The sequence below is a fragment of the Capra hircus genome, chromosome 25 (assembly GCF_001704415.2).
Source record: "Capra hircus breed San Clemente chromosome 25, ASM170441v1, whole genome shotgun sequence".
In the NCBI taxonomy this organism is placed as follows: Eukaryota; Metazoa; Chordata; class Mammalia; order Artiodactyla; family Bovidae; genus Capra; species Capra hircus.
In genome coordinates, this window is record NC_030832.1 from 25674288 (window position 1) to 25744742 (window position 70455).

The 70455-nt window shown below is 53.0% G+C and overlaps 1 protein-coding gene and 1 non-coding gene across 3 annotated transcripts; both read left to right on the forward strand.

Moving 5' to 3' along the window:
• SBK1 (SH3 domain binding kinase 1) lies at positions 6008–59384 on the forward strand. Of its 2 annotated transcripts, none has more exons than XM_018040964.1 (4): positions 6008–6820; positions 52450–52682; positions 54439–54641; positions 55778–59384. In XM_018040964.1, the coding sequence occupies exons 2-4, from the start codon at positions 52457–52459 to the stop codon at positions 56615–56617; spliced, it is 1269 nt and encodes a 422-aa protein (XP_017896453.1). In that variant the 5' UTR covers positions 6008–6820; positions 52450–52456; the 3' UTR covers positions 56618–59384. The 2 variants fall into 2 exon arrangements, with proteins under 2 accessions (XP_017896453.1, XP_017896452.1); XM_018040963.1 differs by lacking the exon at positions 6008–6820 and adding an exon at positions 32835–33615.
• Positions 65148–65218, forward strand: TRNAC-GCA. The gene has a single exon. It is a non-coding gene; the product is annotated as a tRNA-Cys (tRNA).

Genomic DNA, 70455 nt, shown 5'->3' on the forward strand with positions numbered 1-70455 from the left:
CCCTTTTGACAAAACGATAAGTCTCTTCTTAATAGATCCAAACATACATCATATAATCTACATCTTGACACCTTTGTCCTCTTGGACCAATATAGACTGATTACCCCTTCTATTTTTTCATTTAAAAAGATCAAAAGGTGGACTGGTAAACAGAGTTTATGGCAGAAAGCAGAAAGGAAAGTTCAGAGCCTCAGCTATGAATTAGTCCTTCTTGACTTCAAACTGGATTCCCTTCTCCCTTTTCGTAATTACCAACCCCTGCCCTGGTTTTTAAAAATGCGTATGACTGTGCAGTTCAGGGCTAAATTTCCCAGTCATTCTTGCAGCTAAAGGACCTATTGCTTGCTGACAGAATACAAGTGAAGGTGAGGAAAGCCCCTTCTGCATCACTCCATCTTTCCTCTTTCTTTTTTTTTTTTTTAATCTTTCCTCTTTCTTGAGGACTAAAAATTCAGCATGATGCCCATGAGCCAGCTTCAACCCAGAGGACCACCTATCTCTAGACTATTACCTAAAGAGAAACAAAATTCATTTGTAATAAACAAAACCTGGAACAAACTTGGGTTTGAGATATAACTTTCTCCATGTGATATAATTCTCAAGATCCTTCTGAGAAAACATTGGCATTTGTGGCAAAATGCTTAAGCAATATTCTGATAAACCTTAATTCGAGTAAGACTTCTTCTAGGAAGTGAGCTTCCTATCTACTCAGCTGTCAGTCACTCAGGGAGCTAATGTTCTAATATCAGACACTCTTCTTCCTTGCTTCTACAAATCAAACAACAAATATCTCAGCAGTCTCTTTCCTCTGAAAGGGAAAGTTCTCCTTGAATCAGCTTGGCCATAAGCCTCTTTCTCCATGGCAAACCTGAAGTAAAACTCTGGCATGTGCTCATAATTAATTTGTCAGAAGATTTTTTGAGCCACTGTAGTTGGAGGCCTCTTTTTGACTGGCTCATACATTTCTTCCCACAATCCCACAAGGTGGGTGTTTGGAAAGAAACCCAGCAGCTTTTGCCTGCTCACCATCCTTGGGGGTGAAAAACAATGAGAACTGAATCAAAACAAGGGAGAAGGGGGTCTGTATAGACTGAGAATAACAATGTGCGTGAACTGAAAAAGGAAAGGGAAAATTAAAGTGATAGTCTCTCAGTAGTGTCCGACTCTCGGCAACCCCATGGACTGTAGCCCACCAGGATCCTCTGTCCATGGAATTCTGCAGGCAAGAATACTGCAGTGGGTTGATATTCTCTTCTCCAGGGGATCTTCCCCACCCAGGGATCAGACACAGGTCTCCTGAAGTGCAGGCAGACTTTACCATCTGAACCTCCAAGGAAGTCCCCACCATGAACTGAAGGGAAGAACGAAACTCTGCCTTCTGAATACCTGGGTCCAAACGGAAAATAAGAGGCATGGGGCCTGGGTAGGCAGGACAGGTTGTAGGCCTGGCAGTCACTATTCACACTGGTTCCTGGTTTTCAAAGGCCAGGGTACTAGGCTGGGAACCCAGCAAATGGTCTGAGTGCTTCCAGACAGCAAGACGTGGGTCCAGAGTCCATCAGAAAAGGCCCAGGTTCTCAGAGAAGAAGGCAGGGCCTCTCCAAGGTGAACACATCGCAAGCCTCTTTCCTTTCACTTCTTTTTTTAGATGTTTATTTATTTGGCTGTGTCAGGTTTTAGTTGCAGCACATGGGATCTTTCATTGCAGCGTACAGACTGTAGTTGCGGAGCACTGACTTCAGTAGTTGCGGCTTACCGGCTTAGTTGCCCCGAAGCACATGAGATCTTCCCTGACTAGAGGCTGAACTGGGTCCCCTGCATCGGCAGGCAGATTCTTAACCACTTGAGCACCAGGGAAGTGCCAGGACTTCTCCTTTTTGGGAGGCTCACTGTGTCCTGGAAACATTCAGAAATGCCAAAAACAGCATAATGAAGATCGTGGTATATCGTAAATGTTTATGTGTGTGTGTGTTCACTCAATTGTGTCCGACTCTTTGCGACCCCCATGGACTGTAGCCTGCCTGGCTCCTCTGTCCATGGGATTTTCCAGGCATGAATACTGGAGTGGGTTGCCATTTCCTCCTCCAGGGGATCTTCCTGACCCAGGGATCCGACTGTCATCTCTTATGAATCCTGCATTAGCAGGCGGATTCTTTACCACTAGCGCCATCTGAGAAACCCATCATAAATGTTTACACTTGCCTAATTAACACACGCGCAAATAGAGTGCAAGACAGATATTCCACTCACAAGACAACGACAGGATTCATAAAGGACACTGACTCAGGGATAACCCATGAGGTCAGGGGAGAGTGTAATCTGAGATGGGACAAGCTCTTAATGTTCCATAAATGTTCTTGGTTATCAACCCCATCAGAAAATTGTCATGCCTGAATATATAACTGCATCTAGAAACCATAGCAGAAGCTTACATTTAAGTCTCTTCAGAAGCCTGGGCCAGACTCCTCTGACGCCTGAGACAGTTCTGTGAGCGGAGCCTGAGCCCAGGAGGATGGCTGGGGCTGACCCTAAGTACCAAGGGTTGCAGGCCTGACTCCAGTCCCCCAGAGCTGGTGGGACTGCCCCTGCTGATGCATTTTTGGCCCATAAGTCTGGTGCCGGGGCAGTCTCTCTTGGAGGGGGTTAAATGGCTGAGATGTAGTGCTCAGACTCTTCCCAGGATGCCCAGGGCAGTTTGGAGATGCCTGATGACTAATCTTCTCTCTCCAGGCTGAAGTCAGAGGGTGGGACCCAGAGTCTCAGGCTCCTGAGAACTGGGTCTGAGCCTCCACCCCCCCCACCCTCAGCCCAAGAGCCAGACCCAGCCACCCAAACAGGAGACAGACAGAGCTTCACAGCCACTGAGAATTAAAACCTATTGATTTTCCCCATTAGCTAGAGAAGGCCATCAGAGTGCATTAAAACCAGGCAAAGCACCAGCATCATGAATAATTAACATCCACAAATGACAACCCCAGGGGGCCCAGGGGAGGGAGAAGGGGTGCCCAGAGGCCTGGGGCACCTGACCCCTTATGACTCCCACCCCCCGGGAGTCCTGGCCTGGCCTGACCTCCCCTCCTCTCCTCCTCCATGAATCTCTACTAGTCCTCCTGTCCCCTCTCATTTCCTGTCTCAAAGAAACAAGTCTCCAAGGCAAGCGACCTAGGAAGACAGGAGTGCCGAGAGGAGAGTCAGGTCTGCCCAGCTCTGCTGTGTGTCACTGTGTGACCTCGGGGGAGTCTGCCCCTTTCTGGGCTCATTCCTCTGGCTAAGTCCATAGATCTGTGGTTCCATAGCGAGGGACAGTGATTGGCCCAAAGCACACAGCAGGTCTGCAAACAGAGCCCATACTAGGACCTGGGGCCTCCAGTCATCCTCACTCCCAGTCCAGCCTATAGGGTACCTTTATGCAAACCCAAAAAAAAGAGGTCACTCCCCTTGGATTGACCAGTTGGAAAATGGCACCTGTCTGGGGGAACCAATTAGATGAAAGTGTGCCCTCTGAACAGGCTAGTTCAAAAGAGATCCCTCTAAGTGGACTGATTTTTTTAACCTTTATTTTTTTAATATTTATTTATTTGGCTCCACTGGTGTCTTAGTTGCAGAACCTGGGAATCTTTGTTCTTCTTTGCGGAATGCAGGATCTTTAGCTGTGGCATGCGAACGCTTAGTTGCAGCACGTGGGATCTAGTTTCCTGACTAGAGATCGAACCCCGGCCCCCTGCATTGGGAGCTCAGAGTCCTAGCCATTGAACTACAGGGAGATCCTTGGACTAACTTTTAAAAAGACCCTCTTCAGGCTGACCAATAAGAAACAGGAACTCTTTTGAGTGGACCAATGAGAAAAAGGTGCCCTCCCCCAATGAGGTCACAGTTTTAAAGGTGGAAGGCTTGGCAGAGCAAGAGGTAGGGCTGGATATCAGCCCCCACTCACCGTCTGCCAAGGTGCCCTGTGCAGAGTGTGGAGCTTAACAACTGTATGTGGGGGCTCCACCTTTTTGGGCCAGGGAGACCCAGATCTGTCCTCCCAGCCAGCATAATTCAATTCACTGAACTGATGTTTCCTTCTAAGCTGCTCCATCTCCCACGCACCTCCTCAGCCCCTCGGCTGGCCCAGGTCCCTGCTTCCATCCTCCTCCCACCCAGCCTTCCTCCTCAGAGCCCCAGGAGAAGCAATTCGGGAATGAATACCTCCTACCTCTCTGACCGTGCCTGCATCTTCTTCCTGCCTTGCAAGGCACCATGCATCCCCCCTTCTTTTTTGTTTCTTAAAGATTTATTTATTTATTTTTGGCTAGGCGGGGTCTTTGTTGCTGCACATGGACTTTCTCTAGTTGCAATGATGGGGGTTACTCTCTAGTTGCGGCGAGCAGACTTCTCATTGTGGTGGCTTCTCTTGTTGCGGAGTGTGGGCTTCAGCACTTACGGCACACAGGCTCAGGAGTCGTGGCGCATGAGCTTAGTCGCTCCATCGCAGGCAGGATCGTCCCAGACCAGGGATCGAATCCATGTCCCTGGCACTGGCAGGTGGATTCTCAACCACTGGACCACCAGGAAAGCCCTATGCATCCTTTCATGAGTCTTTGCAGGAACTCTGCCCTCTCTGCTGATGATACCCCACCTCTTGAGCCCCTGGGGAAACTCTCAAACTCAGCTTAAAGACCTTCGCTGCTCCTCACTCTCTTCCTTAAACATACCAGCTAGTTCTTGCCTCTGAGCCTTTGCAGCTGCTGACCCTTCTTCCATCCAGATATTCCACTGGCTCCTCTTCCTGCCGGTCACAGCTCCAGTGTCACCCCGTGGGAGGTCTGCCCTGAACACCCTATCCAACCACCTCCCGGTTAGTCTCCCTCATCTCTCCCTGATTTCTTTTTTCATAAGCCTTTTCACAAGCTGAATTTTTCCTTTGTTTGTTGGTGATTCCAGGGCCACAGTGAATGGCTATGCATGTTGTAAGTTGCAGAGGAGGTGAGTGAGGCTAAAGGCCACCTTGCGACTCACATTACAAGCTGGGTGCTGGGGAGAGGGGTTGGGGGCTGTGGAAGAGGCTGCAGGAGCGCCTTCCCTAATTCACACACTGCCAGGCCACCAGGTATACAAATTTCAGCCCCAGTGGCTTCCAGCTGTGACAGGCAAGCCCACCAGGACAGGTGTCTGCTGTCTCCGTTGCTGTATGTCCAGTGCCCAGCACAGTGCCCGGCACATAGCCGGTGCTCAAGCATTTTCTTTCATTTTAAAAAATATTTATTTATTTGGCTGCAACGGGTTGCAGCCTGTGAACTCCTAGTTGTGACATGTGGTTTCAGTTCCCTGACCTGGAACTGAACCTGGGCCTCAGCATTGGGAACGTGGAGTCTTAGCCACTGGACCCCAGGGAGGTCCTGCAATAAACATTTTTCAAGCAAACAAACCTTACTCAGATTCCTCCACTCCCATCCACTCCTTACACTCTTCAGTAGAATGCACCACGCATGTGGTCCATCTCTGGGGCTGTGTATGGTTCATCTAGCGGGAGATCCCACAGGAAGCCAGGGACAAAACTGGCCCCAGACTTGGTGACGGTAATTGTTTGTTAAGAGAATGCCAAGGGGCCCCAGGAGGGGGATGTGTAAATGAAGGAGTCCTGGCAATGCTCCCCAGAACTCAGTGCCCTGACCTTGCCAGGGACTCTGCCCTGAGCCCCCAGTCTAATCCAGCTTCCTGGAGGCGCATTTGGTGGGGTCAGGCGGCCAGGGCATTCTGTTCGAAATCCAGATGCCGAGTGCTGCATAGTCACTCACGGGCAGGAGGTGGCATCGGAGGGTCCCGCAGGGGGGATGAGGGGGCCAGGCTAGGCTTTTGCGCGGGCAGATCTCAGGCGCCGCCTTCCCTCTGCTCCCTGTGGCCATCCGCCCACTGGCCTCCCAGCTCCGGCAGAGAAGGAGTTAACCTCCCGGCTTCTCAGCGTGAATGTGGAGCTATTAATACCCACAGCCAAGCCGGTGTGCCAGAGCAGCCGCCGCTGGAGGAGCCGGAGGAGCCCTGAGCCCAGGGAGCTCCAGTCCGAGCTGGCACTGGAGCCAGGAGTCCAGGGACCAGAACTTTTCTCGTGGACAGCGTGGGCACCGTGCCAACCTCATCTGGTCCTCGCCCACCTTTCAGCTTCAGGTCCCGACCCTCCCTCTTGGAGGCCACCCATGCCACCCACCCCCCCGGGGAGAACAAACTTTCTTGGAGAAATCACCTCTATCGCCTGTGCTGGCCAACCGGGAAGGAGCAGACAGCCGGACAGCCAGATGAACAGATGGACAGGGCATCTGTGAGCCTGTCCTCCGGGTCACGCCTCTGACCAGCTGCAGTGGAGCAGGCAGCCGAGGAGCCTCAGGCACCACCAGGGGTGGCGAGGGGCCCTGCTGGACCTTTGTCCACCGGCCAGCTGCCTCTGAGTCCAGGCGACCGGGAGCTGCTTCCGAGGGCCCAGCCGCGGGGCTGGAAGGTCCGTGAGTCAGGACAGCCGATCCCATCAGACAGAGCCACGGGCTCTCCCGCTCACCGAGGCGACGGGTAACCTGAGCGAAAAGGCACAGGTGGCAGGTGGGCAAGCGCAGGCGCAGGGTCCCGAGGCCAACAGGCTGCTGACCCTGGAGCACGCTGGCTCGGGGAGCCCTGCCCAGCCGAGGGATGATGCTGTCGAGGCCGCCACCGGCCGCCCCTGCCCCGTCCTGGAGCTGCCTCCGGCCTGGCCCCTGCGCTGTGGGAAGGAGGATGTGCCAGCCTTCTGCTTCGTCTGTTTCCACAGGGAGGAGGAGGAGGAGCTGCTGGAAGAGGTCCCACTGCAGAGGTCAGTGCCCGAGGTGGGCAGTGGGTGGGCAAGGTGAGGGCACAGGGCTTGGGAAGGGGCCCCTTGGGGGCCGGGGGTCCTGCTTCTGAGTTCCTCTGTCCACTGCTTACCAGCCCATCCCTCCTCCCTGTGTCAGACTCCCAGATCTCTCACCAGGGTACCCCACAGCCTCCTCCCTGTCTCTCCCATCCTGCCCCCACAGTGACCCTCCTGTCTGTTCCCCCTGTGGTCATGCCCCTTCTGCTCAGAGTCTTCCGTGACTCCCGGCTCCCACACAGTGAAGTCAACACTCAGCTGGACATTCAAGGCCTGTGAGATCAGATCAGCCCCACCCACCTCATCTTTGCTCTTCTCCCCTGTATTCACCCTCCATGAAACCCTGCCCAGACTTGCCTTCCCCTAGCTCCCCTCCTTCCAAGCCCAGCTGCCATACCTCCTCCTCCAAGAAGCCCTCCAGGAAGCCCCTGCCCCATCCCAAGCTGAGAGTCACCTTTCCTACCTGCACTGCACTGACACTTTTTAGTGTTAGGTTTTTGTTGAATTAATAAGTGGAAATGTATTCATGTGCGTACGCACGCATGTGTGTGTGTGTCTGTATAAAAGAAAGGGAGGGGAGGGGATGGAAGGCTTGTGTGTCTAGGTGATTGGGTATTTGGGGGTGAGTGTGTATGTGTGTGTGTGTATGTTTGTGGCACTAGGTGTGAGTTCTATGTACTCATGGTAGGGGGCAGGGTGTGCACTGGGCCTGGAGGGGTGAGGGATTCATGCCCTACAGATCAGTGTCTCTTTGGCCACCTCTTCCCACCCCCAAGTTCAGGGAAACCCAGGCTCCAGCCAAGTGCATTTCCCAAGCTGTGACCACAGGCTCCGGGAATAGATGCAACATCTGTAGGGGAGACAGGGGTCACCTCTGCTCCAGCCCAGCCCGCCCACACCTCCGTCACCACCTGAGTCAGCACTGCCCTGGGTGGGGAGAAGGGCAGGCTCAGTGCCAGCCCAGGTGTGCCCTCCTGGCCCCTAGCAGGAGGGCGGGGGCTCCTGCAGCCTGGGACAGGCTCCTCCCTAAATCTCACTGGTGGACCTGGGTGGGTCATTTGTCTTCCATGGGCCTCTGTCTTCTCATTTGTGGAACAGTGGGCTACTCTGTGCATGGTGCATGACGGTCAGTTCATCCTTCAGCAGTGACTGGGTACTCAGAGTGCCAGGACCCCAGCGCTCTTGGGGTCCAGCCTGCTAGGAGAGACCTCGATCACACGGATCAGTTTGGCGGTGATGGGCACTGGTTGGGCATGAGTGCACTGTGCTCAGGGAGTGAGCGGGAGAGACTGACCACCCCTGCCCACGGGAACCCTGGAAGCCCCTGCAGGTCTGTCTTAAAGGACAGGTCCTCTTCCAGGTACAGAGTGAAGTTTTTTTAAAACGTTTGATTTTGTATTGGAGTATAGCCAGTTAACAAAATTGTAATAGTTTCTGATGGACAGCAAAGGGACTCAGACATATATACACATGCATGCATTCTCCCCCAACACCCTTCCCATCCAGGCTGCCACATAATACTGAGCAGAGTTCCCTGTGCTACCCAGTAGGTCCTTGTTGGTCATCCCTTTTAAATATAGCAGTGTGTACGTGACCTCCCCGAACTCCCTAACTATCCCTTCCCCCCATCCTTCCCCCAACCCTGGCAACCATAAGATGGTTCTCCACATCTGTGAGTCTAGGAGTGAAGTTAAGGAAAGGCCATTCCAGACAGCGGAGATGGAGAGAGAGCAAAGACCCAGTGGCGTGAGAAAGAAACTGTGTGGGCGTGGCGGGCATGGGTCTGGCAGGGTCTGCAGGGGTCAGGTCACCAGGGGTCTTGACTGCTGAGCCCAGGACTTGATCTATAGGTGATAGAGCAAGCTGCGGGGAGGGTGTTGAAGCAAAATGGAACTTAGGTGATTCAGTGAGACCACAGGTGTGGAAATGTTTCCCAAACGAAACAATGGACTCCTGAGAGCATCACTGTTTTCATAATAGGAACTCAAAATGCTCGTTGAATGATTGAATGGATGGATGGATGGATGAGATGTCGGGAGATGGAACATCAGAACCACTGAGCTGATTGTTAAAAAAATACACACTCCCAGGCCCTGCCCTGGAGACTTCGTGGCCTCACGTCTCAGAGGGGATGAATATATATTTCTAATCAGCCCCCCACCAGGTGGGGCTTCCCTGGTGGCTCAGTGGTGAAGAATCCACCTGATTGAGACCCAGTTTCAATCCCTGGGTCAGAAAGATCCCCTGGAGAAAGAAAAGGCAACCCACTCCAATTTTCTTGTTTAGGAAATCCCTTGGACAAGGAGCCTGGTGGGGCTATAGTCCATGGGGTCGCAGAGAGTCAGACAGGATGGAGTGACTAAACAATAACCAACCCCCACCAGGTGGGCAGCTTGAATAAACCAGCATTTGGGAAACCCCAGAATGAGACAGGGATGGGCTCTAGAGTCAGGCAGTCATGAGATCCTGCCCTCTTCCCTCATCCCCCCATCTTCCTCCTCCAACTCTGGGGACTCCTCCTGTAGGGCATGCCCCTCAGCCTCTTGTCCTGGCAGTATGGTGACCTGCGTTGGCAGAATCTGGTCTCCTTTCCAGCTGGTGGGTACTGGCCCTTTAAGATCTGGAGAGGGGACACCACCAGGCTGGGCAAAGACAGTGACCACAGGTGCCAGGTGGTGAAGCTAAAAATACTGAGTGATGTGGACGCCCAGGCTGCAGGAGCCAGGCAGTGCTAGTGGGTAGTGTTGGCGGGGGGAAGTTCTGGAGTGTTTTTTTCCCTAGTGGAGGAGGGGTAGTGAGCAGTGAGGTTTGGTGGGGTCACCTTGGGGGTTTAGAGGAGCCTGCTCCCCACCCCCACCACTCTCAGCCTTTCTCCAGCCCCTGGAAGGCGCCAGGTTTCACTCCCAATTTGCTGCCGTGTTTAGCTGCCCCAGGGCGTGCTAATTCTGCAGCATCCTGCTTCTCTGGGATGCCGGGGAAGTCCTTTCTTCTCTTTGAGCCTCTGTAAAATTAAAGAGCTGCTGGGGCGCTTTTAGGGATAGAGATGCAAGAAGGAATGTAGGGAGACCAGTTCCCTCATTTGTGGATTCAACAAAGATTCCCCAAGGCTTCCCAGGACTAGAGGCTGAGGCCAAAGAGATGAACACGAATCAGGCATTTCCCTGGAAGAGCCAGGGAACACGCGCTGAAACAATGGCTTGCAGTGCAACGTGCTGCCATTGAGGTGTGAACTCCGTTTCTGTTTAGGGCTGAAGTGAGAAACCACCCCCACCAAGAACTCATCTGCATTTAATGAGAACTTGTCAACAAAAGAATCACCCACCAGCCATCTCTATTTGATGTCTGATGCGTGATTAGGTGAGGCTCCACGGAAACCACATGTGCTTCAAAGGGCAGACCCTCCCTGGCTGCTCATGCCAGGTCCAGAAAGGGCTGGGCGGGGCCAGGGGAGACTCTGCTCCACTCAGTCTTTTGGGGACCCAGGCTCCGCCCACCTGTGATGCCGTCATCACCCAGGGCTTTAGAATCCACTGGATTCTCTGCTTTCACAGGCAGTCAAAGAAGGGTGGAGATCACATGGAAGGGTTTTCCAAACCAAAGCTGCAAGTGGCCTACTTCACTCCTGCCCACGCTGTGTGGCCAGGGCAGTTAATTTCAAGAGAAACCTCAGGAACATAGTCCTGTTGTGAAGATGATATGTTTGGTATCCATGAAAGCACTTGGCACAGAAGAGGTGCCCAGCATGTTTGTGCGGAAATTCTGCAGACTTCACTGAGCACCCTCAGTGGACTAGTCCTAGAAACTGGACAGAGAAAACACATCTCACTGCTCTCATTGGAATTTTTTTTTTTTTTTTTTTTTTGGCCCTGCAGTGCAGCATGCAGGATCTTAGTTCCCTGATCAGGGATCGACCTCATGCCCCTTGCATTGGGAGCATGGCGTCTTAACGACTGGACCACCAGGGAATTCCCTCTCATTGAGCTTTTATCAAAGTGGGAGTCAAACAAAACACAAGTAAACAAACAAATGCAATCACCCACGTTCAAAACCCACTGTTAGGACTTCCCTAGTAGTTCAGTGATGAAGAATCTCCCTTGCAATGCAGGGTACATGGATTCAGTCCCTGTTCAGGGAATTAAGATCCCACACGCCGCCTAGCAAGAAAGCTTGGGTTCCACAACTACTGAGTCCACGCACCGCAACAAAACACCCCATGTGACACGACGAACAGCCCGCGTTCTTTAACGAAGACCCAATGCAGTCAAATAAGTAAACAAATATTATGTATTTTAGAAAAAGATACTGTTAAGGAAATTGCCAGAGGCATCGTAGGGAGACACCACTTGGCATAAGGGGGAGGGGAGGCAGGGACAATTCATCTGAGACCTCAAGAAAGCGAAGGAGCCGGGCAGAGTTGAGGGAGAAGTATTCCCGGCATAGAGAATAGGGAGGGCAAAGGCCCAGAGGCAGCTCAGAGTTTGGGGAATGTGAGAAAATATCAGGTCAGTATGGCCAGGGCAGGTAAGTGATGGGGAGAGAGACATGGGCAATGAAGGGAGACGGGGATGGGCTGGATCATACAGGCCTTATGGGCCTTCATGAGGAGGATGGATTTTATCCTGGTATAAAATGTGACTGGAAAAGGGGGAAGTGGCATAAGTTGATTGACATCTTAAGCGATCACTTGGGCTCCTCTGGGGAGAATCCGTGGCAGCCAGGACAGAGCAGACACCAGAAATCAGTGTGGAAGTCATGGTGGTGACGGAGGGGGGCCGTGGTGTCGGCCTGGACCAAGGTGTCCCTAGGACGTGGGAGAAATAGACACTTTCTAGATATATTTAGGAGACAGAACTTGCTGATGGGTTAAACGAAGGGAATCAAGGATGAATCTGAGGTTTCTAGGTTGGATAAATGTGTGGATGAGGGGAAGGCTCAAGGGCGGGAAGAGAGAGAGTGGGAAATTCAGGAATTCAGCCATGGAGGTTTTCAACCTAGAAGCACATGAGACGCCCAAGTGAAGATGTCAAAGGAGGAGTTGGTACTAAGAGACTGGAGCTCAAAGCGGGAGTCTGTGGGCCACCTAGGAGATATCAGAGATTTTGGCATGAAGGTGGCTTTGAAAGCCATGAGGTCACACTGGAGGGACAGAGGAGAGGCCCCAGGATGGAGCCCGGAGGAACACTACCAATGTGAGGTCATGTGGAGGAGATGCTAACAGGGCGGGAGAGAAATAAAGTAGGAGGAAAACCAGGAGCGTGGGTAGCCATGGAAACCAAGAGACGAGTGTCTCAAGGCAGAGAGAGAGGTGGACAACTGGCTTCAAAGATGCTGAACAGCCAAGGAAAAGGAGAATCGATCTAGCAGCACAGAAGCCGAAAGTGACCTGGATAATTACAATTCCTGGCGGGGTGGAGACGGGAGCAGGGGTGAGTGGAGACTTCCGGTTAAAAATGGTGGATTGAATACACACATTTAGGTTCTCTGCGACCTGAAACCCCATGAAACAGAAACGAGTGGGTTTTACTTTTTTCTTTTCCCTTATGGTTTATTACAAGATATTGAATATAGTTCCCTGTGCTATACATCAGGACCTTGTTGCTTATCTATTTAATATATAGTAGTGTGTATCAATTAATCCCAAACTGCTAATTTATCCCTCCCCCTTCCTTTCCTCTTTGGTAACCACAAATTTGTTTTCTATGTGAGTCTGCTTCTGTTTTGCAAATAAATTCGTCTGTACCATGTTTCAGATTCACATATGTGACATCATCTGATACTTGTCTTTGTCTGACTTACTTCGTTTAGGACGATCATCTCGAGATTAGCCATTTTCCTGCAAATGGCATATTTCATTTTTACGGCTGAGTAATATCCCACTGCGCATAACATACCACCTCTTAGTTACCCATTTGTCTGTCAGTGGACATCGAGATTGTTTCCACATCTCGGCTATTGTAAATAGTGCTTCTACGAACACTGGGGGTACGTGCATCTTTTCAAACTAGGGTTTTCCCTGGATACATGGCCCAGCAGTGGGAATGTAGGGTTGTGGGGCAACTCTATTTTAGCTTTTTAAGGAAATTCCATACTGTGTCTACAGTGGCTGCATCGATTACATTCCCACCAACAGTGTAAGCCCTTTTCTCCACGTGTGAGTGGGTTTTAAGGTACGAACTACTGCAACTTTAGTTGTTTAAAACCAAATTGATTATCTTACTGACTATATGTCAGAAGTCCAACATGGGTCTCCCTGGGCTAAAGTCAAGATGTTGACAGGGCTGCTCTTGGGAACTCTTTCTGGAAGAACTTTCTGGAAGTTCCAGGGAAAATCCACCCCCTTATCTTTTCCAAGGTACCGCCTTCCAGAGGGCCCCCCTCCTTCCAGCAAGGCAGCGTCTCTCTGGCCCTGCTTCTCTCAACATCTCTCTTGGACCCCAGCTGGGAAAGGTTCTCAGCTTTTAATGCTGCACGCTATTATCTTGGGCTCACCTGAACAAGCCAGGATTATCTTCCCATCCCAAGGTCCTTAACCTTAATCACACCTGCAAAGCCTCTTTCTGTCACCTAAGGTAACATACTCCCAGGTTCTGGGGATGACGACATAGACATTAATGGAATTAGGTGGGGCATTATTCTGCCTCCCACAGCGTGAATCAGCAAGAACTTATACAGTGAAAAAGGAGACAAGAGCAACACGATGCTGGAATCTAGAAAACAGATGAACATGGTGAGGGATATAGCGGTCCGGTGACGCGGCGCCTCAAGGGAACCCTAAATTGGGCATGAGAGAAAAAAAAGGGGGGCACCACAATTTCCACCACAAAACCTCAAAAGGCCCTAGTGTTAACGGACTGAGTACCTCTGGAAGGGGGAGTAAAGCTAGGGCCAAAACCAGGAGGATTGGTCTAAGAAGGGCTTTAATTCTCAGATTTCTTTCTCTGCTCAGCTCCGCGGGGCAGCTGCCCCTCCCCCACCCTGACAAAGACTGAAGGCTTATTCCCCAGAGAGGATAAAACACAGGGTCTGTGAACTGGAGGACAGGGCACCATGAGGATAAGGAGGAGTTCTATGCTCTACTGGAGGGATTATTTGAATATTTGCATCTTGCATGTGGGGTGTCCTGCCCCTGCCCCCATCACCTGGAGCGTCCTTCCCCCGTCGGCTCCCAGCACGTGAAATCCGGTCCAGACTCTCCAGGCAGGACACGGCAGAGTTCACTCCCTTCAGCCTTGGAATATGTTGACAATGGGTATTTTGTTCTTGCTGGTCTCTTATTTCCGGTTTTAGTTCTCTTCTCTCCCTGCACGCACGCAAAGTTGCTTCAGTCTTGTCCAACTCTGTGAGACCCCGTGGACCGTAGCCCGCCAGGCTCCTCTGTCCGTGGAATTCTCCAGTCGTGAATACTGGAGTGGGTTGCCATGAGCTCCTCCAAGGGATCCTCCCAACCCAAGGATCATACCTGTGTCTCTTACGTCTCCTGCATTGGCAGGCCGGTTCTTTACCACTAATGCCACCTGGAGAGCGCCCCCCAAAAAACTACTACAATACTCAGAGATTTAGGAATATATATTGTAACTGTGAAATGAAAAGTAGATGCTAGTTTGAAAGAAAACAAACCCCCAAAGATGAACAAAACAAAAGAGTTCTTAAAATTTAAGAATATTATAGCAATGGGAGTTTGGGGTTAGCAGATGCCAACCAGTATGCATAGAATGGATGGACTACAGGTCCTGCTCCACAGAACAGGGAACTATCTGCAATATCCTGTGGTGAGTCGGAATGAAAAGGAATATGAAAGAGAATATATATTATACATGTATATATGTACATATATATGTATGTATAACTGAATAAGTTTGCTGTACAGCAGAAATTAACACAACATTGTAAATCAACTGTACTTCGATTTTCAAAAAAAAGTATCCTAGCAGATTTCAGTTCAGATCAGTTCAGTCACTCAGTCGTGTCCAGCTCTTTGCGACCCCATGGACTGCAGCACGCCAGGCTTCTCTGTCCATCACCAACTCCCAGGGCCTACTCAAACTCACGTCCATCACATCAGTAATGCCATCCAATCATCTCATCCTCTGTCATCCCCATCTCCTCCCACCTTCAGTCTTTCCCAGCATCAGGGTCTTTTCCAACGAGTCGGTTCTTTGCATCAGGTAGCCAAAGTATTGGAGTTTCAGTTTCAGCATCAGTCCTTCCAATGAATATTCAGGACTGATTTCCTCTAGGATTGATGTTCCTTTAAGACTGACTGATTTCCGTCAATCCTAAAGGAAATCAGAGCAGAAATGGAAAACATTTAAAACAGTTAGGACAGGGATTCCCTGGTGGCTCAGTGGTGAATCCGTCTGCCAATGCAGGAGACACGGGTTCGATCCCTGGTCCAGGAAGATCCCACATGCCGAGGAGAAACTAAGCCCATGCGCCACAACTACTGAGCCTGCGCTCTAGAGCCCGGGAACTGCAACTGCTGAGCGCACACGCAGCAACCACCGAAGGCCAAGCAGCTTAGAGCCTCTGCTCTGCAACGAGAGAAGCCACCTCAATGAGAAGCTCACGTGCCGAAATGAAGACCCAGTGCAGCTGAAAGAAAGAAAGAAGGAGAAAAGGAAGAAAGGGAAGGAACAGCCCCATTAAAGAAGGGGGCAAAAGATCTGAACGGTCACTAGGTCAAAGATGATATACAGACAGCAAATAAGCTTATAAAGATGCTCAACATCAGATGTCATCAGGAAATGGCAAATTCAAACCACAGTGAGATACATTTACACACTGACCCAAAATATTGACAGCTACGAATGCTGGGGAGGATGTGGAGCAACAGGAACTCTCGTTCATTGCTGTGAGAACTCAAAAATGATACAGTCACTTTGGAAGACGGTCTGGCAGTTTCTTACAAAGCTAAACATAGTCTTACCATATGATCCAACAATAGCGTTCCTTGGTACTCACCCAAATGAGTTGAAAACGTATGTCTGAACAAAACCCTGCACATGGATGTTTATAAAAGCTCTTTTTCATAATTGCTTGAAAACTTGGGAGCATCTAAAATGTCCTTCAACAGGCGAACAGATGAACAAACTATGATATATCCACACAATGAAATATTATTTGCTGATAAAAATGAGCCATGAAGCCCCAAAAAGACATACAAGAATCTTAAATGCATATGGCCTTGGTGGCTCAGTGGTAAAGAACCTGCCTGCTGATGCAGGAGACGGGGGTTCAATTCCCGGGTCAGGAAGGTCCCCTGGAGAAGGAAGCCTACTCAAGATTCTTGCCTGGGAAATCCCATGGACAGAGAAGCTATAGTCCATGGGGTTGCAAAGAGTCAGACATGACTCAGCGGCTAAACAACAACCACCCCACAAGGTGAAAGAAGCCAGTCTGAAAAGGCTATGAGCTGTATGCCTCCAACTCTATGACATTCTGAAAAAGTCAACACTAGAGACAGGAAAAAGATCAGTGGTTGCCAGGGGCTGGTGGGGAGCGGGGAGTGAGTAGGTGGAGCTCGGAGGATTTTTAGGGCCATGGAACTATTCTGTACAATACTGGAAAGATGGGTCCGTGACCCCATCCATCTGTCAAAACCCATAGACTGTACGACAGAGGGAGCCCTCATGTAAACTATGGATTTTAGTTAATATTAGTTTATCAGCACTGGTTCATCAATTGTAACAAGCTCACCACACTAATGCAAAATGCTGATAATCAGGGAAAATGCAGAGGGGGCAGGTATACATGAAAAGTCTCTGTACTTCGTGTTCAGTTGTTCTATAAATCTAAAACTAAAACAGAAAATCTATCATAAAAGGGAAAAGGGGGGAAAGAAATCATGGTATCCCACAGAAAGTTGTGTTTCCATACTATGTAAATACTACCAATCTTTTTTTTTCCCCCCTTTTGGCTGTGCGGCAAAGTTCCCCAACCAGGGATCGAACCCACGCCCCCTGTAGTGGAAGCACGGAGCCCTAACCACTGGGCAACTAGGAAAGTCCCCAACACTATCAATCGTTTTTTTTTTTTTTTTTAATTTTTGGCTGTACCGGGTCTTCATTGCCGCACGAGGGCTTTCTCTAGTCATGGCAAGTGTGGGCTACTCTCTAGATGCCATAGTGAGATGTAGCCTTCTCACTATGGTGGCTTCTCTGATTGCGGTGCACAGGCTTTAGGGCACGGTCTAAAGGAGGTCTAAACTAGAGGAGGGTGCAGTCGTTGTGGCACATGGCCTTTATAGCCCCGCGGTATGCGGGATCTTTCCGGACCAAGAATCGAACCCATGTCCTCTGCACTTGCAGGTGGATTCTTAACCACTGGACTACCAAGGAAGTCCCGCCAACACTACCAATCTTATCAATACTGTGATGTAACTGTTCCCGGAGGGCGGGAGACAGGAAGTGGAGGGAATGGACATCAGAGAACTCCATCTTCATCTTCCAGCATGAGAAGTGGAGATGAAAAGCATAACCTAAAACATGCTACGCAGGAAACATAGGAATGAAAATTACTAATACTCAGCTAAAAGGATGGAAATGATTGTCCCAAAGCAGTGGGAAATGGGAGTGGGAGCTGCTCGTGTTTCTTGATAGAAATGGATGGAGACGTGTGGTAGAGGGGAGTCCTGAAGAGTCCAGGGCCCAAAGGAGGGGTTGGCCTCGGGAGAAGGGCCTCCCCACCCCCACTAAAGCTGCTGGAAGAAGTGAGAGTGAGGGGCTGGGTGGGTTTGTGCTTTGATAAAAGGAGCCAATGAAACTGCATCCGGTCCACCTGTATTCTCAGCGAAATGGGAACCGTGGTTTGAGAAGTGAGGAGAAGGTTGGAGGACATTGCCGCTCAGAGGAGGGTGCAGAGGCCAACAGCATCAGCACCCCTGGGGGGCTGGTTAGACATGCAGCTCAGGCCTCACCAAGATTCCTAGGAGAGGTGCAAGCAAATTAAAATTTGAGAAGGCCTGGTCAGAGAGAGTGGGGAAGGGCTACTGGCAGGCATACTGGGGTTGTGGGGTGGCAGCGAGTGCCTCATGAAGACCATGAAGGGAAACTCTCTACTTAGTGGGGAACCCTCGGACCAGTGCTGGCTTGTATGGTGCAGGCAGAAAGCAGGTGATGGTTGGCGTTTTGCCAGGCAGGTTCTCCAACAGGAGAGCTGGACACAGCGGGGTGGAGATGAAGGTGCCAGGGAGCAGCCATGGTGATGGTGGTGTGCAGAACCCAAGCAGGGCACGGTGGATCATCATGGCAGAAGGGGGCTGATGGGCAGTGAGAAAGGGATGGGGGCCCTGGACTGGTGGCCTCGATGGGGTGAAAAAACTGTTGCTTGTGGGTACCAGATGAAGAGGATGGAGAGGGAAACACAGAGGGAGGTGATCAAAACAGAATCTCAGAGCGGGTGGGGTGTGGGGTAATTATATGGTCTGGGATGTGAGCCTCAGAGGTGGACGGGAGCAGAGAGGGTTAAAGGTGTCAGGAAAGGCCAGAGAACCAAAAGGCTGAGATCTCCACCCTCCACCTGAGGTTTGAACTCCGAAGGTCCAGTGATGGTGAGAGAAGAGGCTGATTCCTTTGCTCTGGGCGTGGCCGTGCATCAGGACTTCTGAAAGCTCCCGGGCAGACTAGAATGTGCAGCAGAGTTTGAGAACCACGGGTATAGACAAGAATACCCAGGTTCTGACAGAGAGAAAGAGACGCCGGGGAGTAACCGGAAGGCTCCCTGGGGCTGGCATCGCTGATGGAGCCTGACCAGGTGAAAGGGGAAGCCGGGTAGGGGCCGCCTGTGGCAGGTGAGAAGGTGGAGATGTTGCGGTCTTCCCGCTGGAAAACTGAATGTGTGTGCGCGCTCGTGCGTGCGTGCAGGCGTGTGAGACAGACAAGAGACTCAGAGACAGCGAGTCGGGCGGCCGGCGAGCCCCTCGTCTGTCCTGCACTGCGGCGAGTTGGCCACTAGAGGGAGCGCTGCGCCCGCACATGCAGGGACAGCACCGCTCGTTCCGTCCGTCTGTCCGTGCTGCTTCGGTCTTTTTCTGACAGAGTTTATGTCCAAGCTCAGATTCTGCAGGTAGATACCCCTGGGTTTAACTCCAGGTCCCGCTACTTTTAGGCTGCGTGACCTTAGCCAGTTACCCGACCGTTCTGTGACCCAGTTTCGTCCTGCGTCCAGCTGTAACTCTGACCTGAGACGGTTCAGAGGATGAATGAGGTCAGGCGTGTGAAGCGCTGCGCCACACTGGGAGATGGCTAACCCGATCTGACAGTGCCGGAGGTTCTGCCACCGCCTCTGTCTCTCTCTGCTTCTCCTGCAGCCCCTCAGCCCAGCCCTGCCCAGCCTAGATCCAGGGGAAGAAACAGAGGTCGGTTTCTGGAATGTTCCAGAGCAGAGGCAGAGTTAAGGGTGGCCTGTAAGGCAGGAACAAGCCTGGGTGCCTCCCTTTCCTGTTAGTCTTGCTGGTTCTCTTTGTTTGGGAGCAGACTTCACCCTGTGGCTCATTCCTGGCCATGGTCTTCTCCTTCTGATCCCAGGCCTTCTCCTGCTCCTCCAGGCAGCCAGGGGACCAGCAGTTGCCCTTGCCTGGCAGCCATATCATCCTTGAGAAATGTCACCGTCTGGTGCCTCCACCAAGGGCTCAGAAGGGGTGCTCCATCCTAACTGCCCCAGTCCTTCCAGGATCCTGCCCAGACCAGCCAAGAGCTGGCCTACGAGGCCACACCTCGGGAAGAAGTGTCTTCGTTTTATCTGTATTCCCAGGCTGGCCGAGGCCGCTGGTATGGAGGTCGCGATGTGTAGAAGACCCACAGAAGCAGCCCCCCTGTGTTATCCTTGGTCCCTCAGAGGGGGTCTAGCCTTCCTGACTATTTTTAATCAATGATTTGCTAACATTTTACAAATAAGATCCAGGTTTCTAACTTCTGGAAAATTAGAAGCTCTGAAAACCTGAGTTCACATTCCCATGTGACAGCAATGGGCCACAGGGGAGGGGAGGCCACCACTCAGATGGGCTAGGGCTCTCCCGCTCACCACTGTCCCCCACCCAGGTCATGCACCCCATTCACAGTCCCTCCCTGGGGACTCAGTGTCTCAGTCTGACTCCATGAAAGGAGAACTGTGCCCAAGAGGCTTCATGTACCTTGTCCATGTTGCAGCCACTGGCCCCAGGCAGGCAGAAACGCAGAGGGAGAGGGGTAGGGTCCCAGCATTGAGAGCAGACCTTCAGGGGCAAGGAATCCAGGGTCCAGAGAGCTGCTTGGTGTCCTCAGCTGTTGGTGGAATTTCACGGTCCAGAGGCTGAAGGCAAATAACACACACACACACACACACCCCACCCCATTGTCCAATCTGTCAGCAGATCCTGTCACTTCTCATCACTTCTGTTCCTACTACCTGGTCCCTAGCTATCTTGTTTCACTTCGCTGGGTACTGGAGCCTCCTCACTTCCCTTCTTGCGCCACCAGAGGGAGCCTGTTAAAACCTATAATCCACCTTCTCCCTCCTCTGCTCAAAACCCTCCAAGGACTGCCACTGCTCTCAGAGTCAAAGGCAAAGGTTTACTGTGGCCCTGGATGAACTGTCCCCATCACCTCTCAACTCCTCCCAGGCTCCATCAGCCTCGTTGTTCCTGGGCATCCCCAAGCATACACTCTGGCCTCAGGGCCTTTGCACTGGCTCTTCCCTCTGCCTGCCTGCCCTCATTTCAGCATGGCTCCCTTCCTCCCTCACCTCTTTCAAGTTTCTGCTCAAAAGGAACCTTCTCTGTGAAGCCCTCCCTGCTTTATGTCTTCCCTCCATGAATCCCATGAAGTATGGTCCTTTCTTCACATACCCTGTTTGTTGTCTTCTCCCCTCACTACAATGGATGCGGGCAGTGATTTTTCTGTTTTGTTCACTGCAAATGTTGCCTGGTACATAGGAGGCACTTGATAATATTTAGTAACTGAATGGATGAATGAACAAATATGTGAAACGAGGGCAGTAACAGTCCCAGTAAGCAGAGTGGCTGTGAGAACTCAGTTAATATGTATCACGCAGGGCCCCAAACTTGGGCTCTAATGCTCTGTGGTTGGTATCTTAGAATTTTTTCTTTTCTTTTTCTGTCTGTGCCATGCAGCTTGTGGGATCTTAGCTCCCCAACCAGGGATTGAACCCATGCCCTCAGGTTAGTACAGAGTCCTAACGGCTGGACTGCCAGGGTATTCCCAGCAGCTTGCCTTTCTTCATCATATCATCATTGAAGTGTAAGTGAAGTCTGAGTAACGGTGGCACAAGCGAAACTTCCCTGGCGGTCCAGTGGTTAAGACTCTGTGCTTCCACTGCAGGGGGCACAGGCTCAGTCCCTGGTCGGAGAACTACGGTCCTGCATGCCACAGTCAAGGTTGATGTGCTTGGTCTAGCAGCGGCCTGGATACCAGGAAGGTTCCACGTCGGGTGTGCATCAAGGGGCCCCAGGCATCCGTGATGCCCAAGGCAGCATCATGTTCAATGGCAAATATAGAACACTGTGGCAGGCAGAGAGAGAGGTTTGGATAGGAAGGGAAAGCCTCTCTCCTGCTTTCTAGATAAGAAGCCTCACATTCTGTAGCTGGCCCTTGTGTCAAGGACACACACCTCACAAACAGTATGTACTCCAGCCATGGGCACTGTTGCTGTTGTTACTCAACGGCCCACGATCAGAGGGAAATAGTGCCCAGCAAGAGAAAGCCCCCAGGCTCCTGGGCCAGTCGCTGCTGTAAGCAATGGGTGGAAGACAAGCCACGCCCCTTCCTCTCGGCCTCAGCTGCCGCATCTGTGAGCTGGGAGAGCACCAGGCAGGTTTCCCTCTGAAACCTGGGGGACGTGTGGGTGGCAGTCATGGTTGCCGGTCAGGGATTGTAGTGGCTGCTCTGCTAGGAGCCTGGTCAGGGCTCATTTTCAGCCTCCATCTCCGAAATGTTCAAAGGGGGGATAGAGCTTTAACCCCTTAGGGATGGGTAACAGGGCACCAGGTTGTCGATGGGGACTTCAACCCAAGCATCAGTAGCATGCATGGCCCGTAACTTCAGGAGGTGGCCGCAGACCCTGATGGTCAGTGCGGGCCCTGGTAGTGGCCTTAGCCCAGTGGAGGCTGCAGATCTGGTGAAAAGGGGAGGTGCCCAGCACTTTGCCTCCGACCCTGTGTCCTGCCTAAGCCCCCATCTCTCCGGAGCCGCTAGGATCGGAGCCATTCTGCCAGATCCACTTAATTAGCCAAGCTCATTAATTCCCACAGGCTTCTCCTCCCCACCTAATTAACTGACTTAATTAGGGCTTGCAGGCCTGGCTCCACCCAGCCTCCCCTCCCTGCTGCAACCCTGCCCACCTCCTCCAGGGCCCTGGCACAGCCCATCCTCTCATCCACTCAGGACCGGGAACCGGTGGGGGCGGGGCTGGGCCCCCCAGCTCTCAGGCCTCCACCCAGTGTCCCTCCTTCTGGTAGGACCAGCCCAGTGCCTCTCCCCGGGCTGCAGCCCAGGACCAAAGGATTGGAAATCGAGAGTGAGAGGTGGGTGGGAAGAGGGATGCAGGTGAGATCAGTGGAATCAGGTGAGCGGAGGCCAGGATGGTGGGGGCTGGAGGGGCTGGGCAGCCAGGTGGTTAGGGGCCTGGACTCCAGAGCCGGCCTGGATTCGAGCCCCAGCTAATGGGTCAGCCTCGGCAACCTCTTCCCTCCCTGCATCTCGGATACAAAATGATCACTCACCCACACAGTAAGTATATTATGAGGTTTAAATGAGTTCATGCTTCAAATCTGGCCAAATGTGTGTTTGTTAAATAAGTAGGAGGGGCTGGAGGAGGGTAGGAGACAGACAGAAGGGGCCATCCTCAGGGGTCAGGGAGACCTCCCACCCCCAGGCAGGCTCTGGGGTGCAGGCAGTGGACTGGGCCTGGGAATTGCAAGCAGGGGCTGCCAACTGGGAGGGACCCTTGGCCTGTTGTTGCTGTTGTTGTTGAGTCGCCAAGTCGTGTCTGACTCTGTGACCCCATGGACCGCAGCGCTCCAGGCCTCTCTGTCCCTCACCATCTCCCGGAGTTTTCCCAAGTTCATGTCCATTGAATCGGTGATGCCATCCAACCGTCTCATCCTCTGTTGCCCCTTTCTCCTCCTGCCCTCAATCTAGTGAAACCCTTGGCCTGGGAGAGGTTAAGAGGACAAGTAGCAAGAAGGGCACAGGACAGGGTGTCCCGTTCCTACTCCAGGGGACGGGAGAGGCTGGCCTTGTTAGCACAGGACTGCCACGGTCATGCCCCAGTTTCTCCATCTGGGGAAGGTCTAGCCTTCTGCAAGCACCTGGCACACCCTCGATACTTGATAAATGTCTAGAGACTCATCCCTGAGCAGTGAGGTGACACAAAAAGATGCTCAATGGCCTTCACCTCCCTGGGGACCAAAGCAAAGAAAGCAGGCTGAGCAGGCAGCAGGCAGGATGCAGATTAGACTTGAGGTGGGACTTCCGGGGTTGAGGAGTACAAGATCCAGAAGGTGTGAAGGAGAAAAAGTGTGTCTGAGCTGCTGAGAGGGCTCAGGGGAGAGATGGACAGGCATCAAGGATCAGAAGGGAGTAAGATGAGGCCCTGAACACTGGCGTGGCCCTTTACCTACTTAGCTCAGAATCTGACATTTATTGGTGTAATTAGTATAGAGATTCCCACCCCCACCCCCCACTAGACTGGAAGCTCCGGAAAGCAAGGATTGTCTGTTTAGCCCACCTTTTTATCCTGGTACACTTTTACAGTTGTTATTTAGTCACTCGGTCCGACTCTTTTGCGACCCCATAGACTGTAGTCCGCCAAGTTCCTCTGTCCATGGTATTTCCCAGGCAAGAATACTGGAGTGGGTTGCTATTCCCTTCTCCAGGAGACCTTCCAAACCCAGGAACTGAAGCCGGGTCTCCTACATTGCAGGTGGATTCTTTACCCCTGAACCATCGGGGAAGTCCCCTTCATGCAGTAGGTGCCCACGAATAAGTGTGAATGTATGAATGCATGCGTGCATGCAGGAACCCAGAGGTTCCTGATGCTTAGAGGGAAGTGGACCACATGGCAGCCCAGGTTCCCACCCTGCATGCTCCTCACATGACCCCAAGAACCATACCCTAAGGAGACAGGAGCTGGAACTCCCAGGCTTCCAAACCCTTGTTCCTGGACACCCTGAGCTCCCTCTGAGAATCTCCTCAGACATCCTGGGGTGCTGAGCAAATAGCGATTATGGCAGACAGAGAGGAGAACCTTTCACTTACACCTGCATCCTTAAACACTTTAGAAACCCCCATTTACACATAGTTTACACTTGGGGGTGTTAGTGACAGAGACCCAATTCCAACTGACTTCAGCAAGAAAGGGACTTTATCAGGTTACAAGACTGCAAAGTCCAGGGACTTCAGGCATGGCTGGATCCAGGGGCTCAAATGATGGCATGTGGCTTCTGATACTCTCCATCTCTTGACTGCTCTCTGCTATGTCGGCTTCTTCCTCTGGGAGGTTCTCCCTGGTGGAAGCCACTCCAGGCTGACATCCCACCCTCTTTCAGTGCAATAGGAAGTTCTGGCACATCAGCCTGGTGTGGATCACAGACCCATCTCAGAAACAATCACTGTGGCCAGGGGGCTGGCATATGCTAACTGATGGGAGCTGGGGTCACAAGCCTAGCCCTAGAGCGGAAGAGGTAAGCCCCACCTTCCGAACCCCTAGTGAGTAGGGAAAGGTATGTCAAGGAATGTGAGTCCCCAAAGGAAAATTGGGGTTCTGTTGGTAAAAATGAGGGACAGGTGATACTGGGTACCAGAATTCCACTCCAGTTGGAATAGGTGAGCATCAAGCCAGCCCCAGGGCCCTGTTCTAAGTGCTCGTTATTTGTGGCAGACATTGTCCTTTCTCTGCCTGTGTCTCCTTGGAATTCATGCATGCTCATGCTTAGTCGTGGCTGACTCTTTGTGACCCCATGGACTGTAGCCCGCCGGACTCCTCTGTCCATGGGATTCTCCAGGCAAGAATACTGGCATGGGTTGCCATTTCCTTCTCCAGGGGATCATCCCAACTCAGGGATCGAACCCAGGTCTCCTGCTTGGCAGGCAGATTCTTTATCACTGTGCCACCTGGGGAGCCTCAGATCTCCTTGGGCCCCTTCCCCACTTCTACTCACGCGCATCCTTGCCTCTCTTCCTGAGTACCTCCTCTGTTCCAGTCTGCACCCCCCAACCGGCAGCTCTCACCAATGACTGACATGAGATGGGATATCATACGTGTTCAGTGTGTATCCGTGTGTGTTCTACACTATCTCTGAGAGCTCTCCAGTGGGTTCACCTCTAGTTGCCCGCAGTGGTAACTTGAGGTGCCTCCCTGCCTCCCTGTCTCTTTTCTCTACCCCTCTACCTGGGATCACCTAACATCAACAACAAAAAAAACTGATCTCAAATTCCTGGTTCAGGGTCTGTTTCTAGGAAACCCAAACTAGGACATCATCAAAGCCAGCCCCCCAGGGATGCATACCAGACCGCACTGGCTTCCTTCAGAATGTCCACGTTCCTGAGGCAGGAGCAGAGACTGAATGGGCTCTGAGTAGCCTCTGCTCCAACGATGCTCCCTGGTCCCCCTGCAGTAAGTGTGACAGGGGAGGGGCAAAGACCTCTCAGATCCTCAGGTCACAACCTCCAGGGAAGCAGCCATATCCAGCCCTAAGGGGCCTGAGTTTCCTGATCTCCCATGAGCAGTAGGGACTGGTACTGGGGGCCCGGAGCCAAATGTATTGGGTTGCCCAAGATGTTCATTCGAGAGGTTCTGTAACCCGAAGGAACTTTTTGGCCAACTCGATACTACCCATCCCTACAATCCTCAGAGGTCGAGTTGTTGTTATTCAGTCTCCAGGCTGTTTCTGACTCTTTGCTACCCCCAGGGACTGCAGCACACCAGGCTTCCCTTTCCCTCACCATCTCCTAGAGTGTGCCTGAGTTCACGTCTATTGAGCTGGTGATGCCATCCAACCGTCTCATCCTCTGTCACTCTCTTCTGCCTTCAGACAACAAGAGATGAGATCATTTCAGATAGCTCTTAGACCTGGCTTTAGAAAACAGAATCCCCCAGTGAAAAAGTTCTTTTTTTTCCTCTCTCTTTCTCTCTCTCTCTTTTTTAAACATTTATTTGGCTGCGCCAGGTCTTAGCTGCAGAATGTGGGATCTTTAGTTGCAGTATGGGGGATCTAGTTTCCTGACCAGGGATTGAACCCAGGCCCCCAGCACTGGGAGCTCAGAGTCCCAGCCACTGGACCCCCAGGGAAGTCTCTTTCCTCTCTTTTTTCCAGATCCCATTTAAAAGCATTCCCAGTTAGTAATTTTTATTTTGAAAAAAAAAAAAGAAAACAGAGAAAAGGGTAACCCTGTGCCTATCCATAACTAAAATCAATGGTAACATTTTATTATATTTGTGTCCGATGTTTTGAACAAAAAAAGACCAAAATATAACAGATAAAAGTGAACTCCCATGATCTGCCCCAGCCCCAGTCCCATTTCCTGGATTCCATCCCTAAGGGGCAACCACAGATGTCTTCTCAAATCAGCTGGCATGCTTTCAGCTGCAAGGGACAGAATTCCCTTCAAAGCAGCTCCAAGTACAACTCAATAGCTCTGCGATGTCATAAAAAGCGGGTTCTTTCCTCTCTGTACTTCCCGTCATCCTTGGCATCCTGCTGGCCGCCATCACAGAGTTGTATTTCCACAGGAGAGGTGTGGAGCCCATCAGGACTGTTGCTGAACACAGTGTTTCTCACTTCAGAATATATTCTCCAAAAAGGTGATGAGAGATTCAAAGATCCATGGCCTCCAGCTGCCATATGTCCTGGGCTGCCCCGCCGCCTTCTCTCTGATCCATCGTGGGTTCTGGTGGATTCATGGTTTTCTTTATCAGCTACAAATTGACTTGTGTCTCCCAGTGGCCCTGAATGTTCCCACTCCTGGCTGTGAGCAGCTTTGGTGCGCGCATGCTCAGTTGCTAAGTCGTGCCTGACTCTGTGAGACCCCATGGACTGTAGCCCGCCAGGGTCCTCTCACCATGGGACTTCCCAGGCAGGAATACTGGAACACCGGTTGCCACTTACTTCTCCAGGGGATCCTCCCGACCCAGGGACTGAATCTGTGTCTCCTGCACTGGCAGCCGATGCTTTACCACTGAGTCACCAGGGAAGCCCCAGAAGCTTTTGGACCTTTGCCTAAAATGCCGTTGTCTTCAGCATCCTAAGCCTGATCAGCTCTGAGCTACTCAGCCTCCAATGCCACCAGGGTCCCTGATCATGCGGCACGAGCCAGTTGCCACCAGCAAGGTCCTGGACTCGATGGTGGCCATCCAGGAAAGGAGATTGTCTCTGCACAAGCCAATCACAATGCAGATCAACAAGCCAGGAATGTCCTCTCCCTATCATGACGGGGGCCAGACGTGATAAGGAGCACCGCAGGACACAGACCACAAGGGCCATCGTTGTTCCACTGATGGAGACGGTCGATATGGCCAAGACACTGTCCCAACAGAGCCCTTTCAGTACGGCTGGTAGAGTGACCCAAACTCATACAGTTTGAAACACGATATCGTGTCCCACACTGCAGGCAGACTGTTTATGATCTGAGCCACAAAGACCCTCCTCCTACTACAGGACAAGGATTCTATTTCGATTTCTCTGCTTCCCGCAGTGGTAACAGGAACTTCTGACACATCAATGAATATAAAATGCAGCCAACTGGGGGGAAGGTGCATAAATCATCAGAAATCCTGAAGTTCCTGGTCTCACTTGCTTCCCTGCAAGGAGATCAGCAAGTGACCACCCGGGAGAATGAGGACATGTCAGCACTGGAGAGGGATATGGGCAAGGAAATCTAAATGGAGATCTCTGTTTTCCAGCATTTCTTCTGTGTCGCTATGGAGGTCACAGTCAAAGTTTACTTTGTGTTCAAATCACCCCCATCAGACTTCCTGGTGGTCCAGTGGTGAAGAATCCATCCCGCAATGCAGGGGACACCAGTTTGATCCCTGGTCCCTGAAGATCTCACATGCTGCAGAGCCACTAAACCTGCGCGCCCTAGAACCTGTGCTCCATAAGAGAAGCTATTACAATGAGATGCCCCCACTCACCTCAACTAAAGAAAGCCTGAGCGCAACAACGAAGACCCAGAGCAGCCAAAAATAAAATTAAATAAATAAATGAAAACCACAGCCATCAGGACCTTCTCTTGCAAAGGCAGCATTTGCTGTGGATACAAAACTGTGAGTGGGCCAAGGTGGATTGTCTCTGAATTCAAACAGATGCTCTAGTTCTTCTCTTCAGATACACTGTATTGGTTCAGCCTTCCAAGAAGCAAGCCATGATGGGGTCAGATGTGCAAGGGATTTACAGTACAGGGCAGGGAATGCTTGAGAAGGAACATGCAGAAGGAGCCAGAGGAAGCTGGGAGAACCATCGGACTGCAAGACAGCCGATATTTGGCAAAGGGAGAGAAGGAAGGAATAGGGGATAGGAAGAGTCTTTAACTGCAGTGCAAGGTTAAGAAAGCTCCCACAAAGCCAATGCAGAGTCCTTGATCTCAAGGGGCCCATCAGAGAAGCCCTGTGTCTCCCAGAACTAGACGTTTGAGAGTCCCTGCCGCACTCAGTCATTAGCTGGGATGGGCTGGAGGGGATCAAAGGCACCTCCTGTGTGAGCTCTGCAGACTCCGCGACTGCTGCCCCCAGGGTCAGCAGCCCTGCCGTCAGAGCTCCGGGCGGTGCGTTTTCAGGACTGCCCCATCCCGCCCCTTGTGCCGCATAGCTCTTCCATGGGGGCCGTGAGCCTCTCTTTCCAAGCAGAAACTTTCAAGAGGGAGCATAGTGGAACGAACTACAGCTCCCCTGCCCTCTGCTGCCCTTGACCTGAGGACGTAAGTGGTACTCATCTCCCCCACCCCCCCACCACCCATTCTCAATTATCCGAACGCTCAACTGTCACCTGGGAAGATCTTGGTGGGTTACCTGGTGGTGTGACCTTTAGTCCTGAAGGGTCTCAACTCTGGGTTGCATGTAAAATCGCTTCAGTCATGTCCGATTCTATGGACTGTAGCCCGCCAGGCTTCCTCTGTCCGTGGGATTCTCCAGGCAAGAATGTTGGAGTGGGTCACCATGCCCTCCTCTAGGGGATCTTCCTGACCTAGGGATTGAACATGGGTCTCTTACATCTCCTGCACTGGCAGATGGATTCTTCACCACCAGCACCACCTGGGAAGCCCAGGCAGGTTAGGGGCTTCTCTGTGGTCCAGTGGTTAAGAATCCACACTGCAATGCAGCGGACACAGGTTTGATCCCTGGTCCGGGAAGATCCCACATGCTGCAGGGCAACTAAGCCCGTGTACCACAACTAGAGAAAGCCCACGTGCAGCAACCCAGCACAACCAAAAACAAAAGTTACAAAAAGTTTAAAAAGCCAAACTCTTGGTTAGCATAACCAATAGATCACTCTGATGGCTTACTGGGTTCCACGTGTATATCTTCCTGCTCCCACTTTGTAAAAGCAGCCCTGCTTTTACCTAATTGGTACTAGAATTACCAATTTTAATAATTGGCCAGGGTACTTCTAGTAACTTCTATTAAACAATCAGGGTCGGTGTCTACCACCAGAACAGTGACTTCTCTTCTTACCTGCTGGTCCCACAACACAGAGTTTCCAGAGTGTCCTGGCAGCAACCATAGCTGCTTAAATTTTAGTGAGACCCATGCTATGTCCCCTAGTAAGAGTTTGCCCCCTTTAGGGACCAGAACTTCCAACCCTGCAGAGCTGGGGGGTAGGGAGGCCTATTACCCACAGTGCACTTTGGCAAACTTACTAATCACACGCACTCAGTTGTGTCCAATTCTTTGCAACCCCAAGGACTGTAGCCTGCCAGACTCCTCTGCCCATAGAATTTTCCAGGCAAGAATACTGGAGCAGGTTGCCATTTCCTACTCCACGGGGTCTTTCTGATCCAGGGATTGAACCCATGTCTCTTATGTGTCCTGCATTGGCAGATGGGTTCTTTACCACTAGCACCACCTGGAAAACCCACTAATCACAGTGGTAGGAATCAAATCCCCAGTTGAAGAATCAGGGATGGCTTTTGCTGAAAGTGGCCTTGAACAGCACTACCCTTGATAACCATGGCTGGGAACATTTCAATTCTACCTCTGCCCTTCTCTAGGCCTCAGTTTCCTCATCTGCAAAAAGAGGAAGTACTCTCTAAAAGCTAATGTTCTAGGACTCAGGTGTTAGACTCAGGAAGTTATTCCCTTCCCCCTTCCTCCCTCTCTAGTCTCCCTCTACGAGCTGCCCAGTAAATCAAACCCCTCCATTCATTTGATTTCGGCAATAAGGCCGCAGGTGGAAAGGATTAGAACACAGTTAAGATGAAATCTGAAACACTGGCAGGACAGGGAGGAGAGAGGAAAAGCAGACAGACATAGAGGAGACATCTTCAATCCCCACGCCCCACAACCACACAGCGTGTGGGGTCATCTTAGTTCCCTGCCTGGGGATCGAATCAGTGCCCCTGCAGTGGGAGCGTGAAGTCCTAACCACTGGACCACCAGGGAAATCCCCACAGAGGAGGTAGCTTGGAAGAAAGCTGTTTGGAGTACAAGGAAGAGAACATGTTCTAGACAGAGGAGACAGAAAAACAGAGAGGGGTTCTAGGACGTTCTAGGAACACCAGCTGAGGTCAAGGCCGAATGGAGAAGAGGCAAAAGTAGGAGACTCAAAAGGCTGAGGGCTTTGAATGCCAGGATAAGGTTAGATTTTTTCGGAGGTGGTGGTTGTACAATTGCTAAGTCGTGTCTGACTCTTTGCAACCCCAAAGACTACAGCACACCAGGCTTCCCTATCCTTCACTATCTCCCAGGGTTTGCTCAAACTCATGTCCATTGAGTCTGTGACGCTCTCTAATCATCTCGTCCTTTGCTGCCCCCTTCTCCTTTTGCCCTTAATCTTTTCCAGCATTAGGGTCTTTTCCAATGAATTGTCTCTTTGCCTAGGTATTGGAGCTTCAGCTTCAGCATCAGTTCTTCCAAAGATTATTCGAGGTTGATTTCCTTTAGGGTTGACTGGTTTGACCTCCTCAAAGTCCAAAGGACTCTCAAGCGTCTTCTCCAGCATCACAAATTCGAAAGTATTTTCAGAGGTAACAGGAAGTTACTGGTAATTTTATGTAGGGGACTAACCCAATCTACTATATACTTTACGGAGCTGATGGTCACATAGACTTGGATTCTTTTTTAAAAGTTTTGATAGAGGCTGGAGGGAGACAAGATAGGAAGTAAAGCAATATTCTTTCCAGCAGAGGTTTGATGGCCCTGGGCCAGATTTGGTCCCAAAGAATATTTGGTGGCTCAGTGGTAAAGAACCCACCTGCCAATTCAGGAGCCCAGAGTTCGATCCCTGGGTCAGGAAGATTCCTTGGAGATGGAAATGGCAATCCACTCCAGTATTCTTGCCTGGGAAATCCCATGGACAGAGTAGCCCTGTGGGCTATAGTCCACAGGGTCACAAAGAGTCAGACACGACTTAGCAACTAAAATACCAGTGTTTCATTTGACCCATTCAGTATTTCTGAATTTGGGGAATTCGTCTCAAACATTTAAAAGTTGGACAATTGGGGAATTCCCTGGTGGTCCAGTGGTTAGGACTCCACACTCCCACTGCTGAGGGCCTGGGTTCAATCCCTGGGTGGGAAAATAAAATCCCACAAGTTGTGTGGCATGGCCAAAATTGTATTTTAGAATATGGATTCCCTGCTTGAAAAATCATCTGTCCACACAGGGCCCATGATACTTCAGTTTGCTTCATCGCCACCATTCCCTATGTTGTCACACCTGAACCTAGTCAGTTTGCAATCAATGGCTCTCAAACTTCTAGAAATGGGGAGTTCCCTGGCAGACTAGTAATTAGGAGGGTTCAATCCCTGGTCAGAGAATTAACATCCCACAAGCTGTGTGGCACAGCCAGAAACAAACTCAAGCTTCTAGAAGAACGGAGAGGTGTGGTTGGAAAGAGTATGCTGGGTGAACAGGAAAGGTTGCAGGGGTTTTCTCCTTAGGGAAACAGTGTGGATGAGGCTGTATGGAAGAGGCTGAGAAAGAAAGGAAAATAGAGCCTGGGAGGGTGAGCTGTTCCCATCTCATCTCCATCCTCATTCACCCCGCTTCCTTCCAGGTCATCAATTTCCAGTTACCAGACAGTGGTCCTTCATACCTGGGTAGTGCCTTTGCACATGCTGCTGCCTGGAATCCCCTTCCCTCTCTTCTATCTGGTGAACTCTGTGAATCCCAGCTGCATCTCATGACTGGCTACTGCCTGTTTACAATAGGGGTCGAAAACGCAACCTGGGCTGACTTGACCCTGAAAGCCCCAGTTTACAACCTCTTTCCTAAGTAGGATTTCCTGAGTTAGTTCTCTGAGGTCCTCCTCGGATGGATGGATGGATGGATGGATGGATGGACGGATTGATGAATTTATATCGGATTGCAGAGCTTAGATGTTTCCCTCCTTGAATAAGACACAGGCTCCGCCCCACAACAGACTGGGACAGTCTGAGACAGTCTGGTCCCGCAGGGGCCTGGAGGGTGGACCAGGTGACCCTCTCAGACTCCCCCGAGTCCCCTCTAACCTCATTCTCGCCCCCTTGTGGGCTCTGACCTAGAAAAGACGGGGATGAAGGAGAGAAGCAGCCCACGGGCGCTAGGACCCAGCGCGGCCGGAAGGCGGGGTGGGGGCGCCGCGCGCCACTCCCTCCGCGCGGGGAAAATCTGCGCCCCGCGGCGCGCGGCAGGAGGGCGCGGCGGGAGGGCGAGCGCGCGCCGGGGATAGTGCGCGTGCGCGAGGGCGCGCGCCAAGTGGGGCGGACAAAGGGGCGGGCGGTGGCGCGAGAGCCGGAGGGCGGAGCCGCGGGCTAGGCGGGCAGGTGCGCGCAGGCCGGAGGGCGGAGCCGCGATGCCGCGATGGAGCGCTGCCCGGGCGGGCGCCGGGGCCGGGGCCCGAGCACCGGGCGGAGCGCGAGCCGGAGCCACAGCCGGAGCCCGGACCAGGCCGGGGTCCGGGACCGCAGGGCCGGGCTGCTCGTAGCGGCGGCGACGGAGCCCCCCAGCGGCTGAGGGGCTTCCTCCCAGCTCCTGCCGGTGGCCGGGACTCAGCAAGCCCCCGCAGCCGGGGAGCGCGGGGATCCCCCACCACCACATCCAGGACCCAGAGACCTTTAGGAAAGCGAGTGGCCCCCCCAGATCCAACAGAGATCGACTCCCCACCCGGGGAAAGCGGAGACTACCTCCGTATTCAGAAGACAGCGACCTCCCTGCGGTTCCGCGGACTCCCCCTCTTCAGTCTGGGCCCCCACAAGACCTAGAACGCAGTGACCCCCTGTCCGGGATTGTGGGGACCCCTTCTCAAGATCCTGGCCATTACAACTCCACACCTCAAGACACGAAGATCCAGCTCAGAACGCCCCTAGATCAGGGGTCTTAGATCCCCCGATTCCGGCGCACAGAACCCCCAAATCTAGGGACCCGAGGACAGCAAGAGCTATCCCTCACCAGCAAGAGGCTTCGGGGACCCCCACTGAAAGCTCCAGGACCAGGGCGACTGAGCCCCTCGCGGCCCCTTTCTCATCCCGGCCCATGATCGTGGCGCCCTGAGCCCCCCGGGCCGGGCTGACGACGGAAACCGAGACGGCGCCCAGGCCCCCTGCCGCGGCGTCCCCGCGGCCCCAGCTCAGGTAAGCCGGGCCCAGGTGAGGGGCAGCAGGTGAGTGGCCTCCGAGGTCCCTAGCCCTGCAGGTGGGGAAGGAAGTATGGGGTGCGCACGGCCCCCTCCCCAGCGTCGCCATGGAGCCGAGGCTGAAGGACGTCTCTTTGTGTCTCGCTTGGAGGAGCCGCCCCCTCCTCCTCTCCCTTCCCCCACCCCCCACCCTATCCCTGGGGTTCGGGCACAGCTCCCCAGACCGCGGGGGAGTGGTGGCAGAGACCCTTCGGCCGCGAAGAAGGGAGAAGAGGGTGGGGAGTCCACCCCCAAAATCGCGAGCCTGGAGCTGTTGGGACCCTTGGTCCTTGGAGGATATACACCCCTCCTCCCAAGGCCAGGTTGAGTTCTCAAGTGAAGTCCTCTCCTGGGAAGAGAAGATTTGGGGTGTCCACAGGTGAGGGGGCCTGCAGTGGGTGGCCCTAGGGTGATGGCTGGGGCTTTGGGTGTGTGTCTTTGTCTGTGAAAGTCAAGGAAGGGGTGTGTTTGAGAGAATGAGTGGGATCTCCTTCTTTTCTCTATGATCCCATTGCACCCCCCCTCACCCAAACTACAGGGGGCGTGGGGGGATCTTCACCCAGGCCATACTTTGTGCTCCCTGCAGGACAAGGAGGAGGGGACAAGCCCTTTCTAAAGTGAGGCTCTGGTTTCTGGGGAGGGGAATAAGTCTGGATCAAGGAGCCATTTCAGGTCAGGGCACCTTTCTGTCCCCATTTGCCCCAGGGGCAGCAAAGCCAAGGCTCTCCCTTGTCCTCCTGACCTCCGGGACACCCAGGGCCAAACCGCAGGTGGGGTCAGTGTGTCCTGGACAACCAAGGAACCATTCTAGGTTCCGGCTTCAGCTTTACAGGTGGTGTACAAAGCAGTATCCCCGCCCGGCCATCAATGAGGTCCTGAACCCCAGCCCCTGCAGCTCATGGGAGGATGAGAGGCCCAGGGGATGTTTTATCCTTGAATTCTGGATCAGAGGTCCTGAGAAGGGATGGGACCGTGCAAGGGAACACACGGAGCCACTGGGGTGTCCACCAGCCTCCTCTCTCAGCCCTCTGCATGCGAACAGTGATGCTGAAGAAGGTACGACTCTGGGTACAGGTAGCCCCACCAGGAGTTCCTTTGTTCACTGGTTCATTCAACAAACCTTTTAGCTAGTGTCTGTGAGGTACCAAGTACTGGAGTCAAGGTCCTTTTTCCCACTTCATCCCCTTTCCTGATCTTTCCTGTTCATCACGTCTCTGGGCTGTTCTCAATTTGCCCGTACTTGGTTGGACCAGTTGAGGTGGGTCTGGTCAGTTCTGATCCCACACCTGAAGCGTCTGAGCCTGGGTAGCAGATTCCTCTTCTCCCCACTTCCCAGGACCAAGTGCCCCCACCCCTACGTGCTACTGGTGTTGACTTAAAGGGTGGGATGTGGTCAGCAGGAGAAGAGGCTTGGGGGCTCCAGGTCAGACCCCTGGCGGCCCCGCCTTCAAATTCAAGGACATTTGAGACAGCCCCCAGCCTCAGCTCAGGCTGTGGGGGAGCCAATTGCCCTGAAGACTGGGTGACCTTGGGCAAGCAAGTGGCATCTCCCAGAGAGAACGACAGCAAGCCATTCACTCTGCAGCTGGCAGGGTGGATGTGGATCGCACCTGGGCCTGCAGAAGTATCCAGGTGTGCCCTCTCCATCTCTAAAGGAGCTCCTCTTCCCCCACTGGCTTCCCAAGAGCCCAGGGCCTTGTCAGACAACTCACCGGCAAAGGAGTGGAGTCGGTGGCTAAATGAGTGGAGATTTGAGTCACTGTGACTAGGGAAAACCACCAAGAGACCAGAGGGAGACAGAGAGTAAGCTCTTCCCTCCAGGCTCACCTGCGATGGCTCCCCATTGAGTCTGGAATGAGCCCTTTGCAGTGTGACCTGAAACCACCTCCCAAGCATCACCTCCTGTTCATTCCTCACTCTCCATCCTCTACTTCGGGCTCATCTCTGTCCCCCAGCTCCTTCCTTCCACCACGTGTTGTTTCCCTGACCTGAAAAGCCCCACTGCAGGATGGCTCACGGGCAGCGCTCTGTCTCCACCCTCCCCTTTTGCTCTGACCTGGGCTGGCACAGAATGGAGAGCAGAGCTGGGCTGGGTGATGGTTGGTGGCTGTGAGAGTGTATCTCCATCTCCAGACTCCGAACTCCAGGAGACAGGACCAGGTCTGTCCCCCACTCCCCGCAGCATCGGCTTTGCCTAACCCAGAGCCCAGCATATTGTATAGCACATGTTGTCAAACACAACTTCTCGACACATTTTGTTGATCCAAACAGTGTTTTTCTCCTGTTTGTTGCCATGCTAAACAAACATGCAGTGTCACATACAAATATTGATCTGGGGGTCCTCTTGAAAAATCAAATGCTGTGACAAGCCCAGACCAGAGCTGAAGAATGATGACCTCCTTTAGGCAAGCTGTCATCATCTAGCTGGCCCCAGGCCCCACCTGGCCTGTTCACTCATTTACATGACCTGCTGGTCCCTCTTGTAGCATCTAGCTTTGCAGGCCTAAGGTAGAGGCCGGAAAATGTTTGCTCAGCAGGCGACCTTTGTCTCTGTATATCTGTGCATTCAGGTCTTCCCTGCCTCCCGCGTGGCCAGGTTAGAACAACCACAGAGCAGCAGCTCTCCGAGGTCTTTTAGGCCAAGAGATGAAGTGAGCCTGAATTCCTCCATTAGCCAGAAGCATCTCTACCCTGGTCTCACTTTACACTCTGGGCCCCATCTTATGCCCCTTCCCCTCTTCTAGAAGGATTCAGCCAGCAAAATCCTGTTTTAACTGTCCCACATGACGCGGAAGCAAAAGTCCCAGGTGCTAGACCAAGGTCTTGCTGAGGCCTCGTGGGGGAGGACTGCCCTCCAGGCCTCAGTTTCCCCATGTGTCAGGGAGGAATTGGACTAGAGGTTCTGTCAGCTATAATCTTCCTCCTTGTTCTAACACTCTAGGACTGAATCTAAAGTGTTCTAAGTTTTGGTCAGGCAGAAGAGGTGGGGGGGGGTCTCAAAGTCATGCAAAAATATTAACCTACCCTAAACATTGAGGAAACCAAGGGGTGATACTAAGTAGCTGCACAGGGGTCAGGAATCAGTAGTGGGCCCCAGGCACAGGGCATGTCCCTAGAAGAGGGTGTGCTGTCTTCCTGGATAAAGGTCAACAGCATCCTGAGGCCAAAGGAATCAGCAGAGCTCTGTAGTTGAGCTCTGGACTTCTGGGGTTTGAATTGCCACTGTGTGACCTCGGGCAAGTCACTTAACCTCTCTGAGCTTCATTTTATTTATGTGGAAAACAAGGATAATACCTACCTCAGGGTCAGCAGGGGGATTAAGTGAACTAAAGCATGAAAAGGGCTTTGGACAGGATCTGCCAGGTGGCATTACCACCAAGGGTTACTCATCCACTTGCCAATGCCCTTTCCAATAGGAGCCAGTTGTGCTCAGAAACTATTCTTGATTTTCCTACTGGGGAAGCCAGAGGGCTTTTCCCCTCAGGAAAGGGGAGGTGGGTGTTTGAGCAGTTCTGTGTGGTGCTTAATGACATGCCCCTGCTATGGGTAGGGGTAGGGTGAAAGTCAAGCCTGAGGGGTGGGATCTATGTTAGCTGTAGCTGAGGTCCTCTTCCTGACCAGAGCTGCTTTCCAGGTGAGGTACTTGCCAGGCTTGTGTCCCCAGACTTCCTGTCCAGGCAGATGGGCCTCTGGCCAGACCCAGACCAGCATCTCCAACAGATGTGTTCTGCTCCAGGCTTCCCCCTCCCTCCCCGACTTCCTTAGTCCCTCTTCGGTCCCAGAAAGCTGTGGCATAAAGTCTGGTGGGGCCCTAAGAGCACCTCTCCTCTCCTGTCCTTCTTCTCCCCCTCCTCCTCTCCCCCCACCATATAGCTTGGCCACAGCCTGAGAGGGGACAGGTCTAGGCTCCCAGCTCGGCCCCGATTCGGGGAGCCATGTAATATCAGGGTTCAGGGAAGCATTTTTTAGTGTCAAGTGTCCCACGTCGGTCTCTGGACATCCCCTCTCCCATAGCACGAAGAACAGCACCTCATTAACCCAGTGTGGGGATTTGAGCCCAGCCCTGTGAACTCCCAAAGGTTCATGTGAAACTAACATCAGAACTGCCTCTACCCCTCTCCAGCTGTGTGACCTTGAATGAGGCAGTCTCCTCCATCCTCAATTTCTTCTGATGAAGAATGGGAATAGTATGAGCTCCTTCCTAGTGTGGGGAGGTTTACATGATCGAGCACTTATAATGGCACCTGCTATTTAAGTATTTGCTTATGACTTCTGCCACTGGCTGCAGCGTCCGCGATGAGTGGATCCAGCCACTGTGACTCCCTTCCTTGTGGCCTTAGCCAGTCCTGGGAGAGGCAGAGAATGTTCCAGCTGCCTCTGCATGTTGGGATGACCCTGAGGGGCAGGGATGGGGACTGGTTAGTGGACAGGATAGAGCCTCCTCCTGGTCAGGCCCTGTAGAGGCTGTACCGTTCTCCACCCCAGGATAGCTCCTCATCTGATGGGCCCGCAACATAGCAAGAAGGTGTCTTGCTCTCTCGAACTGGGGGCCCACAGTCCTAAGGCAGATCAGATCATCCCACTCTGAGAGCTCAGGTACCTGCCAGCCCTGATCCTACATGTCTCCAGGAAGTGCAGCGGGACCCGCAGTTAACAGGGTTAGTGGCCAAAAGCACAACTTCTCGACCCACTGTGTGACCTTGGGCAAGGTGCTTAGCTTCTCTGTGCCTCAGATCCCTCAGCTACAAAAAAAAGGGGATGAGACTAGTCCCTGACTTGTAGCGTCATAGTGAAGACTCAGTGATGAAGCTGTGTAAAGTGCTGTGAATGGCACCAAGTACCCTCTATGCTTTGCTGTTAATATCAGCCCCCTGAAGCCCTGAGCAGAAGGGGAATGTTAGCCCCATTTTACAGGTGGGGAAAAAAAAAAAGGATTGGGCTAAAGGTCTTTACTCAAGCGTCCATATCTAGGATTCAGAGAGGATTCTATCCATCCTTCCATCATTCACACACAGCCCACAGGGCATGGCCAGACAGAAGGAACCGGCAGAAACTAACTTGAGCTCCAGCCGTTCCTGGACATACTGCCCTCACACCTCACCTGGGGCCACAGCAGCTGAGAGCTGCAGCACCGAGGAATCTTCGAAGGAAGCCTGAAAGGCTCCCCACTCCTTCTCTCGGCCCCTCCAAGGACAGTGGTGGGATGCTGCTGGCCTGAAGGGGTCTCTGAGTGCAGCAGGGTCAGGTTCCTGCTGTCTCTTGGCCTCTTGGGGCCTGGCGCATGGGCTGGCTTCAGGAAAGGTTTGCTCAGGTTCAGAGACTGGCACGCATCTTACTTGGAGTGAAAGGCAGGTCCTCACTGCGGCCTCCGAGGCCCTGTCCACTGCCCCCGACCCCTTACCTCTGCCCTCCCCTCTGGCCCTTGTCCCTTACCCACTACTTCAAGCCACACCGGCCTCCTCACAGTTCCCTGAGCACACCAAGCACAGCACATGCCTCTGCCAGGAGGACTCTTCCCCTACAAGATCCACAGTCTCCATAGGACTTGCCTGGGTGTCCAGTGGCTAAGATTCCAAGCTTCCAGTGTAGGGGGCCCGGGTTCGATCCCTGGTCAGGGAACTAGATCCCACAGGCTGCAACTAAAGACCCCATGTGCTACAACTAAGACCCAGTGGAGCCAAATAAATATTAAAAAAGACTCACAGGCCTACAGTTCTCCATGTGCTTACACCCTTCTCAGTAGGGCCTTTCCTGACCCCCTCGTCCCCTGTCCTCCTACCGTTCCATTCCCCACCCCCAGCATTTCCTTGCCTCTCCCTGCTTTGTTTTTTTGTTTAGAACATCCTCTTTAAAAAAAAAAAAAAAAGAACATCCTCTTACTTATCTTTATCATTGTCTGTCTCCAAATAAGAATGTAACGTCCTTGAGGACAGGGCTGTTCGTCTGGTTCATGAATGTATTCCACCTCCAAGCACATAGTAGGTGCTCAGCAAACATCTACTGAATGTTCTGGAGCCAGGCAGAGCTCTGTAAGCCATGCCCTAACTGCGTGCCACTGGACACGTCACTTAGCTGCCCCATCTCTGAGTCTCAAGTCTCCTGCGCAGTGAGGAATATAATGGGAACAGCAAGAGCAGCTTCTCCTAAAATGGTTGTGAAGTATGAATGAGTCAATATGTCTAAAGTACTTTAGGTGGTTCATAAATGTCAGCTATTATTAATAACACTTTAACCCAGACCACTATTAACCCTATTTCCTGACAAGGAAATGGAAGCACAGAGAAAGCAAGTGACTTACCCAAGTGACTTCTTCATGGCAGGATGTGGTGGTGACCTGGTTCCACCCAGGGGGGACTGAAACTGGGCTCCAGGCTCCCAAGCTAGGCTGCATCTCCCCTTCCATCCCTTGCTAGGGGTCAGGGCAGGGGGCCGCAGAGAGGGCTGGGGAAGGGCTCCGCTCTGCAGGGACCCTCTTGCTCACCCACCCAGTGACTGCCCCCTTCCACTGGTGGCCGATCAGCCAAGGACCCTGAGGGCCAGGCTGCCCGCATCACCCAGCAACAAGGCTCATGCCTCCTCCCGCACCCATAGGGGCTGCCACAGGCAGGTTGGGAACAAGGAGGCCCAGGGCTCCCACCTCCCCTCAGGGCCTGGCTAGAACGCCTATCCCAGCTCTGGGCACCAGCTGCAGGCAGGCGTAGCACAGACTATTAATAACCACCAAGGCTGTGCCCTGGGGAAGGGGCAGACTGCGCCAGCTGGGCAGGAGGCTGAGGCAAAGGCTGGAGCCAGAAGCACCCTGGCAGCACAGGGAACCCCAGGCCGCCCCTGGTGGGGAGGGCAGCGGGAAGCAGGTCGTTGCCAGCCTCTGCTGCTTGATCTTGGGTCAGTCTCAGCTCTCCCTCTCAGTCTCCTCACCTGGGAGATGTGTGGCGGGGGAGGGGGTGGTGGTGGTGGGGGGTGGTGCTACGTGATCTCCAAGGTCCCTCCTGGCTCAGGCAGGTCTGGGGGGTGAGATTTAGCAGAGCTAGTATGGCCCCCATGTCCAGCCTAGAAAACCAAGACACTCAAGATGGTACAGCGTCTTCAGGGTCCAGGATGGAACCAAGGTCTCAGTCCCCTCCGTGCAGCAAATTCTTACCAAGCATCTGCTCTGTGCCAAGCACTGTAGGAAGTGCCCCTTTAACTCTCACAGAAGCCCATCACGTTAAATGGGCATTCTCATCCCATTTTACTGATGGACAAACTGAGGCTTAGTCAGGCTTAGGCAGGGGATAGAGCCAGAATATGCACCACGAGGGGAAGATGAAAAGATCTGAGAATATTCTCCTCTTCCTCTTGAGCCAGAACGGAATGTTTGGTGGAGTCTGTTATTTGTGTCAAAGAACCAAGGAGAGGGAGAGGACTTGCCTGGCCTCTCTTACAGGCTTCTCGGGGCCCTGACGTCATATGCAGAAGTGTGTAGGTGGTGGCTGGGGACAGTTTTCAGGGTAAAGAGAACCGAGACTTTGGTGACCCATGAAGGAACATGAAATAGCTCGTTTCCTAGATTGGAAACTTGTGCAGATAAGGGTCTGGGGGCAGGGCTGCACAAGGTTCCCTGGGCATGAGCAGCAAAGGCCAGAGCTTTCCCAGGCAATTCACACTTCTCTTTTTGGGGTGAGAGGACCCAGCTCTGGACCACCTCCCCCACCCCCGCCTCACTTGCAGTGGATGGGAGAGCCCACGTGTGAACTGATTTCTACCCTGGGGTAAAAACCAGGAGGGTCAGGGACACCCTTCTGAGAAGGTGTTAAGTGGCAGAGAACCAGACTAGGGCACTGGCTGTGGGGGAGGAGGGGGCGGGCTCCCCTCGGGGGTGAGTGTCAGGGGGGTTCCCAGCTCCCCCACCTTCCTGAGCCTGGGCCAGCTCCATGTGGTGATTCAGGGCAACCAAGCTGGGCCACTCCTCCCCACCAGGCCCCTCTCTGGGGATGCCCACCCCAGGGTGCTGAGCCTGGGTGAGTGGGCACCATCTCCCCTCACACTCTCCCTTGGGATTGTCTGGCCCCCTAACCATGCCTGGTTCCTTATATCCCCCTAGATCCAACAGGACTGTACCCAGTGAAAATTTAATTCTCACCCTGCTCCTAGTCATTCAGTTCCCACTTCTTTCCCCAGACGTTCATTCATTCATTCACCAAAATTTAGTAAGTTTTCTACTATGTGCCACGCACTGTGCTAGCTGGGATTACAGCAGTGAACGAGACCAGCCTGACAGAGTCCCTGCCCTCCTGATGTTTACAGTCTCATGGGGAAGAGAGACATCCACAATAGACGTTATGTTAGACAGGGCTACGCTCTGCTGGGGGAGAAAGTAAAACAGGAAAAGGGGAGTGCGGTAAGATAGCGCTAGTTGAGAAGGTGCTGTTGGAACAGAACTTGGAGGAAATGAGCCACATGGATGTCTGGGGGCAGAGGGAACAGCTCCCGGGTGGGGAGCTGGCATGTTCAGGGAACAGCAGGGAGACCAGTGTGTCTGGAGCAGCAGGAGGGACGAGACAGGTCAGAGGGGTAAATCAAGGGCTGTTGTAAGGACTTGGACTGAGATTGGGAGCCCCTGGAGGGTGATGCGCCGGGGAGTGATGTGGTCTGATTGGTGTTTGATGGGCTCTCTGGCTGCTGTGTCAGGAGAGGTTGAGGGGGGTAGGGAACAGTAGCTGAGCCCTGATGATGGCTCAGAACAGTGGGAGTGAGTGCTGAGGATGGTCAAGCACCTTCATTAGTGTCTGGTTGCATCCAGAGTTACTTTATGCAAATGCAAGCAAATAAGAAACCTATTCCTGTTTCCCCCCTCACTTCAAAATAACGTATTAACAAAGTGATATGGAGGCCCAGAGAGAGCCAGGAAGTGGGTGGCAGCTGCTGTGTCCCACAGCCCTCTCCTGATGACTGGGGTGGGCCAGTGGCACAGCCCCCTGGGGGACATCAGGCTCTGTATAGAAATCCCAGGTGCATTCATCCTTTAACCTGGCAACCCACTTCTAGAATCGATCCTACAGACACACCTGCCAACTGCCGCAGGACTTACGCACAAGGCTGCTCATTGTTTGTGGCAGCAAAAGGGCGAATGTACACAGTCAACACCTATCAGTTGGCTAAATAAATGGCAGTGTCTATATCCATGGGCTTCCCAGGTGAATCAGTGGTTAAAAAATCCACCTGCAATGCAGGAGATGTGGGTTTGATTCCTGGGTCAGGGAGATCCCGTGGAGAAGGAAATGGCTACCCACTCCAATATTCTTGACTAGGAAATCTCGTGGACAGAGGAGCCTGGCGGGCTGCAGTCAATGGGGTCGCATTAGAGTTGGACATGACTTAGCAACTAAACAACAGCAACAACCTATATTCAGACAAACCTTTTCATGCCCTGGGGGCCTTGTTCTGTCAGCAGTTCCTCTGTCCTGCAGTCCAGCCTCCTTGGACCTCCCCTAGCCTTGCATTTAATGCCAGCCCGGGTGCTGTCCACACCTGTGGTGCTGAAGATAATGGCGCTGGAGGGAGGTCTGGGCTGCAAACCAGAGACCAAAGACAGGGAAAGGGAGACAGAGCAGGAAGCATTCAAGGTTCAATTCCCAGCTCTTCCTCTTACCAGCTAGGTGACCTTGGGCAAACTGCTTAACCCCTATGAACCTCAGGATCCTTATTTGTAAAATGGGGTTGCTGTGAAGATTGAATGGCAGCAGCAATGTAAAGCATTGGCAATTGAGAAAATAAATAGTCATTTTGACTATTAATCATTTTAGAGGCTGTAATGCATAGTGGAGAAGCGTTTGGACACTGCAGTGATAATGCCTAGATTGGAATCCTGGCCCCACCACTTACTGGATGGATGGTCTTGATCAAGTGACATGACTTGCTCTATGCTTCAGTGTCCTTGTCTGTAAACTGGAGTGAATAATAGAGTAGATGAGTTCATTTACATGAGGGACTTGGCACAGGACAGGGGTTCCTTAAGTGTTAGCTGTTGCTGTCAACTTCCTCTCCCTTGTATTCAGCATTCTGATCGTGGCACCCCAGCCTCTCTGTTCACAGTGACCAGTGTCGCTCACCGCCACTCCCATCTCTGCTGTGTTTGGGGCTGGGGGCTGTTATAGGGAGATAGCACCTTGTCCTGCAGACGCCCTGGCTTCTAGTCCAGCCCTGCCACTGACTCTGTGTGATTTTTGAGCAAATCGTTGTCCTCTTCTGGCCATCAGTCTCTGCACCTGTAAAATGGGGCTAATGATATCTCATGCAGACCCTTGAGAAAATAGCTATGTGCCTGCAGGGTCACATTCAGGAAAGCCAAGATATAAAAAGTTACAGCTTCCCAAACACGTAAAGAATTATTCACCCAGCATTTGTCACACCCTGGCTAAGAGCTAGGAATAGCAAGATGATTAAGGCATGGGGCTTGCTTTCAAGGAGCTCTTGGGTTTCTTGCTAGATTGTCAGTCCGCTTCAAGGCCCATTCGGGTGTCACCTCCTCCAGGAAGGCACCCTGATCCCCACTGCCAGTGTCCTTCTTGGAAATGGCAGAGCACTGATCATGGCCTTCCTGGCCTTATGATTATCTGAGTCCTTCTTTGCTTTGCCTCCTTGATTTGTAGGCTCATACCCTCTATCTAACCTACTCACCCAGTGCCAGTACCCAGCACAGTGCCTGGGCTTGAACAGATGTACTTGTCTGGAGGCTTTAGGCTGTAAGCTACATAAATTCAACTCAAATTGGCTTAAGCTGAAAGGAAATGTATTGATCCAGGAAACAAACTTTCAGGAGTATGACTGACTTTAGGCATATCTGGAGCCAGATGCTCAGAGTCATCAGAAATCTCTCCATCTTTCAGCGCTGCTTATCTCTTTGTTGCTTCTTTCTCAGGCTACCCTCATGCTGGCCAAGCCAGCCCCCAGCAGCTCCAGGCCTGTGTTCTCCAGCTTTGTAGGCCAGGGGTCAGAGGTATCTCTTTTCTCAAAACTTAAGCAAGAGTCCTAAAGTGAGATCTCAGTGGGTCACCTTGGAGCACATGTTCATCTTAGAACCTGCCAGAGTGACCTTGCAGATGGGAGGCACCCCGTGGTTGACTGGCCCTGGACCAGCTCTGCGCTGAGAGTCAGGGTGGGGACAGCCCTACTGAACCAGTGGACTGAAGGAGGGAACCACTCCCCAGAGAAAGGGGAAGTGATGCTGAACAGGAGACCACACTAGAGGCCAACACAAGAAACCACCAAAAATGCGAACGAGGCAAGGATCAGGTCAACTCTGGCCTTGAGACAATTTATCTGACCCCACAGGTCGGGAGGACTGGAGGGGAGAAACCTGGAGACAGGCTAGGGGAGAATGTGGGGCGCAGCCAGCTGGCTCAGCCACACAGGCTGAAGGAATGAAGTGACAGCCCCTTGCTGGTGTTATTGTTGTTTGGTCTCTAAGCCTGGGCTGTAGCCCGCCGGACTCCTCTTTCTATGGGGTCTTCCAGGCAAGAGTACTGGAGTGGGTTGCCATTTCCTTGTCCAGGGAACCTTCCTGACCCAGGGATCGAACCCAGGTCACCTGCATTGGCAGGCAGGTTCTTTACCATTGAGCCACCAGGGAAGCCCAGCCTCTCATTTGACACAGAAGCAAAGTGAAGCAGGTGAGAGAGGCCAACTTCCATCCCGATTCATCACCTGAAATTCCACATCGTGGCTGCTTTCTCATGGGAACTTTTAGTGAGAGTGCAGATGCAGAGAGGGGACCCCTCCCCCAAGGCACAATCACTGCTTGATGGCATCCTTCCAGGCCAGGGCTTTGTAAGGACACCCTTGGGGTTTGCCTGTGCAAAGGGCAGAGCATGGGTCCAGTGACCTGAGTGAAGGGGCCCCGGCATGGGGACTGAGAATCTCAGAATCCCAGAGTGACAGTTAGAGAGGGCTGGCTCAGTCCAATCTCACCCCCCACCGATTCCCCCCAACAGATGGGCTTCCAGTATCTGCTTCTCTGCTCCCAGCGATGAAGAACGCACTTCCTCCCTGCTGTGAGACTGTGAGACTGTGAGAACTGTCTCATTTTTGAGTTGCTGTCTGCCTACAGGAGCCTCGCAGGACACAGCGCATGAGAGCATGGGATCTAAAACCTCATAGCCTGAGTTCAAATCCCACTCTGCTGTTTATTAGCTCTGGGGCAAGTTACTCAACCCATCTGTGCCTCAGTATCCCTTTCTGTAAAATGGGGATAAGAGTAGCACCCACCTCGCAGATTTGTTGGGATGAAATGATTTAATCCACTGTTTGCATACCACCTGGCATACAGTCAACACTCAGTAAATATTTGCCAGGATGATTATTCTCCCGCAAGACAGGAGAAGAGCAGATTCCCTTACCTTCACAGACTGGTCACCCTCCACCTAATCCAGTAACTGAATTCTTGTCGCTTGGTTGCCAGTGTTACCACCATCTGGGTTCCCTTCTCTGGCCACATCCCAGGAGTCCAAACACTGAGGTGTGAATCTCAGCTCTTTTGCTTACCTGCAGCATAACCCTTGAGTCAGGGTGATGTCAGCTGCTCTAACAACTAAATCTCATATACGTCAGCAGCCTAACAGGACAGCATTTTACTTCCAGCTCACAAAATACCAGAGCAGGTAATACTGGTCAGCAGCGGGCCTCCAACACCTGGGGACCCAGGTTCCTCCCATCTTTAGTTCCACCACCATCTTTTAGAGTCTTGGGGTCCTCTGCATCAAGGCACAGAAGAAGAGAGACACTTTAGCCACTCTTAAAAGCCCCAGCCTAGAAGTGACACCTCGTTTCTGTTCACATGCCACTGGGGAAAACCTGCCGCAGGTGACCATAGCTGGATGCAAGGGAGGGGAGGGACGTAGCTCCCTGCTGACCGCCACCCTCCAGAACAGCTCTGTATCACAGGAGGGAACACAAAGCTCTGACAGGCAGTTGGCCATCTTTGTGATAACCACAATACGTCATCAACCTCTTGGGCCTCTGCTCTTCATCCGTGAGGGAGATCACCTGATGGAGGCAGCGGTTGCACAGCTCTGTACATTTACTGAAATCATTGGATTGTACACTTGCTATGGGGGAGTTTTGTGATTGCCAATTGTTGTTCAGTCACTAAGTCGTGTCTGACTCTCTGCGACCCCGCGGACTATAGCCTACCACGCTTCTCTGTCCGTGGGATTCCCCAGGCAAGGATACTGGTTTGGGTTGCCATTTCCTTCTCCAGGGGATCTTCCCGACCCAGGGATCAAACCCGTGACTCCTGCATTGGCAGGTGGATTATTTACCACTGAGCCACCAGGGAAGCCTAGATATACCAGTTACACCTCAGTTGAGCAGATTTTTAAAAATAGGAGGCATCTTGCCCCCTTCTGAAGGCACTTATGAGGACTCAGTGAGTGAAATTTTGCCAGTCTGGCACTGTGTGTGTGCGCGTGTGTGTGTGCTCACGCACGCATGCATGGTAGGGAAGGGGGTCCCAGTGTAGACCTGACTTGGGTTACACACTGGGTGTTATTTTCACAAAGGTGGAACCCAGCTCGAGCCACCTGCCAACAGGAAGTGGTAGGTGGTTCGGTCTTGCTTAGGAAACTCTCCCCCACCACCGTGGCCCGCCCAGCCTGTGGCGGAAGACCCAGCCCACAGGGCTGGAGCCTTTGTGGTCAGGGCCACCACCGCTGCCATGAAGACTGGGCGAGGCCCTCTTGCCTTCACCACAGATGGGGAATTGAGGGCCTCCCTTGGGATCAGCAAGGACACACACTGGAGGTGCAGGTCACATGGGGTCCCCAAGGGCAGCACAGCCCTCAAGTGTGCAGTACCAGCTACACAGGGTGAACGGAGGCCAGCCAGGGCCTCCACGCCTGGTGCTGGGAAGTTCACGGCCACCAAGTTCTCAGCTGCTCCTCCAAGGGGAGGAAGTGATGATGCTGAAGGTGAAATAGCTCAAGGTCAAGTTCCCCATGATACCAGACATCTATGCCCTCAACCACCCAGCGAGGCTGAAGGGCTCAAGTCTCCACCTGAAAAAAGGAGCTGGTATACCTTGGCTTCCCAGGTGGCTCAGAGGTAAAGAACCCGCCTGCCAATGCAGGAGATGCATGGTTCAACCCCCTGAGTCGGGAAGATCCCCTGGAGAAGGGAACGGTAACCTACTCCAGTATTCTTGCCTGGGAAATCCCATGGACAAAGGAGCCTGGAGAGCTATAGTCCAAGGGGTCCCAAGGAGTTGGACACGACTTAGTGACTGAGCAAGCACACACACCTGCCGCAGGGACTGTTGTGAGAACTAAGTGAGTTAATACCTGGACCAGTGCCTGGCCCCCAGTCAACTCGCCACAGGAGCTCCAGGAGGGCATGTGCGTCCCTGGCTGAGGCTGTGCCCCCTTCTGGGCCTCCATTTCCCTGCTCGGATACTGAGGGAGCTGGAGGTGATGTCCCCACATTCTGTCTTGGGGCAAAAAATAGAGGTGGTTAAAAGCACCAACTTTGGAGCCAGTGCCAGCACTAGCGAGATGACATTGGGCGAGTTATACAGTCTCTGTGCCTCGTGCTCATCACCCCTAAAATGGGGATACTAATAATTCCTACCTTGAAGACTTCCCTGGTGGTCCAGAGACTAAAACTTCATGCTTCCACTGCAGGAGGCATGGGTTCAATCCCTGGTCAGGGAACTAAGATCCCACAAGCTGTGCAGTGCAGCCAAAAATAATAATAGTAGTAGTAACAATAATAATGATAATACCAGCTACCTCATGGAATTGTGGGCTTCCTGGGTGATGCTAGTGGTAAAGAACCCGCCTGCCAATGCAGGAGACATAAGAGACACAGGTTCAGTCCCTGTGTCAAGAAGATCTCCTGGAAGAGGAAATAGCAACCCACTCCAGTATTCTTGCCTGGAAAATCCCATGGACAAAGGAGCCTGGCAGGCTACAGTCTACAGGGTCACAAAGAGTCAGACACAACTGGAGGGACTCAGCATGCATGCACGCCTGGAATTGTGAAAATGAGAGATGAGGTCAGCCTCCAACCAAACAGGGCTTGACATGCAGTGAGTACATTTAAGTGTCAGCCGTCACCCCCGTTACTACTGTTATTTTCTTCATCTTACGGATGAGGAAGCTGAGGCCCAGAGAGGGGATGTGACTTACTCAAGGTCACCCAGCTAAAAAGTGGCACACCTTAGGATCAAGGCCAAACCTGCTGAGCCCCAAGGCCCGTGCTGTTTCCATCGCTTCCCCACTGCGCCTCTGAAGTCACATGCGTAGTAACTGGGTCAGAGGCAGCGTACCTGGGGGATGACGCGGCAGCATCAATCAGGGACGGGTGCAGGTCAGTCTCTTGTCTCCTGCTGACACCTTGCAGAGAACAGGCCTGGAGAAAGAGAGGGGTTGAAGAAGTGAGTGGGGGGAAGAAATGGAGGTCCCACAACCTGGACCCTCAGAACCAAGGGAAGGGACCATGGAGAGTTGGGTTTGATGTAGCACTAGCCCCCAGGGTAGTCTTGGCCTGACAGGATACAGCTGCGACCACCCAAGATATTCAACAGGGGCCGGAAGAGAGAGGCATACAGACCCTGCCTGAACCCTGGGGCCCCTCAGAGACAGGAATTGACACCTGGGGCAGCAGGGAAGGCTTCCTGGAGGAGTGGGACCTGAGGATAATGAGATAAGGGGAAGGGGCAGGGGCCGGGGAGGGCAGGCCAGGCCAGCAGGAATGGCAGAGGGCGCTGGAGAGGCACACTCAAGCTGATGAGCAGCATTGCTGGGCAGTGGGCAGAGCCTGGGCTGAGCCTGAGGATGAGGAAGCTGGTGTGGCCCCCACCCAGCCCGCGGAACCTGCCCAGGGCAACTCTTGAGGCCAAAGTGGCAGAGAGAAGCAGGCACCCCACAGTCCCTGGGGGAGGGAAGAAGGGCTTCTAGCAACTTGCAGTTGCCAAGCTCCCAGGGGATGCAGAAAACAGCCCCAAAGGGACCTGACAGGACCAAAGCCCGAAGCGGGAGCATCGCCACACGTGTGCACACAGGTGCCTGCACACACGAGGCAGCCCTTGGGGAGTCCACACACATCAGAAGTAGGTCAGCAGAGCAGCCCAGGGTCTCTTGATGGGCAGGGGGGAAGAGCTCCAGGTGAAGAGGATGCATACTCATCAGCACCCAGGGGGCAGGGGGAGCCCCACTCACTCCACAGGAACAGCCTGACCCCCCTACTCCCCAAGCTGCACCAGAGCCCGTGACCTGGCTGTTCCCTCTTGGAGTCCTCTCCACCTAGGCAGTGGGCAGACATGTGACTGGGATCAGGAGAGCTGACCCTTTTAGCCCGGAGACTGTCATGGGGAGATGTCACCCTACTTTAGCCCTGCAGCAGGGAGATGCCCAGTGCTGTCCTGCCCTGAGCAGGCACTGCATAGATTCGGTGGCCATGCCAGGCAGGGCTGGGTTCGACACACTGTTGCTGGTGGAGGGAGCAGGGTTAGGGGTCCTAGGTTCTCGCTGGAGACTCGGTGGGGAGAGCACCGTATGGGACATCATGAATGGAGGGGAGGGGCCTGTGTGGGGGAGCAGGATACCGAGGAAGAAGCAGGGGGTGGGAGCCAGAGCAGAGGAGGGGAGGATGGCTCCCTGCACCGCCCTCCCTGTCACCCTCCCTGTCCCCGCCACCGTCCCCCGCCCCCCCCCCCCCCCCCGCACCCCGCAGCCAGCCAGGAGGACGTGCAGATGGAGCTCCGTTTGGGGCTGGGTGGGAGGCAGGAAGTTCCCTCCTGATGTTCTTCTTCTCCGCGTGAAGTGGGAGGCTGGGTCGTGCCGAGGGGGAAGGGGAAAGCAGAGGAGGAAAAGAGGGTTTGGGCCTGGAAGGGGAGCGGCCGGGCCAGGGTAGAGACACCAGGCTCCCGGGCTGGGCTCACCCCAGCTGAGCAGGCGAGCATCATCGGAATGAGAAGGCAACCACACCTGCCTCTTGAGGGGCGCTTACTGTGCACCAGGCACCAACCACTTAATGTCCTATAATCCTCAGGGAAAAGATACTATTGTATTCTTTTTATAAGGTGGGGAAACCGAGGCACAAAGACAGGAAGTAACTTGCTCAAGGACATCCAGCTAGCAAGTCATCGAGCCCGGCTTCCAACTAGGCAGTCTGGCTCCAAGTCTGTGCCTTCACTCTGAACCACGAGGGCAGGGCTGGGGGCTGAGGGGCAGGCTGTGGGTACCGAGAGCGCTGGTGGTCCACCTACAGGAGGGAGAAGGGAGAGAGGGCGGAGAAGCTGCACCCGGGGATGGCTGCTGAGGCTCAGCCCAGAGGGGGTTCATCGGCGACCTCCTTCATTGGTGCATAGGCAGACATGGGCACACAGACACTTGCTCCCGGTTGCTTGGCTCCCTGGTCTAAGCCTCCCCCCGTTAGACGGACGAGAAATGCAAACCCCAGATAAGCATTCGCTGTCACCCACCCCTGAACGCTTCCCACTGCAGCTCTCTGCGCCCCCAGCACCATCAGGAGGCAAACTCAGTATCCCCGAAGGGGTCGGTGTGTCCAGGAAGCCCCCTCCCCCAGCCCGTGTGAACACGGAAGGGGACCAGCGGTGAAAGTGGAGGGTGGGTCATGGTGGAACAGGCATTCTGTCCTTGTATCCGAGGAGCCTGGGCGGGGACCCAGGAGCTACAGCTGCAGCTGTGTACTTGAGCTGGGCTGTGTGTGGTCGTCTGAGGTCGGGGGACAGATTATAAGGCCTTGGTGGGGATGTGGCCAGCCTGCGCCGCCCTGCCAGGGTTTTATCTGAGACTTCTGCCCCGTTACGGCTTCCCTGGAGGTTCAGTCGGTGAAGAATCCGCCTGCAATGCAGGACACCTGGGTTCCATCCCTGGGTCGGGAAGATCCCCTGGAAAAGGAAATGGCTACCCAGTCCAGTATTCTTGCCTGAGAAACCCCACAGACAGCAGAACCTGGCGTGCTGCAGTCCATGGGGTCGCAAAGAGCCGAAACGACTGTGTGACTGAACAACCTCCCCTCACACCCCCCCTGCCCCTCCCCAGCCTTATTTTCTCTATAGCCAATGTCACCTTTTATCACAATATATAATTTGTGGGCTTACTGTGTATTGTCCATTTCCCCACCTTGAACTGTGTGTCTGTGTGTTCAGGGCTGTGTCCCCAGGGCTCCAAACTGCACCTGGCAAACAGCAAGTGCTGATCAATACTTGTGAATGGGAGCACCCGTGTGAACTCAGTATGTGGCATGTCTTTGTGTGACATAAACACGTGTGCCTTGCCTGACACTGTGTCTGGATCATAGCATGAGACGCCCAAGTAGGGAGTGGTGGGACAATGGCCGTGTCTCTGGGGATTGCTGGCTCAGGCCTGACCCTGAAGCTTCAGGGAAAGGATGGGGACTTCCCAGGTGATTCTTCTTTACCACTGAACCAGGTGACTCAGTGGTAAAGAACCTGCTTTACCTGTCCTGAGACGTAAGAGATGCAGGTTTGAACCCTGGGGCAGGAAGATCCCTGGCGGAGGCCATGGCAACACCCTCCAGTATTCTTGCCTGGAGAATCCCATGGACAGAAGAGCCTGGTGAGCTACGAGTCTGTGGGGTCTCAAAGAGTTTGGACACGCCTTAGCAACTAAACAACCAACCATTTGCAGCAAAGATGCTTGTCGCCGCCTGGTGGTCATCTTAGGCCTGGCATCAGGCCCAGCCCCAGACATCCTGGGCCCTGGACGGGGAGGAGGTGGGGAGTGGAGGGGTCTGATGTCACACTCCATCCCTCTCCCCACCCCCACACCAGGGAGAAGATGAGCGTGGGCTGCCCAGAGCCGGAGCCGCCCCACTCCCTGCCCTGCTGCGGGCCAGGGACCGCCCCCGGGCTGGGTGCCGGCGTGCCCCTCCTCACCGAAGACATGCAGGCGCTGACCCTCCGCACAGTGGCCGCGAGCGACGTCACCAAGCACTACGAACTTGTCCGGGAGCTGGGCAAGGGCACCTATGGGAAGGTCGACCTCGTGGCCTACAAGGGCACGGGTGAGTATCTGCAGGGCGGCCCGCTGTAAGACAGGAGTGGGGACCTGGTGGGGGCTCTCTGTGGGGGCCAGGAGGCCAGCAGGGAAGGAGAGTCTGTGCTACCAGTGGAGAGAGTGTGGTGTGAAGCAGCCTGGGAAAGCGGGGACAAGGGAGGAATCTCTGGGGAAAGTGGGCTGCTCTGGGGCCATCCACAGTGCCCTGAGGACAGGACAGCCAAAGAGGACGAGATGGTGGGATGGCATCACTGAATCAATGGACATGAGTGTGAGCAAACTCCGGGAGATAGTGAAGGACAGGGAAGCCTGGCATGCTGCAGTCCATCGGGTCACCAAGAGTCAGACACAACTGAGCAACTGAACAAAAGTGCCCTCAGGACAGTCAAGGAGGTGTGCCTGGGGACATGTGGAATCAGGGGAAAGGTCAGGGCTGGCAGTGGTGTTTGGGGGATGACCAGCATATATGTGATAGCTGTCCCCGGGAGGGTGGACCAAACTGAACTGGGGTCCTCGCGAACAGAGCACCATGCTTAACAGCAGGTGGGAGAGGGCCCTGTGAGGTCCATGTGGCTGCTCCATTCCTCAGATCCCGAGGACACTGAGACCCAGAAAGATGCAGTCACTCAGCCCAGGTCATGCAGCTACAGAAGGTGTGAGCTAGGATGAGCCCCCAGTCATCAGCTCCAGGGCCTTCTCGCTTAACTGCTAAACGTGATGCCTTCCCCACAGTGTAAGCTCACTGCAGTGCCCATCAGCCAGCCAGGGATGGGGGCTGCATAGGTGCCCACAGCTGCATTCAGAGGGGACAGGGCCAGAAGGAGGAACCTTGGACATGGGGTCACCTGAGCTTGGCTGCTTGCTTGCTGTGTGACCTGGGGCAAGTGACTTAACCTCTCTGTGCCTAGGTTTCCTCCTTTGTGAAACAGAGGAGTATTAATGCCCAGCTGATAGGGTCTTTATAAAAAGTGAGTTGTGAACATGAAGTGCAGAAGGCAAGACCCGCAATGTGTAAGCTCTCTGTGAACACACACGTGTCACACAGCTCTGTACCCAGGTGGGTACAGATGGCTGCTCAAGCTCACAGTCGGGGACACGTGCCTTGCAGGCCCTCACCTCTGTGTGTCTAGTGCCTTCTTACTTATTCATCTACTTAACAAAAGTTTTCGGAGCACCTGCAGTGCACCAGGCTCTTCTGTGAGCGCTGGAGATACAAGAGCAAACAAGACACAGGTTCCTGGGACTCCCTGGTGGTCCAGTGGTTGGGACTTCAGCTCCCAGTGCAGGGGAGTGCCCGTTCCATCCCTGGTCAGGGCACTGGGACGGCACATGCCTCACAGCCAAGGAACAGAAGCAATAATGCAACAAATTCATGAAAGACTTGAAAAAATGGTCCACAACAAAAAAATCTTAAAAAAAAAGATAGTTTCCTGTGCTCAAGGGCCTTCTGACCAGGGGCAGGCAGACAAGATACTAAGTACACAATGTGTCAGGAGGAAAAGGAGAGGGTGGAGGAAGCAGCAGGCCCCCCTCATGGAGGGCTGCGGGCGGGGCAGAGAGGACCCAGGCTAACGCCTGACTTGCTGCAGGGCCTTCCCCTCTCTGGGCCTCAGTTTCCTACCTGTGAAACAACAGCCTGCCCACTGGGGCTCCCGTCGAGTCATGTGCTGCAGCCCAGACAGGCTGCACAGACAGGCCCGGCTGTGTGAGGCGCAGGGGCGCAGGGAGAGGAGTCCTCACCACTCTCACTGTCGCCCCGCTAGGCACGAAGATGGCGCTGAAGTTTGTGAACAAGAGCAAAACCAAGCTGAAGAACTTCCTGCGGGAGGTGAGCATTACCAACAGCCTCTCCTCCAGCCCCTTCATCATCAAGGTTTTTGACGTCGTGTTTGAGACGGAAGACTGCTATGTCTTCGCCCAGGAGTACGCGCCCGCCGGGGACCTGTTCGACATTATTCCTCCTCAGGTACTGGAGCAGTGGCTGAGGGAGGGGAGAGGCTCTTCTGGGTCCCCAAGTGTGAGAGCTGAAGAGGAGTCAGGCCACTCGCTTAAATCATTTATTAGGCGCCTACTGTATATCAGTCATTGTTTGGAGGGCTGCGGATACACAGTGAACAAAAGCTCCTGCTATGGGCCTAGTGGGGGAAACAGATACTCTACAGTTGGCCACATGAGGCACTAAGATGATGGAGAAGGGAATGGCAACCCACTCCGGTATTCTTGCCTGGAGAATCCCAGGGACAGAGGAGCCTGGCCTGCTACAGTTCACAGGGTCACAAAGAGACACGACTGAATTGACTTAGGCACCGAACTGTGATAAGGACCAGCCGGTGGGTGGGATGAAGTCCAGCAGCCCCCTCCTCCGCTGCTGTATAGGAGGTGGGGACCCAAGAGGGAAGGTGGCAGGGCCACCAGCCTTCCCAGAGGAGGTGCCCGGGATGGGGAGACTGCCCCCGGGATTCCCGGCACCTGGCCAGGATGAAACACTGCCCTGCCGCTCACCGGATAAGTGACAAGGCCTCTCAGAGCTGCCGTTTACGTGAGATGGGCATACAGCAGACCATGCCGGATAGGGTCCTTATTAACCCAGTACTTGGCCCAAAGCAGGCGCTCCGTACAGGTACTGGGGGAAAAGGTGGGGAAGGTTCGAGGGGTGTGTGAAAACCCGGGGGTCAAGGAGGGAGCCGGGGATGCCCAAGTAGGATAAGGAAGGGCGGCTGGCCCCGGATTTGCCCAGGAAAGGGACCCCGCAAGGAGTTCGGGTTGAGGGACGGGGCGGGGGCGGGGATGGGAGGGAGGGGGCGGGGATGGGAGGGAGGGGGCGGGGATGGGAGGGAGGGGGCGGGGATGGGAGGGAGGGGGCGGGGATGGGAGGGAGGGGCGGTTGGGGGGCGGGGATTGGGAGGAGGGGGCGGGGATTGGGAGGAGGGGGCGGGGATTGGGAGGAGGGGGGCGGGGATTGGGAGGAGAGGGCCGGGCGGAGAGGGCCGGGCGGAGAGGGCCGGGCGGAGAGGGCCGGGCGGGGTGGGGGAGGAAGGAGACGGCCGGGTGGAACCTGTCCGCGCCCCTGAGCCGCCCTCCGGCCCTCTCCTCCGGCCGCAGGTGGGGCTCCCCGAGGACACCGTGAAGCGCTGCGTGCAGCAGCTGGGCCTGGCGCTGGACTTCATGCACGGTCGGCAGCTGGTGCACCGCGACATCAAGCCGGAAAACGTGCTGCTGTTTGACCGCGAGTGCCGGCGCGTGAAGCTGGCCGACTTCGGCATGACGCGCCGCGTGGGCTGCCGCGTGAAGCGGGTGAGCGGCACCATCCCGTACACAGCGCCCGAGGTGTGCCAGGCGGGCCGCGCCGACGGCTTCGCGGTGGACACTGGCGTGGATGTGTGGGCCTTCGGCGTGCTCATCTTCTGCGTGCTCACCGGCAACTTCCCGTGGGAGGCGGCGTCGGGCGCCGACGCCTTCTTCGAGGAGTTCGTGCGCTGGCAGCGGGGCCGCCTGCCGGGGCTGCCGTCGCAGTGGCGCCGCTTCACCGAGCCAGCGCTGCGCATGTTCCAGCGGCTCCTGGCGCTGGAGCCCGAGCGCCGCGGGCCGGCTAAGGAGGTCTTCCGCTTCCTCAAGCACGAGCTCACGTCCGAGCTGCGGCGCCGGCCCTCGCACCGCGCGCGCAAGCCCGCCGGGGACCGCCCGCCGGCCGCCGGGCCGCTGCGCCTCGAGGCGCCCGGGCCGCTCAAGCGGACGGTGCTGACCGAGAGCGGCAGCGGCTCTCGGCCCGCGCCTCCCACCGTCGGGCCCGGACCTGTGCCGGTCCCCGTCCCCGTGCCCGTGCCGGTCCCCGTGCCCGAGCCCGGCCTGGCCCCCCCGGGGCCTCCCGGCAGGACCGACGGCCGCCCGGACAAAAGCAAAGGGCAGGTGGTGCTGGCCACGGCCATCGAGATCTGCGTCTGAGCCGCCCCCGCCGCCCTCGGGGCCCGGGCGCCGAGCAGCAGCCAGGCCGGGGCGCAGGGAGCCGCCCTGGCCGAAGCGGCCAGCCCCCTGCGGCGGCAGGAGGGAGTAGTGGTAGGCGAGGCAGGCGCCCGGCCCGGCGGCGGGCCGGTGAGATGCCACCAAAGGAGCCCAGCCCCACAGACCCGAGGATTCAGAGGCCCCACCCTCACCCCCACCCCCGACACCAGGAGCAAGGGAGCTTGCCGGCAGACTCCCCCACACCTCCCTGAACCTGGGACCCTGAACTAGTGGCTCCGGGCCCTTTGCACCCCCCTGGCAGATCGTCCAGCAGCCCTACCCCTTTTCCTGCCCCCCTCCCAACCTTCCCGCCCCCACCCCCACCCTGGGAACGAAAAGGAACTCAAGTGCTGGGGTCGAGAAAGGGCTTAGGGCGTCTAGGCACTCACTGGCTGGGAGGAGGGCGGTGAGCCGAGGGCAGGGGTGTTGTTCATCTGAGACCGGCCCCTTTCCAGGGAGGGTTAGAGGGGAGGGACCACGCCCCCTGCAAAAATGTAGCAAACGTCTGGATGTCACAGCAGTGTGTGTGTAAACACAGGCCCCAAGAATCCAGTGACTCTCCCACCACCCAGTCCTTCCCCCCAACCCATGAGGACACAGAGCCCAAAAGGAGGGCGGCTGGCCAAGATCACACACAGCCAGAGAGGCTGCAGCCCTCCCCCTCCCCTTACAGGGATTTCAGGATAACTGGTCTCCGTTGCCAGGGGCCACATGCCCCTGCATCACCAGGCCCGGGGAATGAGTTCAGAGCCCGGGTGCACCCCAGCTTGGCCTGCCCACCGGCACCTTCCCCAGGCCAGGGAAACCTTGCTCAGATCCTCTCAATCCTCGCTGCCCCAGCCCAGTCAGTGGCCTGGACTTTGAGCAGGCAGCGAGGTTACTTGTGCCAGGAATTTCTCCCGGATTTCTGCTGGAGTCCAACATCTGAGCCTGGGGCTGACTCCATCCCCATGTCTCCCAAGTTTCTCGTACTGGGTGTGAGAACAGAGGCCCTGGAAATGGGAGGGAGTGAGCGTGTGAACAGGTACCTGTGCAGTGTGAGCACATGCAGAAGGCACCTGTGTGCGTGTAGCCTCATGTGTTCAGTGACTGCATCCAGACACTCCAGTCACGACACCCCAGTCACTCCACCCCAGGATTCTCAGCGGGCAGCTGCCAGAGGGCGCTCAGACCCCCGGCTCAGCACACCCCTCAGGGAGCCTGGCAAGGAGGCACCCACAGTCCAGAGGAGCCCAGACTCACAAAGCCCGCCCTCACAACTCCTGCCCTGTCCGTGGAGGCCTGGGACCCCGCAATAACCTCATCCTGGGAGAGGCTGCTCCCTCTGCCTGGCAGCACCCTACCCGCTGTCCCAGGCCACACCTTCCAGGGTCCCTTCCAGGGTTCTCGGCCATTTGAGGGGGCTCCCTAGTGGGCCACGCTGACCAGAGGGGACCCTCTGGCCAGGAGCCCCTACTTCTCCATTCACCCTCATTCCCACCACGCAAAAGGGCTATAGGTCCCCCCGCCCTGCCCGGGTCCAGTTTACAGTGTGTGGTTGCCCCAGGGCCTGGTCCCCCTCCCTCCTCAGTGTGCCCGCCCATCTAGAGACCCACCTCCCCGGCGGGCATGGGGGCCCAACACATGCCAGGTAAGTAGCAAACCCCCCCCCTCCTCCCACCAAGGGCCAAGCCTTGGAGCAGGGCCTGCCTCCCCATCACTGCCCCCGCCCCAGCCCACCTGGAGCCCATCTGGGCACCTCTCCCAGCCGCGACTTCTCCTTTTGCCTTAGGCCTCTCGACATCCCGTCTCTCCTGCAATAACACGGAAGCGAGATTCCAAGTAGACACCCCTCGCGTGCGCCCTCTTTCTCTCTCTCTCTCTCTGTTAAGATCCTGTTTGAGAGTCTCTCCCTCGTCGTAGTATCTAGGATGTTAGAGTTGGGAAGGGACCGTAGTTCTGTAGCCCAGCCCCTGTTGTCAGAGGCACAGAAGGGGGCAGCGGCAGCCTAGAGCGAAGCAGGACTGGAACCGGTTCTGTGCCCGCCCTCCGCGTCGGGGTCTTGCTGCTGCCGCCACCACCACCTCTGCTGTGGGGGCTGGGACCCTTTGCCCCTTAGGAGAGGTGTTGGTCACAGATGTTTACCTCAGTTTATGTCACTGTCAAAGAGCAAGTAAATAGCAAAAAAGTGAATCACGCCGTAGACCTGAAGACTTAGGAAAAAAAACCCTCTCGATTCTTCTGTGCAGGTGTTTGTGTGTGTGCACACGCGCACGTGTCTCTGTCCCACCCGGGGCCGGCCAGGTCATCCCCGACCTCTGTCCCAGCCCCGCGCCCCCTACACTGCCCCCTGTCCTTCGGTGCTTCCCAGAGGCCCCTCGGAGCTGGCCTGTGGGGTGTGGTGAGCCCCTGGGCAGGAGGCAGGGCCACAGGTTAGCTAAGCGGTCTGCCACCAGGCCAGCTGAGCAGGGCCCTAAGGCTGCCAATGCTCCCTGGGCCCACGCTGTGGCTGGTGGGACCATCCTGGTGGCTGGTGTCAGCATTCCAGCCTGACTCGGGGCCTGGGTGGGATCCCAGCCCCACAGCCCCAGACCCTCATGTTGCCACCGTCCTCCACCATGTGTTTGTAAATATTCTGGCATCCTTTGGCCCTGAGAAGGTTTTTAAATGTGTTATTTACTTCTCTAATCATGACAATTGCTATAAAATAAAGAAAAGTTTAGAAAAATTAGCACTGGGTGTCTTGTGTTGTCTCAGATAGGGCCTAGAGAGGGAGATACGCAGAATTAACTCTGGAAACAAGACAACACATGGTTTAAGGTGGGGTCTGCAGAGTCCAAAGGCAGCCACCCCAGGCCTCCTGTGACCTCTTGTGTGAGCTAGAGGAGGCCCCAGCCAGGGATGATGGAGCATGAAAGGAACAAGGACCTGGGTTCTGTGGGGGAGAAGTAGGGAGCTTTCCCTGAACTGGACTCCAGGTTCAGCATGGAGCCCTACAGACTGGGCAGGAAATAGCGGCCAAAAAGCCCAGAGGACCAGAATAGGCGACTCATCCAGCCGCCCAGCAGCAAATGTTTACCGGGCGCGTTCTGTGCACCTGGCTTCCTAGTGGGGCCTGGGGATGTGCCAGTAAACAGGACAGATGGGGCCCCATCCTCGGGCAGCCAGTGGTCTACCGATGTAGCAGACATCACCCACGTGGAAGGCTGGGGGCTGCGAAATTACGTAACCGGGAAGCCGGTCAAGTTCGGAGGCGGCAGGAACTCCCCAAAGACGGAGACCAGAGGCTTGTTGTCTGGGTGGCAGGCACAGCGGGTGCAAAAAAGCTGATTGGCTGAGGCTGCAGACTCGAGGCAGCAGGCAAATGGACGTTCTAACGCAGGGGAGTCAGGCAGGCGATGAGGAGTTTCATGATTCGACATTCATTCAGCAAATATTTATTAATTACGTACTCGTGACAACGGAGCAGTTCTGTCAGCTCTGCCTTCAGCCACAGCTCTACCCAGAATCTGAGTGCGTGCACTGCCAGCAAGGAAGTTGGCACCCCTCGTGTGCCTGGTGCTCCTCACTCACTCCCAGCTTCCTCTCCTGAGCCTCTTCAGGGTCTTATCAGGACAGCAGCCAGAATGAGTCTGCACATAGGTGACACCTGTCATCCTGTTGGAAAGCCTACAAAAGCTCCCTGCATGCATGCATGCTAAGTCACTTCAGTTGTGTCCAACTCTTTGCAACTCTATGAATGGCAGCCCACCAGACTCCTCTGTCCATGGGATTCTCCAGGCAAGAATATTGGAGTGGGTTGCCATGCCCTCTTCCAGGGGATCTTCCTGACCCAGGAATCGAACCTGTGTCTCCTGCATCTCCTGCATTAGCTGGGGATTCTTCACCATCAGCACCACCTGGGAAGCCCCAGAAAATCTCCCTACTTCACTCCAAATCAGAGCTGAAGTCCTTACAGTGGCCTTCAAAGGTCCCACTCCCTACTCCAAGCCTGTGCTGCCTTCAGGCCCTGTTGGCCTCTAGGTCAGCCAAGTACACTCTACCCTCAGGGCTTGAATCCTTGCCTTGGGCTCTCCCAAATCTCCCTGCAGCTCCCTTTCCCCTCCTTCAGGTCCCTGCTCCAATGCCAATGATCAGAGTCCACTTCCTGGAGCAGATGCTCCTCACCCTGCTTCACGCCCCACCATTCCCGATACTAAGTATTGGTTTGTTCTCCATCTCTCCCCACTAGAACATAAGTTCCATAAGAGCAGAGTCAGTATTTGGCAAATTGCTACTCCCCTCCCCACCCCCACCCAATGCCTAGTACAGGGCCTGGCACACGACACTCCACAAGAATTTGTCAACTGAGTGAATGAATGCCTAATACTATTTTAGGGGCCGAGGATATAGCAATAAAGATATACAATCCATATCTCCTGAAGCTTACTTCCTAAAAACAGGCATTAAATAGGTTACAAAACTATCTATGAAATTGAGAAGCATGAAGGTAAAAGAGAAAGGGGGGAAATAAGTGGAAAAAAAGACTTCTTTAGTGGTCCAGTGGCTAGGACTCCGCACTCCCAATGCAGGGCATCTGGGTTCGGACCCTGGTTGGGGAACTAGATCCCAAATGCCACAACTAAAGGGTTTGCATGCTACAACCAAAGATTCCACAAGAGGCAACAAAGATGGAAGATCCCACCGCTAAGACCTGACACAGCCAAATAAATAAATAAAAACAAATTTTAAAAAAATAGAGACAGCGAGGGGGAAAAAAAATCCACCCAGACTAGATCAGATGGGGAAGGAATCCTACCCAAGAATTTTTTGAAAATGTCTGCTATTTGTTTGCAATTATAAAGGTGGATGCCTGGGGGCAATAGTCCCCTACAAAACAGAACACTTTGGTGAATCAGTGGTAAAGAATCTGCCTGCTAATACAGGAGACATGGGTTCGATCCCTGGGTCAAGAAGATCCCCTGAAGCAAATGGCAACCCACTCCAGTATTCTTACCTGGAGAATCCAATGGACAGAGGAGCCTGGCAGGCTACAGTCCATGGGATTGCAAAAGAGTTGAACACGACTTAGCAACTAAACAACAACAACATGGAGATAGAAGGGAAATCTACTAATGTACAAATATCCCCTCTTTGTAACCCCCAATGTGTCAAGCCTGGTGTGCTGCAGTTCATGGGGCCCCAAGGAGTAGGACACAGCTTAGCTACTGAACAATGTGTCAGAGAATGCCAGGGCTTGCCACTAGGGGGCCTTAGTTTTCTGCGCTGTTGCTTCTGTCTGCCATTCAGTGTCACTGCTGAACTCAGGCATCCTCCAGGTGATAGAAGTCGTCGTCCTGCCAGCTCAAAGGGGCTTGACAAGAAGGGTTTCCGTAAAAACATCACACTGTTTCAGAACCCAACCGACCTCCGGAAATCCCTTGGATCCTTCTGTTTAGCCCAGGCCACAGAATATTAAAAAGCAGAGACATTACTTTGTCAACAAATGTCCGTCTAGTCAAGGCTATGGTTTTTCCAGTGGTCATGTATGGATGTGAGAGCTGGACTATAAAGAAAGCTGAGTGCAGAAGAATTGACGCTTTTGAAGTCCTGGGTGTTCATTGGAAGGACTGATGTTGCGGCTGAAACTCCAATACTTTGGCCACCTGATGCAAAGAGCTAGCTCATTTGAAAAGACCCTGATGCTGGGAAAGGTTGAGAGCAGGAGGAGAAGGGGATGACAGAGAATGAGATGGCTGGATGGCATCACCAACTCAATGGACATGGGTTTGGGTGGACTCCGGGAGTTGGTGATGGACAGGGAGGCCTGGCACACTCGGTTCATGGGGTCACAAAGAATCGGACACGACTGAGCAACTGAACTGAACTGAGCTGAACCTCCCCTTGATCATGGAAAGTTTCTTCTACAGAGCATTTAGTGTCCTTTCCTGCCCATGGTCTTCAGTCTAGATTAATTTAGTCCCTCAAAAGATTTCCTATGACACTGAACTTCAGAAGAGAAGAGATTTTCTTCTTTGGTTCCTTTTTCCCCAAGGTGCTCCTTGAACCCCAGGCAAAATTTCCCCAGTCCTCGCCAGTGACAGTTAAGGCTGTCAAGACAAGGAGCACTGGCGGGGGCAACCTCAAAGCTCCCAGTATACCCTTCATGCCAGACAGTGGATGCCTGCTCAACTTACATCACTCAGGAAGACAGTCCCCACACAGCATCTCTGTCTCAAAAATGTCAAGCCCTACCCAGCCATCTAGTGCCTGGATTGGGGTGGAAATGTGGGTGGAAGAAAGGTAAATTTGAGGTATTTACTAGAAGTTGAGGGGAGGAGAATATTCATCACCCAGCCTTGGGTTAACAGAGCTTTGGGGCAGTGGAGGAATTCAGGGGTTTCCATGTGGAAACAAAAGGGCAGAAAGAGGATGGTGGCTTCAGAGGCCAAGAGCATATGGGGACAGCCACAGAGTAGGCTGTATAATTAACATACTGTATTGTATACATGATATTTGCCACAAAGGTATACCTTGTGTTCTCACCACATAAAATTTGAACTATGGGAGTTGAAGGATATATTAATTAGCTAATGATGGTGGTAATCATTTCATAATATACTCTTATATCAAAACATCAAGTTGTACAGCGTACATGGCGTGTGTGCATGCTCAGTGGTGTCCGACTCTTTGCGACCCCATGGACTGCAGCCCTCCAGGCTCCTCTGTGCATGGGATTTCCCAGGCCAGAATACTGGAGTGGGTTTGCCATTTCCTCCCAACTCAGGGATCGAACCCATGTCTCCTGCATCTCCTGCATTGGCAAGCAGATTCTTTACCACTAGCGCCACCTGGGAAGCCCCATTGTACACCCTAAATATAAGAATTTTATTTTGTCAATTAAACCTCAATAAAGCTAAGGAAAAAAAAGTAATAAACTAGGATGGCCTAACTCAAGAGACAGTGAGCCCTGGTACTTTCCTGGTGGTTCTGTGGCTAGGACTTTGGGCTTCCACTGCAGGGCATGTGGGTTCAATCCTTGGTCAGGCAACTAAAATCCCATGTGCCAGGTGGTTCAACCAAAAAAAAGAGACAGTGAGCCCCAACTTGGGAATCCTCAGAAAGATCATGGAGGGGCCTGGATATCCTTAGCATGTGGTGAGAGGTTCATGACATTTTATTCTGATATTTAAGGAAAATGGGGGCAACTGCAGAAAGTAGAGGACTGGGGCTTATAATTGATTACAGCTGTGATAAGGACCATGGGATGCTAAGAATAACAGAAGACTTAGTGGACATCTGCTATTTCCTGTTCAGCACTCATTTGCCCCTCTCTGGGTGACAGCAACCCAAGTTTCCCTTGCATGTTCTTGATCTACGTGGTTCTGGTGGGGCTTACTCCATCCCTTGGCTCCATGGGGTGATCACATGACCCAGGTCTTGTCAAACAGCGTCTTCCTACTCATGAGCTACAGCGATTGGCTCAGGTTTACAGAACTGGCTTATACAGCCCAGGTTGTATAACTATGTTTAGGCAGCTCCTGGCTCTTCTCCGCACCTATTAGGGGAAAAAGTATGCTCTTTTCATTAGAGCTGTAACCTGTGAGATGTAAGCCTGGTGGCCATCATTGCCACCACTTGGGGAGATTCTCGCTAAGCATGAAACCGACACAGTGAGTGAAGCGGAGTTGAGACAAGGAGTGATGGACTCTGATGACATTATTTGAATACAAGGATCCATGAATGATCCATGGGCTTCCCAGGTGGCGCTAGTGGTAAAGAACCTGCCTGCCAGTGCAGGAGACATAGGAGACACAGGTTCTATACCTGGTTCGGAAGATCCCCTGGAGGAGGAAATGCCAACCCACTCCAGTATTCTTGCCTGGAGAATCTCATAGACAGAGAAGCCTGGCGGGTGGTAGTCCATAGGCTCACAAAGAGTCGGTCGGAGGAGCCTGCCAGGCTGTGATCCATAGGGTTGCAAAGAGTCCAATACAACTGAAGCAACTTAGCATGCTTCCATGACTGAAATTAGATCAAAATGGGTTTTGCAGTTACATGAGCCAACATATCCTCACAAATCTATTTGAGTTCATTGTCTGCCCCTTGCAAACAAAGAGCTCTAACTGGACTTCCCTGCGGGCCCAATGGTAAAAAACCCACCTTGGAATGCATGGGGCTCAGGTTCTGTCTTTGGTCCGGGAAGATTCCATATGCCACAGGGAAACTCAGTTGGTGTGCTGCAACTAAGATCCAATGCAGCCAAATAAGTTTAAAAAGAGAGAGAGAGAGAGAGAGAGCTCTGACTGGTAGGCAGAGAAACCTAATCTGTAAGACCCCTGAAAGCACCAGTATCTATGGGGTCCTGTCCCACAGCAGCCACGGATCAACATAGGTAACATTGATTTCTAGAAGCCACTGAGCCCTTCTGGGTCTAGATTCTCACTTCTCAGGCTGAGATTACCTGAGTGTTCCTCAGGATCTATTTGATCCGGAATAACAGATAAATGGGGCTTCCCTGGTGGCTTAGTGGTAAAGAATCTGCCTGCAATGCAGGAGACCCAGGTTCGATCCCTGGGCTGGGAAGATCCCCTGGAGAAGGAATGGCAACCCACTCCAGTATTCTTGCCTGGAGAATCCCATGGACAGAGGAGCCTGGCGCAACCTACAGTCCATAGCGTCCCACAAAGCTGGACATGACTGAAGCGACTAAGCAGCAGCAGCAGCAGGAATAGATAAACCAACACAGACTGGCTGATTTGAAACTGATTTTTGAAAGTGAAGCACAAACCAGGGTCAGCTTATGCAGAGGCTTCAATTTCAACACCGCGATGGATTTCCCTCTCCACCAGCTCGGCCCCCTCTGTGTCAGCTTATTCCGGGACTTCCTCTCTGCGGGTGGTGTAGGATGGCTGCCAGTGCCCCCAGCCAGCATCATCTCAGAGTGATTCCCAGCTGGAAAGAGTGTGAGTCCCCTTCCTCTCAGTCTTGTCCTGGCTGGTGTTTGCATTGCGTTTGGTTGGTCCCGAATGGATCCTGTATCATGGATGAGCCAATCACCAGTAGCCAGGGCAATGAAGTTCTCTGATTGGCTGACGCCTTGTCAGCTACTCCACCCCTGAGCAGGAGGTGGAACCTCACTCAAGGAACTGACTGAGAGGGTGTATTCTCCCAGGGAAAATTCAGATGGGGTGTGGGGGGTGTATCCTTTGCCTCCAATTCTTCACCCTTCTCTCCACCCACGTCCTTTGCCAGTTTATTTTGCAGTGCCCTCCAACCACGGGCAGGATGACCTGTCCATTCTCTTGAATCTGGGGTCAAAGCGTATGACTTGCAGTCAGTGAGGTATTAGCCCAATGTGAGCCCAGGTGTGATCCTGAGGCTTGAAAGGGGGTTTGCTCCTGGGTGCTCAATGTCTCTTACTTTCTCCCATTGCAACGAAACCATGTTTGTTTCTTCTTCGTGGATCTGGGATAACTGCCTTTGTATTTTTCCCCGGTTTTCTTTTTTTTAAGTACTACCTCACAGTCCGTGTGTTCGCAAAGAGTTGGACACAACTCAGTGACTAAGCACAGCACAACACATGGAAGCCTGCAAACTAGCATCAGAATGTCATCTTTTATTTTCATTATCTTTCGGCTGTGCCACATGGCTTGCAGGATCCTAATTCCCCTATCACGGATCAAACCCGTGAAAGCACAGAGTCCTAACTGCCGGACCACCAGGGAGTTTCACCCCCTGTTTTCCTTTACTCCTTATCTGCATACGCATATGTTTGTAAGGACTAGAAAGTATTGAAATAGTTATCTTCTTTAAGAATGGGCCTGTCCCTCCACTGGCAATGGAGGGGTCCGCTGCCATGTTTGTGCCATAGCTGGTAACTTATGGGTAGTCTCAAGCTGTCCCAAGTTGGGCCAGTTTGAGTCTTTCTCCCAGAGGTGTAGAATTGAAACTGAGAAGTTGATCGATACCTGCTTCAATATCTCAATAAAATATGAGTGCGTAGAAGTCACGGGGCAGCTGTGTTTAATCTGAGCCTAGAGAAGCAGGAACAGTCAATGTGTTGGTTAAACTGATGCTGTAACACATGAAACTCTAAATCTCTGTGGCTTAACATCATAACTGATGTGGCAAACATTATATCTGCCTCACCGAACAGCCTGAGGCTGGTCTTCTGCATGGTGATTTAAGGACCTCTGTCTGTGGTTCTGTTCCCCCTGGGGCCTCAGTTGGGAGATGGCAAACAATATAGAGAGAGGATAAATTCTCTCTCTTTGTCCCAGAAATGGAACACACCTTCCACTCACATCCCATTGGCTGGAACTGGTCATATGACCACACCTAAAGATCCCCTGGAGAAATGGCAACTTACTCCAGTATTCTTGCCTGGAAAATTCCATGGACAGAGGAGCCTGATGGGCTATAGACCATAGGGTCACAAAGAGTCAGACATGACTGAACAACTAAACAATAACTAACCATACGGGAGGCTGGGAAATAGATGCCCAAGAGGAAAGGAGCCACCTTTCTCTGCTACAGGACTGGAGAGAGAGAGCAAGAGGGAGGACACTGATAGAGTAAAGCGGAGCAGAATGGCCAGAAATGATCATGAAGACAACTGGCTGGGTACTTACCAATTTTCTGGTTCTAAATTCCTACACTCTGATACTTTGGCCACCTGATGTGAAGAGCCAACTCAATGGAAAAGACCCTGATGCTGGGAAAGATTGAAGGCAGGAGGAGAAGGGGACAACAGAGGACAAGATGGTTGGATGGCATCACCGACTTGATGGACACGAGTTTGAGCAATCTCCGGGAGATGGTGAAGGACAAGGAAGCAGGGGGAAGAAAAGTTGGGCTGGTCTATCAGTGATTCGCAAACTTGTGCATGAATAAGAATCACCTGAAAAAAAAAAAAAAAAAAAAAAGAATCACCTGGCTGGTTGAAACACAGATTCCCAGGCTCCACCCCCAGAGTTTGGAGATAGGAGGTCAGGAGCAGGGCCAAAGAAGCTGCATCTCTAACAGGTTCCAGGTGCTCTAATCTGCGGTCCCAAACCTCACCATGCATAGCTGTTCTAGACTACCAGAGACTGGAAAAAATGCAACATGTTAATCTTACTGGGTCCTGATTTAAGAAATAAACATCTGTAAACTCATTTGGAAAATAACTGGGTTCATTTGAATGTGGACTCAGTATTGTTGTAGCCACGCGTTCCGGGAAACAAATTCACTCAGAAGGACAATGCAGATAGTGGAGTGCAGTTTTTCACACCAGCAGGCCCAAGACAGAGTCTCCTCTTAGCCAAGGACCCTGACCAGTTTTTGTGAAAACTTATATACCCTAAGTGTATAAGGTTCCCTGAAACTAGTCTGAACAAAGGAAAAAGAAAGATACAAAGTTAACCCACGATCATATGCCTTAAGCCTAGGTAGTTAACAGTGGACAATTATCAATAGGCCTGTGGTCATACCCCAGTAAGCATAATAGAATGTATGATTCTATTCAGTTACACAGATAATTAGGGTATTCTTTTAGGTTATGGAGAGCCCTGGGGCTCTTCCTTCTGGAGGCCTGGTTTTCCAGTCGGTATGTCGTTTCCATAGATACTGGACATATATCTCTAAGTCCACAGTCTGGCCCAAGATGGAGTCATGCTTTCAAGATAGAGCCTGTTCTGTTTCCTCCTTCAGTATTAAAAGATATTTGAGGATTACTGTTAATTTTCTTGGATATGATGAGGGCATGGGACTGTGAAAGAAGATGTCCCTGTTTTTAGCAGATTCATGCTGAGGTCTTTAAGGGTAAAGTGTCATGAGCTCTGGGCTTCCCAGGTGACATTAGTGGTGAAGAACCTGCCTGCCAGTGAAAGGGATGTAAGAGACTCAGGTTCGATCCCTGGGTTGGAAAGATCCCCTGGAAGAGGGCATGGCAACCCACTCCAGTATTTTTGCCTGAAGAATCCCATGGACGGAGAAGACTGGCAAGCTACAATCCATAGGGTCGCAAAGAGACCGACATGACTGAATCGACTTAGCATGCACGCACGTCATGTTGCCTGCAACTAACTAAAATGTTTTAGCAAAATACACACACATGGCCCAAGCAATAAAGCAATTATTGGTAATTATTGAATCAGACGATGAGTGATTGTTATACCATTCCTTCAGTTCCTCCGTGTTTGAATATTTGAAAAATAAAAAGCTGGGGAGAAGGTGTGGCTGCAGCCTAATTGAGTAGAGGCTGCTATTGTCAGCCCTTCTGGGTCATTTAAGGACCTTGGATTCTATCCTGAGTGCGTGAGGAAGCCCTGGAAGGTTTCAAGCAGGGTGTGACATGATCTGATTTTATTTTTTTTTATTTATAGTTTTAAAAACAGATGTTTTCCTTTTGAGGCTTGGCAAAATGGATGACCTAGAAAATGGTTCATGGCCAAGCCCCAGAGAGCTGCCAGTTTGCACCAGGAAAGCATAATTATCAAGTTATAAACCAGAAGACACCGCATGTGTTCATCATTCTGAATAAAACTAAATTGGGTTTAGGGTTTGGATTCCCCAAAGTTGCATGAAAACAAAATCTCATAATCACTTACATATAACTTATTATTAATAACACAGGGACTTCCCTGGGGGTCCAGAGGTTAAGACTGGTGCCTCCACCTCTGAGAGTGCCAGTTCAGTTTGTGGTTAGGGAACTAACAAGCCATGCAACACAGCCAAAAAATAATAACGGGACTTCCCTGGTGGTTTCAGTGGTAACGAATCTGCCTGCCAAGGCAGGAGACACAGGTTCAGTCCCTGGTGTGGGAAGATCCCACGGGCCGTGGAGCAAGCAAGCCCCTGCCCCACAACTGCTGAAATCCCGCGCTCTCTAGAGCCGGTGCTCCGCAACAACAAGAGAAGCCGCTGCAATGAGAAGCCCGAACATTGCAACTAGAGAAAACCCGTGAGCAGCAGCGAAGACCCTGTGCAGTCGAAAATCAATAAATAAACTATGGGAAAACAGAAAAACATATTGGGGCAGGGAGGGAAAATGTGGCTGAAAACTTCCTAAACTTGATGAAAGAGATATTAATCTGTCCATCCAAGAATCTCAGCCAATGTCGCTAAGACATGTAAACACTACTCAGTGCTGAGCCAAGTAGTAAATTATAATTACCTTCCCTTTCTGCACTTTTGGTTTTCCTGGTGTTAGTAATTTTCTTTCTTTTTTCCCCATCTGCTTAGAAAAAGCCATGCATGTGTTAATTCAACCTCAGACTCTCCACCAGTTGTTTAAATTGTTTCTCAAGATGTTCGGTTGGATTAACTGGTTTACAAATCTAATCTTCTTGAAGAAAATCTCTGCTGGAGCCCCTCGCCCTGCTCCAAGGTGGACTGACCACTCTCTGAACCTGTTGCCATGTCATCCTGGGGTCTGTCTCTCAATATTTCCCAGAGGAGTCCCTTCCCTCTTTTCTATGTTGGAGCTCCTATTTCTATATGAAATTATGTTTAGCCTCCTTGATTTCCTCTCTTGTTGTCGTGGAGCACATTCTTTTGCAGTTGCTCAATAAAGTGTGCATAAAATCTTGCAAAAATTGTTATGGGATGTTGCTAAAACGCTTTCTAAAAGAGCTGTTAACAGTGCATTTCCATCAGCAATATATGAACCCCAGACCCCTCCAGTTCTTTCATTTTTGCCTACCTGCTGGGTATAAATTGTCAGCTCATTGGAGCTTTAATTTGCCTTTCCCTGTTGCCTATGAGATTGAACATTTTTAGTTTATGGATTTGCCATTTGGATTTGCTGTCTACCTATAAGGACTGTCTGAGCGGAACAA

Coding starts and splice junctions, on each gene's coding strand:
- SBK1 (XM_018040964.1), top strand. CDS start 52,457: ATGAGCGTGGGCTGCCCAGAGCCGGAGCCGCCCCACTCCCTGCCCTGC. Junction 52,683..54,438: donor CGTGGCCTACAAGGGCACGG/GTGAGTATCTGC, acceptor TCGCCCCGCTAG/GCACGAAGATGGCGCTGAAG. Junction 54,642..55,777: donor TCGACATTATTCCTCCTCAG/GTACTGGAGCAG, acceptor CTCCGGCCGCAG/GTGGGGCTCCCCGAGGACAC.